At 54.8% G+C, this 51,259-nt stretch overlaps 4 protein-coding genes across 26 annotated transcripts; all 4 read right to left on the reverse strand.

The window, feature by feature from the left end:
• Nucleotides 1-820: 820 nt before the first annotated feature.
• On the reverse strand, nt 821-24,171 carry CPT1C (carnitine palmitoyltransferase 1C). 17 transcript variants are annotated; one of them, XM_063615707.1, is made up of 21 exons: nt 23,622-23,640; nt 23,062-23,130; nt 22,670-22,824; nt 18,214-18,353; nt 14,831-15,002; nt 14,164-14,265; nt 13,948-14,085; nt 10,964-11,041; nt 10,657-10,764; nt 10,473-10,557; nt 9,666-9,861; nt 9,358-9,540; nt 8,168-8,273; nt 6,972-7,088; nt 5,034-5,198; nt 4,661-4,795; nt 3,549-3,701; nt 2,652-2,765; nt 2,436-2,528; nt 2,030-2,151; nt 821-1,748 (listed from the first exon to the last, which is right to left on the reverse strand). In XM_063615707.1, exons 3-21 carry the CDS (start codon nt 22,808-22,810, stop codon nt 1,586-1,588), a joined length of 2,511 nt encoding a protein of 836 aa, XP_063471777.1. In that variant the 5' UTR covers nt 22,811-22,824; nt 23,062-23,130; nt 23,622-23,640; the 3' UTR covers nt 821-1,585. The 17 variants fall into 17 exon arrangements, with proteins under 17 accessions (XP_063471777.1, XP_055093237.1, XP_055093241.1 ...); XM_055237262.2 differs by lacking the exon at nt 23,062-23,130 and having other exon boundaries at nt 23,622-23,851; XM_055237266.2 differs by lacking the exons at nt 23,062-23,130; nt 23,622-23,640 and adding an exon at nt 23,333-23,572.
• A 215-nt stretch (nt 24,172-24,386) lies between these two features.
• On the reverse strand, nt 24,387-25,116 carry ADM5 (adrenomedullin 5 (putative)). The gene is given in 3 exon segments (XM_055237346.2): nt 24,387-24,740; nt 24,743-24,839; nt 25,033-25,116. Coding segments are annotated over 3 exon segments (489 nt in total). The 5' UTR covers nt 25,107-25,116; the 3' UTR covers nt 24,387-24,422.
• Nucleotides 25,117-26,507: 1,391 nt separating this feature from the next.
• Nucleotides 26,508-38,027, reverse strand: PRMT1 (protein arginine methyltransferase 1). 6 transcript variants are annotated; one of them, XM_055237321.2, is made up of 11 exons: nt 37,554-38,024; nt 34,941-34,994; nt 34,277-34,378; nt 32,791-32,946; nt 32,597-32,660; nt 30,797-30,939; nt 30,013-30,100; nt 29,817-29,932; nt 28,611-28,761; nt 28,132-28,253; nt 26,508-26,793 (listed from the first exon to the last, which is right to left on the reverse strand). In XM_055237321.2, the coding sequence occupies exons 1-11, from the start codon at nt 37,587-37,589 to the stop codon at nt 26,710-26,712; spliced, it is 1,116 nt and encodes a 371-aa protein (XP_055093296.1). In that variant the 5' UTR covers nt 37,590-38,024; the 3' UTR covers nt 26,508-26,709. The 6 variants fall into 6 exon arrangements, with proteins under 6 accessions (XP_055093296.1, XP_055093299.1, XP_055093298.1 ...); XM_055237324.2 differs by lacking the exon at nt 37,554-38,024 and adding an exon at nt 34,628-34,726 and having other exon boundaries at nt 34,937-34,994; XM_055237323.2 differs by lacking the exon at nt 37,554-38,024 and adding an exon at nt 34,613-34,726 and having other exon boundaries at nt 34,937-34,994.
• A 3,560-nt stretch (nt 38,028-41,587) lies between these two features.
• BCL2L12 (BCL2 like 12) lies at nt 41,588-50,761 on the reverse strand. Of its 2 annotated transcripts, XM_063615738.1 has the most exons (7): nt 50,520-50,761; nt 49,790-49,904; nt 49,428-49,570; nt 47,645-47,731; nt 47,467-47,558; nt 45,857-46,129; nt 41,588-41,806 (listed from the first exon to the last, which is right to left on the reverse strand). In XM_063615738.1, the coding sequence occupies exons 1-7, from the start codon at nt 50,683-50,685 to the stop codon at nt 41,756-41,758; spliced, it is 927 nt and encodes a 308-aa protein (XP_063471808.1). In that variant the 5' UTR covers nt 50,686-50,761; the 3' UTR covers nt 41,588-41,755. The 2 variants fall into 2 exon arrangements, with proteins under 2 accessions (XP_063471808.1, XP_055093311.1); XM_055237336.2 differs by lacking the exons at nt 45,857-46,129; nt 47,467-47,558.
• Between the last annotated feature and the right edge of the window lie 498 nt (nt 50,762-51,259).

Raw genomic sequence — 51,259 nt, forward strand, 5'->3', positions numbered from 1 at the left:
TGAGACCAGCCTGACCAACATGGTGAAAACCCAAAAACCCGTCTCCACTAAAAATACAAAAAAATTTAGCCAGCCATGGTGGCGCATGCCTGTAGTCCCAGCTACTCGGGAGGCTGAGGCAGGAGAATTGCTTGAACCCAGGAGGCAGAGATTGCAGTGAGCCAAGATCGTGCCACTGTACTCCATCCTGGGCGACAGAGCAAGACTCCATCTGAAAAAAAAGAAAAAGAAATGGCTGGAGTTGGGGTTGGGTAATAAAAATTTTGGTGGGTTCATTAGAGGATTGTCAATTGGGGTGGCTGGATCTTTAGGTTTGGAGATAGATTTTTTTTTTTTTTTTGAGACAGAGTCTCGCCGTGTCCCCCAGGCTGGAATGCAATGGCGTGATCTCTGCTCACTGCAAGCTCCGCCTCCCAGGTTCACGCCATTCTCCTGCCTCAGCCTCCCAAGTAGCTGGGACTACAGTCTCTCGCCACCACGCCTGGCTAATTTTTTTGTATTTTTAGTAGAGATGGGGGTTTCACAGTGTTCGCCAGGATGGTCTCGATCTGCTGACCTCGTGACCATCTCAAAGTGCTGGGATTATAGGCGTGAGCCACCGCGCCCGGCCTGGAGATGGATTTGAGGTGGACAGTGGTGTCGGGGCAGCAGGAATTAGGCTCAGGAGAACTTGAGGTTGTGTTTGATTGGGATTGGCCTTGGAGGGTTGGGTTTGGTATGAATGAAGCTGGAAATTGAAGGGGTGGGTTTCCCCTCCACACCTGTGGGTGTTTCTCGTTAGGTGGAATGAGAGACTTGGAAAAGAAAAAGAAAGACAAAGTATAGGGAAATAAGGGGGCCCAGGGGACCAGCGTTCAGCATATGGAGGATCCCGCCAGCCTCTGAGTTCCCTTAGTATTTATTGATCATTCTTGGGTGTTTCTCAGAGAGGAGGATGTGTCAGGGTCATAGGATAATAGTGGGGAGAAGGTCAGCAGATAAACACGTGAAGGTCTCTGCATCATAGACAAGGTAAAGAATCAAGAGCTGTGCTTTAGATATGCATACACATAAACATCTCAATGCCTTACAGAGCAGTATTGCTGCCCGCATGTCCCACCTCCAGCCCTAAGGCGGTTTTCCCCTATCTCAGTAGATGGAACATACAATCGGGTTTTATACCGAGACATTCCATTGCCCAGGGACCGGCAGGAGACAGATGCCTTCCTCTTGTCTCAACTGCAAAGAGGCATTCCTTCCTCTTATACTAATCCTCCTCAGCACAGACCCTTTACGGGTGTCGGGCTGGGTCCCATGAGGCCATATTTCAGACTATCACACAGGGAGAAACCTTGGACAATACCTGGCTTTCCTAGGCAGAGGTCCCTGCGGCCTTCTGCAGTTTTTGTGTCACTGGGTACTTGAGATTAGGGAGTGGTGATGACTCTTAACGAGCATGCTGCCTTCAAGCATCTGTTTAACAAAGCACATCTTGCACAGCCCTTAATCCATTTAACCCTGAGTTTGACACAGCACATGTTTCAGAGAGCATGGGGTTGGGGGTAAGGTTATAGATTAACAGCATCTCAAGGCAGAAGAATTTCTCTTAGTACAGAACAAAATGGAGTCTCCTGTGTCTACTTCTTTCTACACAGACACAGTAACAATCTGATCTCTCTTTCTTTTCTCCACAGGAAATGAAGTACACTGGGCAGGTGTTCCAGGCTGTGGTTGAAGCTGTGACTGCAACTGGGAATCCCTGGGTGGACCTGGGAATGGATGAGAACTTCTGTCCTCCTCCACCCTGGTCCTCACCTCTTCCACCCCTGCCCTGCCCAAGAGCACAGCAGACACCACACACCCAGCTCACACATCTTTATTGGCCTGGATGTGCGGTTGCCAAACTGGCTGCCCCTGTCCTGTATCAGCCAGCTGTGGCAATTTCACGCTTATTGCCCGGAGAGGCCAGCTGCCTGCTGGAAGGAGTCAGAAGTCGGTGGATGTCATTGATGCCTTGGAGGCCCCGGTCTGGCGGGAGAGAAATCCACACCTATGCCTGGAGTTCTCCTTCCCTGACCCTCTGAACCGGCGCTTAAAATGCTGTCCCGCCTGGAACAGGGAGGCCACATCCAACAGTGCATCCTCAATGTGCTGCCCCAGCCTGTGGGAATCCTGGAAGGAGAACAGGTCAGAGCCAGGGGAAGCTGGGAGATGGGATCCTGGAGGCTGAGAAACAAGAGGGCTGAGGGCCTGGACTCCTGGGTCTGAGGGAGGGGGCGCTGGGGGCCTGGATTCCTGAGTCTGAGGGAGGAGAGGGGCAGGGGCCTGGATTCCTGGGTCTGAGGGAGGAGGGGCTGGGGGCCTGGACTCCTGGGTCTGAGGGAGGAGGGGCTGGGGGCCTAGACTCCTGGTTCCTGAGGAAAGAGGGAGTTGGTGGGTATACACGTTTGTCTCACCGTTTTTGTGCTTGATTTTTTGCTGGAGATGTGGAAGGTGACCATGTCATCCCCCATGAAGATATAAGAAACACCATAACCGTGGTCATCAGCCTGAAGTCAGAAAGAGTGAAGGGAAGAAAATAGCTCAGGTCCTCTCCACCCCGACTATCGCAGGAGTACAGGCCCCCAGCCCCCTCTTTCCTCTAGGGGCCAGCGCGCCCCAGCTCTACTCACAGGCCCGAATCCACCGCCCGAGGAAACATAGTCTGGGTAATGGTGGACGTCAAACAGATGCATTTGCTGAACAGGGATCTGGCTGGTGGACAACTGCCACTGCTCCGAATGGACCTGAGGACAGGAGCCCATCACATGTGCAGGACAGAGAGCTGCAGGTCCGGCCCTTGGCTCCACTTCACTCCCTGCATCCCTGGCTTTTTCTCACCCGTAAATCCGGGCCTCCTTCTCCCTGACCACGCCCTTCTCCTGGCCTTGCCCTATCTGGCCACGCCCCTCAATCGTCTCACCACCCACGTCCCTCTCCTCTTCTCCCTCGGACCACGCCCCTACGACCACGCCCCTACGACCACGCCCCTACGACCACGCCCTTTCCTCCTACCCCCACCCCACTGACCCTCTCCCCTTTTGTCTGCTCCCGTTGTCCCGTTGCCTCTGTGCCTTCTGCCTTGCCGTCCCCACAACTGACTTCTCTGCATCCTTTCTCAACATCACCCTCTTTTTTTTTTTTTTTTGAGACAGAGTCTTGCTCTGTCGTCCAGGCTGGAGTGCAGTGGTGCGATCTCAGCTCACTGCAGCCTCTGCCTCCCGGGTTCAAGGGATTCTCTTGCCTCAGCCCTCCCAAGTAGCTGGGATTACAGGTGCCCGTCACCATGCCCAGCTAATTTTTGTATTTTTAGTAGAGACAGGGTTTCGCCAAGTTGGCCAGGCTGGTCTCGAACTCTTGACCTCAAGTGATCCGCCTGCCTCAGCTTCCCAAACTGCTGGGATTACAGGCGTGAGCCACCGCGCCTGGCCTTGATGGGTCCTTTTTCAACATCACCCTCCTTCCCTGAAACCTCTCCCTTCTTCCATGGTCTCCCACTTCCCCCTCTAACCCTTTCCCTGTGCCCCAACCTGGGTCAGGAAGGGCGACTGCAGGTGGAGGAATCGGGACACGATGTACAGCGCAAAGAGGTGGCGGTCGACTCCCTGCCCACTCATGGCTGCCTTCAGCAGAGCCTGGTGCTTGTCCACTGCTACGCGGAACAGGGCGAGGCACTGTGGGTCCTGGGGTCCCCAGGGAGGTCACAGGTCATGGAAAGACAGGAAGTCGACTTAGTGCTGGGCCTGCGGCACATCTGGCCTCAACTGAGCTTGACACGTCCCTGCAAGGTGGGAATATCAACCCCATTTTACAGAGAGGGAACTGAGGCTTAGAGAGGGGAAATCATCTGGCCAGGTTCACACAGCCAGGGAGAGCCAGGCGGGTTCCTAGGTGTGTCTGGCCCCAGAGCCCAAACTCCTTCCATGGAACCACAATACCTTGTAGGTGCGGGGCTAGGTGTAGGGCAAGGGAGCAGAGGTGCGGGGCAGGTGGGATCTGGGCAGAGAGGGTACAGGGAATGGTGCAAAGGAAGGTCACAAGTCACAGAGAGGTTAAATGGGCAGAGTTACGTTGTAAAAATGGAGTTTCGGCCAGGTGCATTGCTCACGCCTGTAATCACAGCACTTTGGGAGTCCGAGGCGGGGAGATCACCTGAGGTCAGGAGTTCGAGACCAGCCTGGCCAACATGGTGAAACCCTGTCTCTACTAAAAATACAAAAAAAAAAAAAAAAAAAAATTAGCTGGGCATGGTGGCGGGTGCCTATAATTCCAGCTACTCAGGAGGCTGAGGCATGAGAATCGCTTGAACCTGAGAGGCAGAGGTTGCAGTAAGCCAAGATTGTGCCACTGCACTCCAGCCTGGGCGACAGAGCAAGACTCCATCTCAAGAAAAAAGAAACGGGGTTCCTTCTGGGGCACTCCCCCAGTGCCCTGTGAGACCACCATGAAAGCAGGTATCACCCTATGCTGGGCTGTCTCCCCCCCCATCAGTGAGCTCTTTGAAGCCAGAGGCCAGGTCCGATTCATCCCTTGTCCCTTGTGCCCCTCGTGGAGGCTGGCTTCATTGGGTCCCATCAATGTTTGCAAGTGGATGAGTGAGTACACAGAAATGACTGAAGCCTCAAGCGAGGCCTGCACCCACCGTCTTCTCTTTGTCCTCCATGGCCCTCACAAAGTTGCAGGCCTCCCTCGTGCAAGACCGCACCGTCTCCGTCCGGCCTTCCAGGAATAAGCGAGTCATGGCCGACTCATAAGTCAGGCAGAATTGACCCCTGTCCTGGGGGACAGGGAGGAGAAGAGGAGTCTGTCAGCTGGGCTCAGGAAATCTTGCAGACTTGACCTATCTCTGTCCAGACCTCCAGCCTCCTCCAGCCAGCCCAAGAATGGTTGGGAGAGAGAATTCAAGATGGCCGACCCGCAATGGCAACGACCACAAGGAACTGTGGAGGGGCAGGTCCTGGGGGCTCGGGTGGACTGAGACCCTGAGGGGGCTGTGGTTGGGGAACCCAACTGACCCGGAAGTGGGCCAGTTGCAAGGCGATCTGGATGAAGCTGTCTGAAGAGAGGTGGCAGCGTCGGATGAAGCTCTTGCCAAATAGGGAGAATGGAAAGACGTGGCAGTCGACATTTTCAGACAAGATCTTGGCTCCCCTCAGGGCTAGGGAAATGGAGGAGTGGATCTGCCAGAGGAGGAGGGAAGAGGAGTAGTTGGGGTTACAGATGGGGGTAGGGTGAAAGCCAGGAATAAGGCTGGAAGCGAAGGTGGATGTGGAGTTAAGGTTGCGGCAGAATATGGAAATGGGGACAAGAAGAGAAGAGAATTGAAGGATGAGACTAAAGATGGGGATGGGGCTGGGCATGGTGATGCACATCTGTAATCCCAGCACTTTGGGAGGCCGAGGCGGGCGGATCACCCGAGGTCGGGAGTTCAAGACCAGCCTGACCAACATGATGAAACCCTGTCTCTACTAAAAATACAAAAAATTAGCCAGGCGTGGTGGCCAATGACTGTAATCCCAGCTACTCAGGAGGCTGAACCAGGAGTTTGCTTGAAGCCAGGAGGCAGAGGTTGCAGTGAGCCGAGATCACGCTACTCTACTCCAGCCTGGACAATGAGTGAAACTCCATCTCAAAAAAAAAAAAAAAAAAAGGCTGGGCAGGGTGGCTCACACCTGTAATCCCAGCACTTTGGGAGGCCGAGGTGGGCAAATCGTGAGGTCAGGAGATCAAGACCAACCTGGCTAACACGGTGAAACCCCGTCTCTACTAAAAATACAAAAAACTAGCTGGCTGTGGTGGCGGGCGCCTGTAGTCCCAGCTACTTGGGAGGCTGAGGCAGGAGGATCGCTTGAACCCGGGAGGCAGAGGTTGCAGTGAGCTGAGATTGCACCACTGCACTCCAGCCTGGGTACAGAGCAAGACTCCGTCTCAAAAAAAAAAAAAAGGCCAGGTGCAGTGGCTCATGCCTGTAATCCCAACACTTTGGGAGACCGAGGCAGTTGGATCACCTGAGGTCAGGAGTTTGAGACCAGCTTGGCCAACATGGCAAAACCTCATCTCTATTAAAAATACAAAAATTTCGCCGGGCATGTTGGTGGGCACCTGTAATGCCAGCTCCTCAGGAGGCTGAGGCAAGAGAAACGCTTGAACCCAGGAGACGGAGGTTGTGGTGAGCTGAGATGATGCCATTGCACTCCAGCCTGGGTGACAGAGCGGGACTCCATCTCGGAAAAAAAAAAAAAGATGGGGATAGGGATGGTAGTGTAGACTGGAACAAGATTGGGGTTGGGCCACAGTTGAAGCTGGGGTTGGGGATGGGGATGGAGGAGGGACTGAGAGTGGTTTGGGAATAGAACGGGGAAGGGGTTGGGTATGGGAAGTGAATTCGAGTTGGGCATGGGTTGTGGTTAGAGGTGGGGTTGTGGCTGAGTACGCAGTGGGGTTGGGGTGGGGTATGGGGTTGAGGTTGCATATGGGATGAGTTGGGCATGGGTTGTCATTGGAGGTGGGGTCGTGGCTGAGTACGGGTTGGGGTTGGGTATGGGGTTAGGGTTTGGTATGGGGTGGAGTTAGGGTGAACATGGGAGTGAATTCAGGTGGTGTTGGGATGGGATTGGGTATGGAGATGGATTTGGAAGGAAAATGGAGTAGGGGTTGGTGCTGGGGTTGGACAGTGGTGGTTTTTGAGTCTGAAACAGGTAGAGATGGGGTTGGGGTTGAGGATGGGATTGGCAGTGGGAGGAGAGTTGGAGTTGGGGCTGGGGATGAGGTTCATGTTGGGGTTTGAGGTTGTGGATGCACTTGGACTGATTTGGGGGTGGGGGAAGCATGGGTTTCGGGTTGGGGGTAGGAATGGGGTTAGTTTTCACGTTCAGATTGGGGGTAGGGATGAGTTTGAAGTCAAGGCTAGGAATCTTGGGACTTGGAGGAGAGGCCCAGAAACCCAGCCTCACCTGGTCTGGAAGGTCCCATTGCAGCCGCTGGGGCTGGGGTAGTGTGGGATCCGGGTGCCCCTTGCAGTGGCCGTCTGTTGAGTAGCCCAGCTGAAAGCATTCTGTAGCCAGAGTGAACTGTGGGCAAACAGAGGCTGTTAGAGTCCCTTCCTCCCTATGGACTGAGGCCGTCTAACCCGGGACCTCTTTTCATACAGCCCTTTTTCGGGTAGGGGGCAGTCGCTGAGAAACAGAAACCTCTGATATTCACAGACGCAGTCTCAGGTTCATGTTCATCAAGAACAGGACCAATACCAGTGCTCAACTGGCGTTTACTGTCCTTGTACTTCTTTTCTTTTCCTTTTTTGACAGGGTCTTGCTCTGTCATCCAGGCTGGTGTGCAGTGGTGAAATTATAACTCACTGCAGCCTCAAACTCCTGGGCTCAGGCCATCCTCCTGCCTTAGCCTCCAGAGTAGCTGGGACCACAGGCATGTGCCACCATGCCTGGCTAGTTTTTTTTTTTTTTTTGAATGTTTTTTTTTTTGTAGACAGGGTCTCATTATGTTGCCCAGGCTGGTCTCAAACTCCTGGGCTCAAGTGATCCTCCTGCCTTGACCTCCCAAAATGCTGGGATTACAGGCGTGAGCCACTGCACCCAGCCTGGAGTCATCTTCTTGTGCTGTAACTCCTCACTGTGTGACTCTGGGAAAATCACTTCCCTTCTTTGAGCCCCAGTTACCAACTCATCAAAGGAAGGTCTTTGCCGGGTGACCCTGGGCCAGCCTCTGCCTCTCCCTGAGCCTCAGTTTTTTTTTTTTTCTTTTTTTTTTTTTTTTTGAGATGTAGTCTTGCTCTGTCGCCAGGCTGGAGTGCAGTGGCACAATGTCAGCTCACTGCAACCTCCACCTCCCGGGTTCATGCGATTCTCATGCCTCAGCCTCCCGAGTAGCTAGGATTACAGGCATACACCACCATGCCTGGCTAATTTTTTTGTATTTTTAGTAGAGATGGGGTTTCACTATGTTGGCTAGGCTGGTCTCGAACTCCTGACTTCATGATCCGCCCGCCTCGGCCTCCCAAAATGCTGGGATTACAGGCATGAACCACCGTGCCCGGCCAAGCCTCAGTTTTTCTTCTGACACTAAGGTGCTGGAGAGGACGGTCTTTGGAGACGGGGCGGGGGTCCCCAGAACCAGGGAGGGCTGGCCGCCCTACCTCCCACATGTGTCCTGAGATGGGGCAGTCGGCCCAGGAGTGCTCCACGCTGAGGCCCAGCTTCCCATTAGAGAAGACGATTAGGGTGAAGGATTTGTCAAACCAGCTGTTGGGGAGAGTTCAGATGGGTTACCAAGAGTGAGGGGCAGGGGGACCTCAGAGTGCTTTCTGTGGGACTTGAGGGGGTTGTCTAGGTGGGCAGATGTGGGAATCCATTGGAGTGCTGGTATGGGGATCTCTAGGAACATTGGGGGTCCCCAGTAGTGGCCCTGGAGGTCTCCAAGACATGTCTGGGATTTAGAGTTTGGAGATTTGTTGTTTTGTTTTTTTTTTTTTGAGATGGAGTTTCACTCGTTGCCCAGGCTGGAGTGCAGTGGCGCGATCTTGGCTCACGGCAACCTCTGCCTCCCAAGTAGCTGAGGGTTCAAGTGATTCTCCCGTCTCAGCCTCCCAAGGAGCTGGGATCACAAGCATGCACCACCATGCCCAGCTAATTTTTGCATTTTTAGTGGCGATGGGGTTTCACCACATTGGCCAGGCTGGTCTCGAACTCCTGACCTCAGGTGATCTGCCCCTCTCAGCCTCCCAAAGTGCTGAGATTACAGGCGTGAGCCACCATGCCCAGTCTGGAGTTTGGAGATTTTTAGGGAACTTGCTGAGGAAGGTTCAAGGCTTTTGGGGGTGCTGGGAGGTCAGCAGGACCCCCCTGGGGCCTAGGAATTCAGTGATGCCTGCCAGGCCTGAGAATCTCTAGGTCTGGAAGTCTGGGTCTGGGGCCATGGATTTGGGGTGCCTGCATTAAGGCCTGAGGATTGAATGGTTCAAGTTCTGAGGCTGAGGTTGCCAAGTCTGGGGTCCCGGGTTTGGTGGTCCTCAGATCTGGGGTCTCTGGGTCTGTGATGCTGAGTTCTCTGGGTCTGAGGGTCCAGCTCAGGGGTTTGAGAGTCTCAGATTTGGGGGTCACTGGGTCTGGGTTATAGGTCTTGGGTCCCAGGTCGAGGGGTTCCCCAGGTCAGAGGTCTCCAGGTCCCAAAGCACTGGGTCTGGGGTCCTCAGCTCTATGCAGCCCCTGGTCCGCAGACTCTGCAGGTGTGGGCTCCAGGGTCTGGCTGTCTGCCATCGGGGGTCTTAGGTCTGATACTGGATTCTCGGGTGCCACATCTGGGGGCCCCATCCCAAGACTCACTCACCGGTCATGGCCCCGGCCAGCCAGCAGAGCATGGGCGTAGGCATCCAACGACGCTGCCGGGTCCTCCCTGGTGAGCCCTGCGGGCTCAGCATCCAGTGACACAAAGAAAGCGGCCCCTTCCACCGCCTCCAGGGCCTCCGCTGCCTGGGTCTTCAGGGATGTCCGCACCTGGGCCCACGTGCCCCTGGAGGGCCCAGGATGTGCCTGAGTCCATCCTGCCCAGCCGCCACCTGGCCCCACCCTGCCCTTCCACAGCCTCAGGACACTGGCAGCCTCTGACAGCCCTGACCCCTGACTCCCGACCCTTACCTGGGAGCAGCGGTCAGAGCGGCCAGATGTTCCTCGTGGGGGCAGGCTGGTGAGGGATCATCCAGGATTCTCTGAAACTGCTGCTCCAGGGCCCTCGGGGAAAGCAGGCTGTTTCGGGAGTGGGTCCCCACGCGGAAGAATCGGCCCCGGTGGAAGACAGCCACGTGTTGACTGTCATGGAGGTGGCGGATGTAGTCTAGAGGTGGCATTGGCAGAAGCATGGGGGCAGGAAAGCCAGACACATAAAAATAGCGACCATTTATTATATACTTCTTAGGTGTCGTCAGTTGTTCAAAGTACCCTAGTAATCATCAGCACCCTAGGACTTTTATTTACTTAGTTTTTGGAGACAAAGTCTCGCTCTGTCGCCAGGCTGGAGTGCAGTGGTGACATCTCAGCTCACTGCAGCCTCAATCTCCCGGGCTCAGGTGATCCTCCCACTTCAGGCTCCCGAGTAACTGGGGCCACAGGCGCATATCACCATGCCTGGCTAATGTTTAAATTTTGTATATAGACCGGATCTCACTACATTGCCCTAGGCTGGTCTCGAACTCCTGGCCTAAGCAATCGTCCACCTCGGCCCCACAGGGTGCTGGGATTACAGGCATGAGTCACTGCGCCCGACCCCTAGGTACAATTATTATTCCACTTTAGTGGAAGCTGAGGCTCAGAGAGTGTAATAACGTGCAGAAGATCACACAGCAAGGAAAAAAATGGTTCCCAGCTCAGGCATGCGGACTCCAGAAAACATGCTCTTAGCCACTATATTGTTCTGCCTCCATCAGTGGGGACAGGAGAGGGTCTCACCTTTTTGGACCCCTGGAATCCGCGTAGTATTGAAGATCTTCTCGTACTGGGCAGAGCATAAGGGGCGCATTCCCATCAGCAAAGTCTGCAGGAAACCGTGGGCTGTGAGCTGCCTTCCAGGACCCACGTGGCCCAAAGGCCACAGGACCACACCTCCATCCCCATCGCACTGGGGCCCTCTTACCGGGGGTATCTCCTGGCGGTTCAGGCGGTGGCGGTACAGGAGGAGGGCGTGGACGGCATTCCCAGCACGAGCTGCCTGCAGAGGCGTGGGTGTGACATACAGGAAGTCCTGGGGACCAGGAAAGGGGATGGCAAAACACCCGGGGTCAGGTTTGCCCCTGATGGAGGTCCTGACCCCAAAAGAGGGTGGAATGATGAATCGCAGACGGTGCGTCTAGATCCAGGTCACTGAGCATGACCGTCACATTCCACCCAGGTACCCCAACCCTAGACCTAGGGCCTATGAACCTCACCCCTCCCCTTCTCACCATCATGTAATAGTTGCTGTTCACCATCAGCGGATTTCGGGAGCGCAGGTACACAAATTCCTCCCACCAGTCACTGACCTGGGAGCGGGGTGGGGAGACACACAATGAGGGGCTGGGGCCTTGTTGGGGGAGGGACAGTAGGACAGGGAGGGCCCCAGATGTTCTTGTGTCAGGCAGGGAGGATAGAGCCAAAGAAGTCAGCCATCGTAGTCAGTAACTAGCAATCACCTAGAAATCCATCCATGGGGGATCAGTTAGCGAAACCCTGTTATACTCCGGCAGTGGAATATTACATGGCTGGTGGAAAGAACAAGGTACAGCTGGGCACGGTGGCTCCTGCCTGTAATCCCAGCACTTTGGGATGCTAAGCGGGTGGATCACCTGAGGTCAGGAGTTCAAGACCAGCCTGGCCAACATGATGAAACCCTGTCTCTACTAAAAATACAAACATTAGCCAGGCGTGGTGGCGCACACCTGTAATCCCGGCTACTCGGTAGCCTGAGGCAGAAGAATCGCTTGAATCCGGGAGGCGGAGGTTGCAATGAGCTGAGATCGCACCATTGCACTCCAGCCTGGGCAAGGAGTGAAACTCCGTCCCCCCAAAAAAAGAAAAACAGAACATAAATGTAAAATAAAACAATATGTGAAATAATATATATATGTGTAAATACGTGAAAATTGTGGCCTTGCCAATACCATGATAAAATTCAAACAATGAAAAACACAGAAGAAAGCACTGTGTCACAGTTTCGCTGCTCTTGGAGGGTTTTTTTGTTGTTGTACAGAAAAAAATGGTGTGTGTATCACTGGCAGTTGGCTTGGAGGTACAATAAAATATACAGGCCGGGCGCAGTGGCTCACGCCTGTTATTCCAGCATTTTGGGAGGCTGAGGTGGGAGGATAGCTTGAGCCTAGGAGTTTGAGACCAGCCTGTGCAACACAGCAAGACCCCATGTCTACGAAAAAGTTTAAAAATTTGCCGGGCTTAGGGGCACATGCCTGTAGTCCCAGCTACTGAGGAGGCTGAGATGGGAGGATGGCTTGAGCCTGGGAGGTCAAGGCTGCAGTGAGCTTTGATCACGCCACTGCACTACAGCCTGGGTGACAGAGTGAGACCCCTTCCAAGAAAGAAAAAGGAAAGAGAGAGAGAGAGAGAGAGAAGGAAGGGAGGGAGGGAGAAGAGAGAGAGAGAAAGAGAGGGAGGGAGGGGGAGAGAGAGAAAGAAAGAGAAAGAAAGAGGCCAGGCGCGGTGGCTCAAGCCTGTAAATCTCAACACTTTGGGAGTCCGAGGCAGGCGGATCACGAGGTCAGGAGAGCGAGACCATCCTGGCTAACACGGTGAAACCCCATCTCTACTAAAAATACAAAAATACAAAAAAAAAGGCCAGGCACAGTGGCTCATGCCTGTAATCCCAGCACTTTGGGAGGCCGAGGCGGGCGGATCACTAGGTCAGGAGATCAAGACCATGGTGAAACTCCGTCTCTACTAAAAATACAAAAAAAAAATTAGCCGGGCGTGGTGGCGGGTGCCTGTAGTCCCAGCTATTCGTGAGGCTGAGGCAGGAGAATGGCGTGAACTTGGGAGGTGGGAGCCTGGGAGACAAAGCAAGACTCTGTCTCAAAACAAACAAACAAAAAAAACAAACAAAACAAACAAAAATTAGCCAGGTATGGGAGGCTGAGGCAGGAGAATGGCGTGAACCTGGGAGGTGGAGCTTGCAGTGAGCTGAGATGGTGCCAGTGCACTACAGCCTGGGCAACAGAGTGAGACTCCATCTCAAAAAAAAAAAAAAAAAAAGGAAGGAAGGAGACAGGAAAAAAAAGGAAGGAAGGAAAGAAGGTAGGAAAGGAGGGAAGGGAAGAAAGAAATGTGTGTGTGTGTGTGTGTGTGTGTGTGTGTGTGTGTGTGTGTAAGCAGAATCTTGTCCAAAAGTGTGAAGAAAAAAATATTTAACCAGAAAAGCAAGGCCTGCATTCCCTTCTACTTCGCCAGATATTTCATCCCCTTCATTGGGTTTGACCAACTGAGCCTTCCATATCGCTGCCCCGTGGGGCTCTGCCGCAGACCCTCTTCCCTTCCCCTCACTCCCACCACAGCTTTTCTCATTCAAGCCCAGCGTCTCAATGACCTATAATGGTAGGTCTCACCATGGTAGCTTCCTCTGCAGCCTTCCGCCCCCCAGTCTTTCCCCCACACCAAAGCTGACCCTGCCACTTCCCTGCTCCAAACCCTCCCATGGCTCCCTAGTACCCCCAGGAAGGAGTCCAGGATCCTCAGTCCGGAGTTCAGGCCTCTCCCACCACTCCTCACCATTCAACTCCTTTGGTTTTGTCTTGTTTGTTTGTTTGTTTGTTTGAGACAGAGTGTCGCTCTGTGGCCCAGGCCGAAGTGCAGTGGCGTGATCTCAGTTCAGTGCCACCTCTGCCTCCTGGGTTCAAGCAGTCCTCCTGCCTCAGCCTCCCGAGCAGCTGGGATTATAGGCGCATGCACCACCACGCCCGGCTAATTTTTGTATTTTTAGTAGAGACGGGGTTTCACCATGTTTGCCAGGCTGGTCTTGAACTCTTGACCTCACATGATCCGCCTGCCTTGGCCTCCCAACCTGCTGGCATTACAGGTGTGAGACACTGCGCCAGGCCTAAGTCCTGGAATTCTGGTTCAAACTTTGGAAGATCAAGGGTGAAGCTCAGAATATTGGAGCATCTATACCCCAAACTTCAACATTAAATATATATAGAGAGCGTATATATGTTATGAGCATATATATATATAAATAAATATATAAGCTTATATATATATATATAAATGTTGAGGTTAGGGTATAGATGTATGTGAGCGGGGCTCAGTGTATTGACCCTTGGGGCCGGGGGCGTGTGGGTTGTGGGCGTGTCGTGGGGCGGGGCGTATAACTCGCAAGTTTAGCAGGGCGAGCTCACAACCTTAGCCTTTCAGGTGGGGCGTTGGTGGCAGTGGCGGGACTCACATAATTGGACGCCCACCAGGACTTGAGCCGCAGGTACCACTGCAGCAGCGACGCCTGCAGCCTCAGGAATTCCTGTGCCAGGACCGCGGTCCAGTCGAAGTCCTCGTCGGAGAGGACGGGCCGGACCGACTCCAGGTACTAAAGGGGAGAAGACGGCAGGTCACGCCCCCGGCCCGCCCAGGCCGCCCCATCCCCTCTGCGCGCTCCCGGGCCCACCTTGCGCACGGTGTCCTGCACAGAGGGTACGGGCTGGCGTGGCAGGGAGCGCTGGTAACTGAACAACATCGGGTGGCGGCCGGAGAAGATGCGGACCAGGGCCTGGGGAGGAGGAGTTACCGGGTCATTAACCCCTCACCGGGGCCAGGGAGTTGAGGGGGGCAGGGGTTGACAGTGGGACCGAAACCCAAAGAAAAGGACACAGAGACTCAAGAGCATCAGAGACCCCAAGAGAGAAGGGAACAGAGACCCAGAGAGAGGGGGACAGAGATGCAGAGAGAGAGGGGACAGAGACCCAGAGAGAGAGGGAGATGGAGACCCAGAGAGGGGGGGGAACAGAGACCCAGAGAGAGAGGGGACAGAGATGCAGAGAGAGAGGGGGACAGAGACCCAGAGAGAGAGGGGGGCAGAGACCCAGAGAGAGGGGGGCAGAGACCCAGAGAGAGAGGGGGACAGAGGCCCAGAGAGAGAGGGGGATGGAGACCCAGAGAGAGGGGGACAGAGGCCCAGAGAGAGAGGGGGATGGAGACCCAGAGAGAGGGGGGGAACAGAGACCCAGAGAGAGGGGGGCAGAGACCCAGAGAGAGAGGGGGACGGAGACCCAGAGAGAGGGGAATAGATAAGTGGGTCCCAGGAGAGCCTGAGCAGGGCCATGCCCCTCCCATACCAGCCAGGTCTTGGTGGGGGAGGACATGGCTCCGTGGGGCTCAAGAAGCCAGCCGTGGTAGGACAGAAGCAGCCTCAGGGCCACGTGCAGTGTGAAGATCAGGGCTCCCCACAAACACGAGGCAAACAGCGCGGCTGCCAGGACCCCCCGGAGCCCGTGGTGTTGTCCACCCCTGCGGGGAGAGAAACAGAGGCTGGGCCTGGGTCTCCTGGCCTCAGAACCTCCCTCCAGCCCCCTCCAGCCGCTGCACTGATCTTTTGGCTGTCAGACAGAGAAACTCATTTTTGTCATTTTAGTAAGGGTGAGTTCTGTCACCCCCTCCAGCCCCCTCCCACTGTGGCAGCACCAAGCTTCCAAAGTCACTTTCCATGGAAGTTGGTACGTGTTTAATAAACGACAGCCATTATTTCTATTGAGGGGACACTTTTTCCTCCCAGCTATCACTATTCTAAGGCAATAGTTCTGAAACTGTGGTTCCTGGGAGCACTGCCTGGGAGCTTGTTCGAAATGCATATTCCTGGGCCCCTTTGAGACCTAACAAGCCAGAATCTCTCGGGGTGGGGTCCAGCAATCAGCGTTTTCTTGTTTTGTTTTGTTTTGTTTTTGGGATGGAGTCTTGCTCTGTCACCCAGGCTGGAGTGCTGTGGCACTATCTTGCCTCACTGTAAGCTCCGCCTCCCAGGTTCACACCATTCTCCTGCCTCCAGAGTAGCTGGGAATACAGGTGCCCGCCACCACGCCTGGCTATTTTTTGTATTTTTAGTAGAGATGAGGTTTCACCGTGTTAGCCATGATGGTCTTGATCTCCTGACCTCGTGATCCGCCTGCCTCGGCATCCTAAAGTGCTGGGATTACAGGCGTGAGTCACCGCACCCGGCATGTTTTGTTTTTGAGATGGAGTTTCACTCTGTTGCCCAGGCTGGAGTGCAGTGGCACGATCTCGGCTCACTGGAACCTCCATCTCCCGGGTTCAAGCAATTCTCCTACTTCAGCCTCCCGAGTAGCTGGGACTACAGGCGCCCACCACCACGTCCAGCTAATTTTTGCATTTTTAGTAGAGACAGGGTTCGCCACATTGGCCAGGTGGGTCTCGAACTCCTGACCTTAGGTGATCTGCCCACCTGGGCCTCCAAAAGTGCTGAGATTACAGGTGTGAGCCACAGCGACCGGCCGTAGTCAGCGTTTTAACAACCTATCCAGGTGATTCCAATACAAGCTTAAATTTAGGAAAAGCTGGTCTAAAGCTACATTAAATCAACACGTTTGTTTGCAAAGTTTGCAAATGTCACCTGGAGGACTTGGGTCAAATCACTTTCCCTCTGTAGACTGGGTAAATCTAGCGTTCCAGGAGTTTTTTTTTTTTTTTTTTTTTTTTTTTGTAGAGACAGGGGTCTCTATGTTGCCCAGGCTGGTCTCAAACTCCTGAGCTCAAGCCTCCTGCCTCAGCCCTCCGAAGTGCTGGGATTACAAGTGTGAGCCATTGTGCCCGGCCTCCCTCTTGGAATTGTCTACATCTGATCCTGGGTCTGTTCTTTGGGGCCCTCTGCACAAAATGTGGACCTTCTTCCCCAGGAGGACTCATCCAAGAACTAGACCTGACATCTCACCTGCACCCGGTTTTCAAACCCTTCCTGAAGATCACAATAACACAATAAAAATAATGCAACCACTCCCATGAGGAACTCCTGGCACTCTACTGACTATATGACAGGCGTGATTTTTTTTTTCTTTTAATTGAGACGGAGTCTCTCTCTGTCGCCCAGGCTGGAGTGCAGTGGCACGATCTCGTCTCACCACAACCTCTGCCTCCTGGGTTCAAGCAATTCTCCTGCCTCAGCCTCCCGAGTAGCTGGGATTACAAGCACCCGCCACCACACTCGGCTAATTTTTGTATTTTTAGTAGAGACAGGGTTTCACCATGTTGGCCAGACTGGTCTCAAACTCCTGACCTCAGGTGATCCACCCGCCTCAGCCTCCCAAAGTGCTGGGATTACAAATTGAGTCACCGCGCCCAGACGACAGGCAGGATTTTGATTAATTCTTCCAAGCACGCTAAGAAGCAATTATTCATACCCTCATTTTACAGATGAAGGCCTTGACAATCAAGAACGATGAGATCTCTTGCCCAAGACTACATGACTAGAGACGGGCAAAGCTCATACTTTTTTTTTTTTTTTTTTTGAGACAGAGTCTCGCTCTGTCACCCAGGCTGAAGTGCAGTGGCGCAATTTCGACTCACTGCAACCTCTGCCTCCCAGGTTCAAGTGATTATCCTGCCTCAGCCTCCTGAGTAGCTGGGACTACAGGCGCGCACCACCACAGCTGGCTAATTTTTGTATTTTTAGTAGAGACAGGGTTTCACCATGTTGTCCAGGCTGGTCTCGAACTCCTGACCTCAGGTGATCTGCCCACCTCGGCCTCCCAAAGTGCTGAGATTACAGGTGTGAACCACCATGCGTGGCTATTTTTTTTTTTTTTTTCTTGAGACTGAGTGTCACTCCATTGCCCAGGCTGCAATGCAATGGCATGATCTCAGCTCACTGCAGCCTCAACCTCCCGGGCTCAGGTGATCTCCACCTCAGCCTCCTGGGTAGCTGGGACCACAGGTAAGTGACATCACACTTGGCTAATTTTTTGTTGTTTTTAGTAGAGACGGGGTTTCACCATGTTGCTTAGGTTGGTCTCAAACTCCTGGGCTCAAGTGATCCTCCTGCCTTGGCCTCCGAAAGTGCTGGGATTACAGGCATGAGCCACTGTGCCCAGCAAAGCTCACACCTTTTTTTTTTTTTGAGATGGAGTTTCGCTCTTGTCACCCAAGCTGGAGTGCAATGGCCCAATCTCGGCTCACTGCAACCTCCACCTCCCGGGTTCAAGCGATTCTCCTGCCTCAGCCTCCCTAGTAGCTGGGGTTACAGGCGCCTGCCCCCACACCCAGTTAATTTTTTGTATTTTTAGTAAAGACAGGGTTTCACCCTGTTGGCCAGGCTGGTCTTGAACTCCTGACCTCAGTTGATCCACGTGCCTCAGCCTCCCAAAGTGCTGGGATTACAGGCATGAGCCACCATGCCCGGCCTAATTTTTGTATTTTTAGTAGAGACAAGGTTTCACCATGCTGGCCAGGCTGGTCTCGAACTCCTGACCTCAAGTGATACACCCACCTCGGCCTCCCAATGCCCAATGTGCTGGGATTACAGGGGTGAGCCACTGCGCCCGGCCTCACCTCCTTTTTCTTCATGCTATACCTTTATTAATCTGACCCAACGTAAGTCTCAGAGCTTACTTTTCTTTAGCAGGTACACCACAATGTACTTACTGGGTGGAGGAACTTACTGGGTGAAGGGAGAGTGATTGGGGATTACTGGGCTGGAGTGGGGGGACCTCACCAGTCGGGCAGCAACTCTTTGATCTTCTCCATCAGTCCTAAGGAAGGATCCAGCTGGAGGAACCAGGCAAGCTGGATGGCACTGAAGAGGAAAAGCCAACTGAGGGGACTGGCAGGAAACACCCCGGTGAGAAAGTCATTCTGTGGGGAGGAAAGGGCATCCGTTCAATCATCTGCCCTCTCCTCTGAGCCCCTGTTCTGTGCCATCCCCAGACATTATTGAGCACCCAGTGTGGAGCCCTGAGATGGAGGCTCAAGATCTAGTAGGGAACAGAGAGATCCAGGTCCTGCTCTCAGGGAGATCAGTCCGGAATGAAGTAAGTATTAATTACTTTAGGGCAAGAAATAGGAGGAGCCCTATGCTGGCAAGTTACAGTTCGAGGGCATCAGGGAGGGCTCCCTGGAGGAGGATATTCTGAGGTAGGACCTCGAAGGGGAGGCTGTCAAAGGCAGAACAGGCCAGGTGTGGTGGCTCACTCCTGTAAACTCAGCACTTTGGGAGGTCAAGGAGGAGAATCCCTTGAGCCCAGGAGTTCAAGACCAGCGGTGGCTCACGCCTGTAATCCCAACACTTTGGGAGGCTGAGGCAGGCGGATCACTTAAGGCCAGGAGTTCGAGACTGGCCTGGCCAACATGGTGAAATCCGTCTCTAGTAAAAATACAAAAATTAGCCGGGCATGGTGGCGGGCACCTGTAATCCCAGCTATTTGGGAGACTGAGGCACGAGAATCGCTTGAGCCCGGGAGACAGAGGTTGCAGTGATCCAAGATCACGGTACTGCACTCCAGCCTGGGTGACAGAGCAAGACAAGGTCTCAAAAAAAAAAAAAAAAAAAAAAAAAAAAATTAGGCGTAGTGGCACACACCTTAGTCCCAGCTACTTGAAAGGCTGAAGCAGGAGGATCGCTTGAGCCCAGGAGTTCAGGGATGAAGTGAGCTGTGATGGTGACACTGCACTCCAGCCTGGGTAACAAAGTAAGTAAGACCCTGTCTCAAAAAAAAAAAAAAAAAAAAAAAGCAAAATGATCCCTACTCAGAGCAGGGTCTGGAGCTCAGTAAGGCCTTCTAGAAGTACCAGGTCATGGAATGAATGAGGAATGAACAGCACTGGGTTACTAACTAAACTCCTTTGGAAGCCCGAGAGAGATAACTAACATTTAATGAGCACTTACTACATTCCAGGTGCCATTTACAAGGATTAACAATTTAAATCCTCCCCAAACCGTGTGAAGTAAGTACTAAGATGATCTCATTTTACAAATGAAAACACTGGGGTTTGGCTGGGCACAGTAGCTCATGCCTGTAATCCCAGCACTTTGGGAGGCCTAGGCGAGTGGATCACCTGAGGTCAGGCATTCGAGACCAGCCTGGCCAATATGGCAAAACCCCATCTCTACTAAAAATACAAAAATTAGCCAGGCATGGTGGTGGGAACCTATAATCCCAGCTACTCAGGAGGCTAAGGCAGAAAAATCGCTTGAACCTGGGAGGTGGAGGTTGTAGTGAGCCAAGATCCTGCCATTGCACTCCAGCCTGGGCAACAGAGTGAGACTCTGTCTCAAAAAAAAAAAAAAAAAAAAAAAAAAAAGGCCAGGGGCAATGGCTTATGCCTGAATCCCAGTGCTTTGGGAGGCCGAGGCGGGCAGATCATGAGGTCAAGAGATCGAGACCATCCTGGCCAACATGGTGAAACCCCGTCTCTACTAAAAATACAAAATTAGCTTAGCATAGTGGCGCACACCTGTAGTCCTAGCTACTTGGAGGCTGAGGCAGGAGAATCGCTTGAACCCAGGAGGCAGAGGTTGCAGTAAGTCGAGATCACGCCACTGCACTCCAGCCTGGCAACAGACTGACTCCATGTCAAAAAAAAAAAAAAAAAAAAGGCCAGGTGCGGTGGCTCATGCCTGTAATCCCAGCACTCTGAGAGGCCAAGGCGGGTGGATCACCTGAGATCAGGAGTTCAAGACCAGCCTGGCCAACATGGTGATACCCTGTCTATACTAAAAATACAAAAAATTAGCCGGGCATGGTGGCAGGCACCCATAATCTCAGCTACCTGGGAGGCTGAAGAAGGAGAATAGCTTGAACCCTTGAACCCAGGAGGCGGAAATTGCAGTGAGCCAAGATCATGCTATTGCAATCCAGCCTGGACAAAAGAACAAAACTCCATCTCAAAAAAGAAAAAAAAAAAATTGTGCATTTTTCTCCATGCAATGTTATTGTACATATGTGTGTGCATGTATATATTTATAGGTCTGTAACTATGTATGTATCTATGTATGTATGTATTTAAACACACGAAAAGGATGGCCACATCCACCTCCTGGATTCAAGTGATTCTTCTGCCTTAGCCTCCCAGGTAGCTGTGATTATAGGTGCCTGCCACCACACCCGGCTAATTTTTGTATTTTTAGTAGAGATGGGGTTTCACTATATTGGCCAGGCTGGTCTTGAACTCCTGACTTCGTGATCTGTCTGCCTTGGCCTCCCAAAGTGCTGGGATTACAGGCATGAGCCACCACACCTGGCCTGCCACCCCCTTATTTAACTGCAACACCCCCGCATCACTCTTCTCCACCCGATTTATCATTCACCATAGCATGTGTCACCATCAATATCAGATGACACTATAGAATGTCACCATATTCTATATTTTGCTCATCTGTTTTATTGCCTTCTGTTTTGCTCATCTGTTTTATTGCCTTCTCCCCCAACTCGAATGAGAACTCCATAAAAGCAGGATTCTGTCTTTATTTTTTATTTATTTATTTTTTTGAGACAGAGTCTCGCTCTGTTGCCCAGGCTGGAGTGCAGCGATGCCATCTTGGCTCACTGCAAGCTCCGCCTCCCAGATTCACACTATTCTCCTGCCTCAGCCTCCTGAGTAATTGGGATTACAGACACCCACTACCACACCAGGCTAATTTTTTTTTTGTATTTTTAGTAGAAACGGGGTTTCACCATGTTAGCCAGGAGAGTCTCGATCTCCTGACCTCGTGATCTGTCCGCCTCAGCCTCCCAAAGTGTTGGGATTACAGGCGTGAGCCACTGCGCCTGACCTGTCTTTACTTTTTTAATAGAGATGGGGTCTCCCTGTGCTGCCCAGGCTGGGGTCCAACTCCTGGGCTCAAGTGATTCTCCTGCCTCAGCCTCCCAAAGTGCTGGGATTAAAGCCGTGAGCCCGCGGTGCCCAAGCGTGATTCTGTCTGTTGATCTCTGCTGTGTTCTCCATGCTAAAGAGGGCCAGGCCCTTACCGGATGCCCTCTAAATATATGATGAATGAATGAAGAACAATATCAGAAGCTAACACTCAGACCTCGCCATGGGCCAGGACATAGAAGAATTAATTTAGTCTTCAAGGCTATCCTGTGAGGGAGGTGCTGTCAACACCGATGTTTTCCACGAGGGGAAACTGCGACTCCAAGAGAGGTGCTTGCCCAAGATGACACAGCTACTAAGCGGTGGAGTCAGGATTCAAACTCAGTCATGACCCCACAGGTGTTCCAGACCCCAGTTCACACACAGAGGACAAGCAGGGAGGCCCTGTATGGAGACAGTGCAAGAGTTCTAGAACCAGGAACCCGGGGACAGACATGGGTGCTGGTTACATATTGGGCATGAGCATTCTAGAACAGGGACAAAGGGCAGGAGTTTGGGCTGGGTGTGGTGGCTCATGCCTGTAATCCCAGCACTTTGGGAGGCAGATCACCTGAGGTCAGGAGTTGGAGATTAGCCTGGCCAACATGGTGAAACCCCGTCTCTACTAAAAATACGAAAATTAGCTGGGCGTAGTGTCACCTGCCTGTAATCCCAGCTACTCGGGAGGCTGAAGCAGAATTGCTTGAACCTGGGAGGTGGTTGCAGTGAGCCAAGATCACCCCACTGCATTCCAGCCTGGGCAACAGAGTGAGACTCTGTCTCATAAATAAATAAATAAATAAATAAATAAATAAATAAATAAGCCAGGCATGGTGGCGTGCGCCAATAATCCCGGCTACTTGGGAGGCTGAGGCAGGGAACTGCTTGAACCTGGGAGGCGGATGTTGCAGTGAGCTGAGATCCTGCCACTGCACTCCAGCCTGGGCAACAGAGCGAGACTCTGTCTCAAAAACAACAACAACAAAAGAAGCTGGAGATGAAAAGGAGAAATGATAATTTCACCATAAGGGAAGGATATGAAGTTCTAGAAACTGGAAGTGGGTAGTTTTGGGGGACCCCTGTTCCCCTCTTGGGTGAAAGAAGTGAGCAGAGGTTCTCAGCAGGTGGGGCTGTGGATCCCAGAAGTGAGCCACGGAGAAATTACTAAAGGGGTCCTGGGAGCAGACATCGAAATTCCCGGAAAAAGGGGTGATAGGCTCCCAGAAATGAACCAGCTGAAATATTGGAAGTGAGCCTCAGACATCCCGGAAGCAGAAACCTGGATCCCCGGAAGGAAACCAACCAGCAGCGCTCCTCACCCAGAAACGGGAGAGATGCCTCTTCCAGGAGCGAAGGCCAGAGAGGTAGATCTCCTGCAGCACAGGGGCACTGAGTTCCACTTCAGCCCCGTCCGAGGTCAGCGAGGGTCGGAAGCCCACGGCCTGGTGCGCTTCAGCCATGTCACGCTGGAGCCCTGAGAGTCGGGCAGAGTCATTCTTCAGGCCCCCAGCCCCTCCTCCCTCAGACTCAGGAGTCCAGGCCCCAGCCCCTCCTCCGTCAGACCCAGAAGCCCAGGCCCTAGCCCCTCCTCCCTCAGACCCAGAAGCCCAGGCCCCAGCCCCTCCTCCCTCAGACCCGGGATCCCACTCCTTCAGCTGCCTCTTTGCGCCGACCCAGGGCTATATAACCTAGCTCATCCTTCTCTAAGCACCTGAAGGGTCTTGAGGGTCCTGGTTTGTAGACCCGGAGGTTTTGAGGGAAGGACGTCAATTCGGGGCCTCTGGGAACGCATAGAGAGGCCAGAGCGATAGCTCGCGTTAACCCCTTTACCTGCTCTCCCAAGAACATGGTGCGGGGGCAGTGCCCTCCCCCCAATACAGGACTCTCAAGATTCGGGGGTGGGTGGAGGAGGGAAACTGGTCCAGGCTGAGTTGCGGGGTCTTGAGAAAAACATTAGTTTTAGACCCATATGAAACAAACACCTGTTAGACATTGACTCTGTCTACCCCATTTCCGCTTCTCATGCCAAGGCGAGGGGGGTGGTGTCTATAAATTCATCCTCTCTGAGGTGGCCCAGCGTCCCCTCCCCCCGCCCGGGCTGGAGGGAATGGGGAAGGAAGCACCCACTGCGCATGCCTCGCAGCCTGGGATGCTGAGGCTGTGAGCGGAGGCGAGCGTCGAGGACAAGTGATGGAGAGGCTTGCACGCCCAACCCTAGACACAGGACTCCAGCCTCCGCAGGAGCCCGAACCCCTGGGGTCCAGTACTTACCACGTTGAATCAGGGGTCCGCTGATCGGATTCTGGGGTCCAAACCCGAGTCCACCCCCGCCCCCCGATTTTGAGCGCCGACCCCAAATCTCCCACTTGCATATGTCCAATCCCAGTGCAAGGAGTCCACCACCGGGTCGACGGGCCTTTGGAGTCCTGCCCACCCCCAGATCACCGTCACCCAGAAACCCCGATTCCTGTCTCTCGTGTCCCTAGCCGGGTATTCAGGTCCTGGGTTTTATCCCCGCCTCCTTCCAATCCCCGCGTTCTGTCCCCGCCCCCTTCGAGCCACGGCGTCCAATCCCCTCCATCCGTTCGATCCCCAGTCCTCCGTCTCCTTTTACCCCGCCAGATTCTCCATTTGGCCGCTCGCATTCTGCGCAGCTGTTCGGAACCAGGGTTCCTGGGCTCCTCACTCAGCGCATTGTCTCTTAGTCTCCTGTCTCTTCAAGGAACAAGGCTCAGCTGGGAGGTCTCAGCCCACCCCTAGGTGCATTGTAACGTCAGGCGCGTAGGGTGCCGCAGCAAATCTCAGCCCTTTCACGCCAGGGAGGGAGGAGGGATGTTTGGGGGTCAGGACGGCCCGCCAAAACCACCCATGGAAGGTGCATGGATTGAGTTGGCAAGAAAGAGGCGCTACAGCGGGTTGGATTCAAGGTAGACAGTGGGACTTCCGTGAGGGAGAAGCAGCATGGATAATGGAGAAGGATATATTAGAGACCCAGCCCCGAATGAGAGGTCGAAATAGGTACAGAGAAGCAGAGACTGACACACAGAACTCTTGTTTATTTGGCTCTGGGCGTCAGTGTTCTTCGTCCAGCCTGGTCCCGTGTGCTTCTAGGTCCAAGCCCGGGGAGGGACTGGGGAAGACGGTTTCAGGGGCTGGAGTTAGGGGAGAAGAAATGTGGGGTAGAAGCTCCAATATATAGATAGGCAAACTGAAGCCGAGGAGGGGACGAGCCGTGCCCGAGGTCACCCAGCGAGCTGGGCACTGCGCTAGCCCCTTCGCTGCAAGCTGGAATCCTGGGAACCGAGCCGGGCTTCCGCCTCGCGCCGCCCATAGCTGTAGGGGTCCTGGGGCTCGCGGCTGGCCTTCCCCGAGGGCTCCTTGGTGGAGGCAGAGCGAATCCAGTGTATGATCTCCGCCAGGCGGTGGGTCCGGCATACGCCCAGGTAGCAGACGTGCCGGCGGTTCTGGGGGACCTGGTGCTGGCCTCGCCTGGAGAGGGAGCGTGAGAGAAAACCGGGTTCAAACTGAATTGAGAGATGGAGCGTGATGGAGGTGGGCACCCAAGCACTCCAAGACCAGCGGGGAGGCTTGCAGATCACCTGCCCGTTCCGGGCCGGGAGGGGGCGCGCACCCTTTACGGTCTCCCTCCCGCCCTGTCCCTGCTGCCACCGGGGTTTCTCACCTGGCTGCAGTGTCCGGGTCCCCTTGGGCGGAGAAGGCGAGGAGCAACAGCAGGATGAGGATGTGGACAGTCATCGTGGGCAGGGCAGGTCAGGATCCGTGGCCCGGAGTTGCAGCCACCCCGCCCCGTTCCCGCACCGGGCTGATCGCCTCTGGGTGCAGTGCTGGAGCCAGGTACCAGGGCCGGTCCCCACTTCCCAGGCGGGGAACACTGAGGCCAAAAGTCTGTGGGAAGAGGCCGCACCACACCAGAGGGGCAGGATTCGAACCCGGGTCCCCGCTTCCCGCACCGCGGCTCCAGAGCCTTCACTGGGTGTGCGGGGTCACACCAGCTGCTGTCTATCCCCCTGGGAGGTCTGTGGGGGCTGCAAACTCACCCCCTTTAAAGCGTGGGGAAATGGGGAGGGGCCAATGACACCCGCAGGTAGCTAAGCAGCGGGATTCCACAAAAAGGGGTGGAGGCGGGGAAGCGCCGGCTCTGGTTGTAGATGCGACCTCACCCTCACCCTGTCGGGAAGCCGTTTAGTAGACAGTTGAGACCCTGGAGCCTCGGGGGCCAGGCAATGCAGGGCAAGTGCACATGCGGCCCTCTGGAGGGTGTGGAGCGAGGGAGACCCCAAACACACAGAGGAGCGCCCCTCCGGAAGAGAAAAGGCCGAGATGTCAGGCACCCACCAGTGAGGGCTCCAGTTGCACCGAAGCAGGTGTAGCTAGGGCTGTGTCAACATGGAGGGTGTCCTGGGTCAACCAGGTCGAGTGCACAGTATTGTGGGGGACCCAGTACCCTGTGGCCAGGCCCTGAGGGTGGAAGGGTGGGTGCAGACACCATGTCTGCAGCAGAGGCAGAGGGACCTCGTCTTCGCCTCTGTAAGATGGGTAGGCCCGACCACCTTACAGCTGCGACTCCCACTGACCTCAATGGAGGACGAGTCCCCAGGCCCTAGGCCCCAAGCCATTCTAGGGTAGGAAGCAGGGCCACTCCCCCACAAGAAATTCTATCCTCCCAAACATACACCCCCAACCCACTCTGTGTCCCCAGCTGCAGAGGGCTGGGCACAGTTGGGCCTTGGAGGGACCCAAACAGGAAAAAACAGCCAGGGAGGAACAATGTTGAGTGTTGGGGGGAGGTGGGGAGACTGTTCTGGGAAACTTGAGGGCTGGCTGTGCTGGAAAGCCACCCCCACCCCCTACTAGGCAGGACACAGGGGTACTGCAGAGGGGAGGGGCGCAGACCCAGGAGGGGAATGAAAAGAGTTGGACAAAGACCCTGAGAGACAGCTGTGGAGGACAGGGACCCTGAGAAGGAACCAAGGAAGGGGAGCAAGAGGCCTAGAGACGGGGAACGGGAGACGCAGAGCCACAGAATGGCAGCCACCAGCAGGTGCCAAGGCCGGTCCCCCCACTGCTGAGGCTGGCACTGCAGTACCTGCGAAGGGAACCCCAAACCTCCTTTGCCCCCAGGAAACGAAGCCAGACCCCAGCTGAGGATTTATTGGCGTAAATGCAACCATATAAAAACATAAGTTATGAAAAACACAGTCACGATGTGCCCTTCCCATTCCCCCAGCCCAGGCCCCTAAAACCCCCTTCTGCGGGAGGGAGGGAGAGGAAGGGGGAGCCCCGAAACCGCCTAAGAACGCTCAGCCCCTGGGCCCGTGCAGGGCAGGAGAGCCGGGCCTCAGCGCATCCGGTAGTCGGTGGAGCAGGACAGCTCGCACAGCTGGCCCTTGAAGTCCAGGTCGATGGTGAAGTCCAGGTCCCGCTGCAGGGAGAGGCCGGGCATGAGGGCGGAACCCACCAGGAGGTGGTGGCAGGGGGGTGCAGGCAGGCCATGCGACAATGCGCCGGGCTCCGGCTTCCTGCCCATCTCCACGATGCAGACCCCAACTGCTGGTCCCACCCTAGCAGCTGCCCTGACCCTGCCAAGGGACAGCACCACATGGACACCCCCAAGCCTACTAAACTCACCCAGGAGCAGAGCCCAGCTGCTGTCCCTTGCCCTTGGATTTCTCCATCAAGATGATTCCCATGAGCAATGCAGCGATTGCTTCTTTCATAAAAAACAAAACCCCTCCCAAGCCCACTTCATCCTCAGGCAAACGTTCCAGTGAAACCAATGGTCCAGCCTGCGGCCTCCACTTCCCCTCCTCCCCCCATACCCTCCAGCACATAAAGACGAGACAAAGTCGCCAACGCCCCAGGACTCCCCCTCCCTCTCCAGTATCTGTTCCCAGCTAGCGCCACGGTCCCAGGGGGCTGCATGAGTCTTTGTAGGGGGTGGTCCTGTGGTTGCAGGACGTTTACCAGCCCCCTGGCCCCTACCTACCAGATGCCAGGAGCACCCCTTCTCCGGAGTGACAACCACAAATGTTTCCACAGACAGTGACAAACGTCCTCGGAGGGGGGGGAGGGCAGTAAAACTGCCCAGTTGACAACTGCTGCTGTCACGGGCTCGTGGGTGTCCCGGGGTCCACATTCCATCACTGCCCTGAGTGCCACCCACCCTCGCACCCATGGGCCGGGACCCACTTTTCCAGCCCAGACCACTCCCGGCAACTCCAGGCTCCAGGCCTTCCATCCTCCTGCCTGCTCAGACCCACCACACTGGACCTCTGCCCAGATCCTCTCTCCGAGAAGCCCCCCAGCTCCCCCGGAAACCCCCTGATCTCAGGTGATGGCAGCTCCTGCCAGGTGCTCAGGAAGAAAAAGAAAGGAGAGCAGGAAACAAAAAGCGGCCTTTCTCCTCTCATGCCTCCCAGCTGGGCTAGAAAACCCCGCGCACTCTACTGGGTGCTGCCTCTTGCCCTGGAGCCCACGCACGCCAACACCTGTCTGCCCTGCTCCCAGCCTGACAGAGGTCACCTCCAACTGGCATCACCATGTCACTGAGCCCCTTATCTAGAGTGGAAGCACCAGGAGGGCAGGGTTTTGGCCTGGATCCCCAGGCCCAGCTTCCGGTGAATGCTCAAGAAATCCTGCTGTGTAGACAGGCATGAGGCTGAGGGGCTCGCCCCCGCCAGCTGCCCCCATCCCCCACCCCGGCTGCCACCATTCCTCCCCCCCACTCCACGCTCCCTGCCCCAGCTGCCCAGGGCCTCACGTTGTTCTTGGCGTTGGGCCGCATGCCGATGGTGCCGAAGATCTCCTCGCCCGTCTTCACGGTCAGGTAGTCCTCCATGTAGAACACCGTCTGCTTCCAGTGCGTGTACGGGGACTCGGGGCCTGGGGACGCAGGCGGGTCAGCCAGCCTCGGCCTGCTGTCCCCACCCCACCCTTGCGTTCCCTCTGTTGGAATGCCCACCCCCATGACAGCTGATGAGACTGCTGTCCGTGAGTCACCTCCCTGTCATTGAGCTTTGCAGACAGGGACTGTGTCAGCCTTTTGTGGATGAGGAAACTGAGGCACTGCACACTCTGGTTACTTGCCCAAGGCCACGTGACTGCTACATGGCAGAGCTCAAACTGGAACATGCGTGTCCCCATGGCTCCCTCTGCCCGTTTCTGTCACCCCCTCCAGTACATGGGTGCCCCTCGGCCCTGGCTCGGGAACGGCCCCCAGCCCTGTGGGCCCTGCCTCACTGGTGGAGAAGCCGGTCCTCTTGTGGCAGCGCGTGAACTCGATGTTGAAGTAGGCCACCAGGGCGTGCACGTAGTCATTCCGCTTCACTTGCAGGCAGAATGGGGAGGTGAAGGTCAGATCTTCCACCTTGACGGTGTAGATGTCCACCTCCTGCAGGACAGGAGAGGGTGAGCTCCAGGATGTGTCCCCACATCGCTTCATCCCCTCCTCCCTCCCTTAAGCTCCCAGAGGGCCTGTGACCTCGCTGTCCCCTTCCTGCTGGTCCTCCCTCACTGGCACCCAGCCTCAGCTCCTCATTCACTCCTCATCCTGCCTATCCAGCTCTCAAATAAACCGCCTGGGTTCGAGCCCAGATTCCTTGCTCCTTTCTCTCTGACACCCAAACGTGGCAGCGCCACCCTAACTCTGTCCAGACCTCCTGGAATGCAGGCGCCCCACTCCACCCTCTCCCCAACCCCTTGACAACTCCACCAACGTGACGGCTTCAAACGGCAACCCAAATGCCAACCTAAAACCCTGCGCCAGTTCCCCTGGCTCTCAGGAGGGTGGCCCGGGTGGGGTCCCTGCCCCTCTAGTCTCCTCTCCTCCCCCACTCAACAACTTCCTCCTCCCCGACAGGAACCCCCGGTCAGCCACCCAGCTTCACCTGGCTCACACATCCCAGCTCAACAAATACTCGTCGCCGTATTTTTTTTTTTAAACAGGGTCTCAGAAGTAAAAAAAACAAAAGGAAAAAAACAAAACAAAACACTGTCACCAAAGCTGGAGTGCAGTGATGTGATCACAGCTCACTGCAGCCTTGAACTCCCAGGCCCAAGTGATCCTCCCAAGTAGCTGGGACCTCAGGCACATCTCGGAGCCCAGCCTGGCCCCGTGCTCTTCTGCAGTGGCCCGCGTGTATGTGCACCCGCTCATCGCCCTGGGGTCCTGCCTTTCCGTGCATGGGCTGTGGGCTTTAGCTGCCAACTTTGGGTATTTCCTCCGCCGGACACCAAGTGCCAAGCATGGTTCTCACACAGCAGCGCTCACAAGATATTTAAAGGATGAAGTGTCTTTCCTGGGCCTCTAGCACCACCTCTGGCTGGCAGATCAGGCTCTGAGACCTCAGGCCAACATTCTGGGCCCCAAAGTCCCACGCCAGGGCCAGGTGATGGCCTCTCTTTGGTTTCAACCCAGGGGGCACCTGGCCATACCCACCCCCTCACCTTTATGAGGCAGGCGTTGGTGACCAGCTGTTTGGGGTCCACGACATCCACTAGGGGCTCCTTGATGGCCACATCTTTGATGCAAGACATGTCGAAGCCATACACGTTCTCCCACCCTGGGGAGGCAGGCAGGGAGGGGGTGAGCCCCCAGCAGCCCACCCGGGGCCCCGCCCGCCAGCTCCCGGGCCGCGCTCACAGTGGATCTTGTAGTCTTTGTACTGCCGGTCCTCGATGGCCGTCACATATAGCGTGGCCCGGTCTGGGAAGATGAGGCCATCAGGCGCCTACAGAGGGGCAGGGCGAGGCATGAAGGGTGGGGCCTGGCAACACTACCCTGAGTCTTGCCTCCGAGATGTGGCCTCCTGCCCTGGTCTGAGCCACCCTCATGTCACAGCGGCAGCCACCCCTCACCCCCTGGTCTATTTCCCACACGGCCGCCAGAGGGCACCCAGGGGCACCTCAGTCAGCTCCTGTCCCTCGGAGGTTCTGGGGATCCTCAGACCCTCCCTCCCTGGCTGCTCTGAGAGGAAAAGCAAAGTCGCACAGGGTCCCATAAGGCTCCACAAAATCTGCACACGCCCTGTCACCCCTCACCTCCACTCCTCCTCCTGCTGCCGTTCTAGACCCTCCTTCCACACGGGCCTCCCTGCTGTTCCACACGCAGTAAGGGCACACCTGCCCTGGCCGTCCCTCCATATGCTTCATCCAGCTCTAGGTCACCTCACCTCTCCCGGGGAGGCCTGCTGGGGCCTAAGGACCTGGGCTATTGTCCTACTACGGTTTTCCTGTTCTTACGACCTCTCCTACATCGCATCATCTCCCTCCAGGGTCTGTCACACCTGGCTCGGGCTGTGGCCTTCTAACACCTTGCAGTCAAGCCCCCATAGTAAGTCCCGTCTGTGGGAAAAATTGAGCATGGTTTTCGTCTTCTGCCTGGACCCCAGCCCACGCGAGCTGCACCTGTCCCGCTGGGGCCTCACCAGCCACTTGTCCCGGGCATAGAGCACGGTGTTGAGCATGGACTCGTAGAAGAGGCAGTAGCCCATCCACTCGCTGATGATGATGTCCACCTTCTCCACCGGGAGCTCCACCTCCTCCACCTTCCCCTTGATGATGGTCACCACTGCGGGCGGACAAGGGCGGCCACATCAGCCCCCAGGAGGCCTGCCCCTCACCTCACCTCCCCCGGGGGCTACAGCCCGGGGACCCCACTCAGTTCAGACAACTGGGTGAGCAGAAGCCATGAACCCTTCTAACTCTGTTTTAAAATTCATACATCGTTCTGGACATTTTTGAGGCAGGAGCAGAAATTTTATGTGGACTGGGTATCAGGTGATGTTACAATTTTTTTTTTTTTTTTTTGGAGACGGAGTCTTGCTCTGTTGCCCAGGCTGGAGTACAGTGGCGCAATCTCGGCTCACTGCAAGCTCCGCCTCCCGGGTTCACGCCATTCTCCTGCCTCAACCTCCCAAGTAGCTGGGACTACAGGCACCCACCACCACGCCCGGCTAATTTTTTGTATTTTTAGTAGAGACAGGGTTTCACCGTGTTGGCCAGGATGGTCTTGATCTCCTGACCTCATGATCTGCCTGCCTCGGCCTCCCAAAGTGCTGGGATTACAGGCGTGAGCCACCGCACCCGGCCACGATTTTGTTTTTAACTGGGTGGGCTTGATATAAGAAGTAACAGCATAGTCGCATTCTCAGAACAGGCTTTATCTATTAGATAAGACACCTGCAGACGCATTTACCGGGAAAATTACATCACAGTGGGAATTTGCTTCAAATGGACTCGTGCATTTATTATAATAATCTCTTTTAAAAAATCACTTCAGGATGGCACGGTGGCTCACGCCTGTAATCTCAGCACTTTGGGAGGCCAAAGTGGATGGATCACCTGAGGTCAGGAGTGCACGACCAGCCTGGCCAACATGGTGAAACCATGTCTCAACTAAAAAAATACAAAAAAAAAAAAAAAAAAAGTTCATGCCTGTAATCCCAGAACTTTGGGAGGCCGAGGCAGGCAAATCACGAGGTCAGGAGATTGAAACCATCTTGGCTAACACGGTGAAACCCCGTCTCTACTAAAAAAAAAACAAAAAAATTAGCCAGGCGTGGTGGCTGGCACCTGTAATCCCAGCTAATTGGGAGGCTGAGGCAGGAGAATCACTTGAACCCAGGAGGCAGAGCTTGCAGTGAGCTGAGATCGTGCCACTGCCCTCCAGCCTGGCAACAGAGTGAGACTCCGTCTCAAAAAAAAAAAGAAAATGCTGGGAAGGTACCTGTGATGGTGGAAAACAGCGAATGCCGCAACATCCTGGAAAGTGTTACATAACATGACAAGCAGGTGTAAGAAGCCAAGGGCAAGAGGCTGGTACGAAATGCTACTGGCGTGAAAATTATGCGCGAGAATGTAAACGCATTTACATACGTATGTGTTTGTAGGTCCAGACTTCTCTGGAAGTTAGTGTTGGTTAAACTCAGAGGAGGGCAGCTGGGAAACAGGGAAGGCTTCTCACTGTGGGCCTTCAGTGGCCAACCACGTGACTCTATTACTCATTCAAGAAACTAGAGAGTGCTTCTTGCCCTAATTTTAAGACTGAGGTGCTAAGCTTGTGATTTTGACACTCAGATTCTCAGGCGGCCGGCAGCCCAAAAGACCATGGGTTGGGAGCTGCGAATCTGTGGCCATCCACAGACCCCACTGCTCTTCAGAGGGCCCTGGGGAAGCAGGGCATCACCCCCTCCACTCCCACAAACCCATCCTCTTTCTGGGCTCACCGTGGTCTAACTTGTTGGCTTTGACGATCTTCACCGCATAATCAGAGATACTGGAACACTCGATCTGAGGGCCCAGGAAGAAGGGAGGGTGAGACCCATCCCCTGTCCCCATCACCTCTGTCCAATCCCTGAGCCCTGATGGGCCCCCCTCCATCCCCCAGGCCCGGCCCCGCCTGGCCGCCCCGGAGACTCACCCCGATGACCTTGCGGGCCCCGGCCTTGGCAGCAAACATGCAGAGGATGCCGGTGCCCGAGCCGACGTCCAGCACCACCTTGTCCTTGAAGAGGTGCCGGTTATGAAACATGGAGTTGCGGTATGTGAGGGTGCGCACCTCGTCCTTCAGCATCTCCTAGGGCAAGAATGGCACAGAGACGCCGTGAGGGGCCCTATATCCCCAGCTGGAGAACAGCGTGTCCTGAGAGCTCGGAGGGCCAGAGCTCAGCCCTCTCGCTTTCTTCCATGCACCTCAGTTTTCCTTTTATATATTTTATTTTATTTTTTTATTTTATTTTATTTTTTTTTTTTTTGAGATGGAATCTCACTCTGTTGCCCAGGCTGGAGTGCAATGGTGCAATCTCAGCTCACTGCAACCTCCGCCTCCTGGGTTCAAGCGATTCTCCTGCCTCAGCCTCCCAAGTAGCTGGGATTACAGGTGCACACCACCATGCCCGGCTAATTTTTGTATTTTTCATACAGACAGGGTTTCATCATATTACCCAGGTTGGTCTTCAACTCCTGACCTCAGGTGATCCTCCCACCTCAGCCCCCTAAAGTGCTGGGATTACAGGCGTGAACCACCGCACCCAGCCAGTTTCCCTTTTTAAAAAATCAGATTAGATGGACTAAACTCCAATCTTGGCCACGCTTCACCACTGCTACCTAAGAACCAGTGAACCCTGGCTTTTAGAAGTCCTCAGGCTGGGAGCAGTGGCTCACGCCTGTAATCCCAGCACCTCAGGAGGCCAAAGCCGGAGGATCACTTGAGCCTAAGAGTTTGAGACCAGCCTGGGCAACAAGGCAAGATTATCTCTACAGAAAAATAAGAAAATCAGCTGGGCGTGGTGGCGCACGCCTGTGGTCCCAGCTACTCCGAAAGTGGAAGTGGGGGGAATCGCCTGAGCCGGGGAGGTCGAGGCTGCAGTGAGCCATGATTGCACCAATGCACTCTAGCCTGGGCGACAGAGCGAGACCCTGTCTCTAAAAATAAAAAAATGGCAATTTTATGCATATTTTGCCACAATTTTATGAAAAAGGCCTCGGGGGAAAAGAAAATTCCTTAGAATGCCACCCCAGCTTCGTACTGGGATTTCAGTGTCTTCAGTTAGATCTCAAGGGTGCAGAAGGTGTCAGGGCGGGAGCAGCCGGGGCGCAGTCCCACCGCCGGTCACTAGAGGGCAGCAGAGACCAGCGGGCCCTGCCCGACCTCTGGCTAAGGCCCCAGGCACGCATGCGCTCTCCCACCCCAGCCTTCGGCAAGAGGCCCCTGCAGAGATTCAGGCTAACCTCGGTCTCCAAGGCAACGGCTTGGCGAGGAGACCCTAGGGGGTGCGCAGCAGAGGGGCAGAGGGGCGGCCTGCTGCCAGGGGAAGCAGTGCGCATGCGTGGGAAAACAGGTTCCACCCCTTCCCCAACATTTAACCCTCGCTAAGATTGGGGCCTTGGGGACTGTCCCCACTGACCTCGTGGATGCCAAAGTGGGCGTAGGAGTCAAAGTAGTAATCTTTGGATGTCATGTCCTCAGCGTTGGGCTTCTCGCTGCTTTCCGCCTGGCCACAGGACACCTGGGAGGGGGCCGATGGGATCATGGGTCAGATCTGGGGGCTCCCCACAGCCTCTTAAACCTCCAGGTCCCTACTTTTCCCTGAAGAGTAGTACAGAACCCCCAAAATCATACCATGACAACCCTACAGCCCCCGCCTGCCATCTTGCCCCCCCCAGGAACCCCAAAACCTAACAACCCCATTTTCCACTTCCAGGACCCCCCCAGAGCACCATCCAGGGGAGCACCCCGATACCTCAGCCACGCCTACCATCTCTCCAGTCTCTCTGACCCCGTCTCTAGCTCAGCCCACAGCTGGGGAGGGGAGGGGAAGGAAAATGGGGGCAGACACAGGGAAGGGCAAAGGGGGGTTGGAGGTGGAGTTAAGGAAGTAGCCGCGATACTGGGGGAGGCCAGCGGGGGCTGTGAACCTGGAGGGGTTGCTACTAAGTGTCTGGGGGCCTGGAGTAAACTGGTTTGAAGCAAGAGGGGTATGGTTAGACCTCAAGAAAGGGCCAGATGTGTGGCAAGATATATTGATGTGGAGGTCGGGGTGGGGAGGGGTCTCACAAAAGGATATTTACTTCTTCAAGAGGCGGCTGGAGGCTCATCCCATTAGCCAAGGTGGCTACAAAATTCTAGGAGAGAGTAACAGGGAGAAAGGATTAGCTACTGGGAGTGGCTGTGGGAGGGCTGGGCGGCGGGACCTGGGCTCTGGCGGGGGTGGGGGGTGGGTTTCCAGCAATTCTTCTTGGTGGGGAGTGGTGGCAAAAGGGGCAAGTAATGAGGTGGAGTGTTTAAGAAAGGGATGGGAAAAGTGAGGGGAGAAGAAAGGGGGTCTCCTATCCCAGCTGTGGCTGGAGAGATGGTAGCCCACCCCCACGCTGCCCCTCTCTGGCCAGGCAGCTGACCACACTCCTCCCCCATCCAGGGAAGGGGAATTGGCACCCGCCACCACCAGCTGTCGCTCCCTCTCATCACCTAATCTCCCCCAGATTAGGTGACACTTCCTGACACACACACCCCTATCCTAGGGTGCCATGAATAGCAGGAGGGAGCGGGGCTGGCAGGGTATGCCCACAGGGCATCTGCCACCTCTGCAAACCAGTCTCATGTCTGAGAGGATTCCAGAATAGAGGTGTGGCACACGGGTACTTCCCCAGAGCTAGCACCCCAGACCCCAGCTCCTGCCTTGGACTCAGGAGCCCCAAACAAAACCAGCTGGAACCAACCCCCTCCCTTATGACTCTCTGCCCACAAAGGTAGGGTCCCAGGGAGGATGGGCAGCTCCTGGACCCTCTAAGAATGAGAGGACTCCAGAAAGTGGCTTGGGGGCACGGTGGCTCACACCTGTAATCCCAGCACTTTGGGAGGCCGAGGCAGGTGGGTCACCTGAGGTCAGGAGTTTGAGACCAGCCTGACCAACATGGTGAAACCCCGTCTCTACTAAGAATACAAAAACTAGCTGGGCCTGGTGGCGGATGCCTGTAATCCCAGCTATTCAGGAGGCTGAGGCAGGAGAATCGCTTGAACTCGGGAAGCGGAGGTTGCAATGAGCCGAGATCAAGCCATTGCACTCCAGCCTGGGTGACAGAGTAAGACTCCATCTCAAAAAAAAAAAAAAAAATATGGCTTGGGGAGTCAGCCCATCGCCCCCATTCAGACACCCATCCCAGGCCCTGAAGACTTCCAGGTGCGGCCAAGCCTGAGGCCACCTCTGGGAAAGTTATTTCCTCCACCCATAGAGCCCCAGGTGCAGGAGACAGCCAAGAGGGTGGGAAGTCATTATAGCGACCCTTGGGAGCTGCATCCTGACAGCTGAGAGCTGACCTGCCCCTCCAGCCAATGCCATAGGTAAGGGATGGAAGGACACAGGCCCCATCAGATTACATCTCTTCCAGATGTGACCACTTTTCAAGTCTCCAAGAAGGGCCACGTCACAGACCATGACCTACTAGGCTCCAAGCACCCTCCCTCCAGCTCTCCCAAGCCAGCGGGGATGCCTATAAGAAGAAAGGTGCTGAGGGGGTTTCCCACTGGGGCCCATTTCTCAATACAACTGAAAACTACCGCCAGGCAACCCCAGCCCCAGAGGGCTTGAAACGCAAGACTGAAACCTCCCCCACATGGCTGCACGAGAACCAAACCTCACTCGAAACCATTTCAGGCACCCACTCTCAGGACCCCGGGGCTCAGGACCCCTGCACAGGGCTTCAGGAAGGGGGAGGTCATCTCCCACCCTCACAAAGGCCCGGGGGAGATAAAGGGCTCCAGTAGAGGGTAAAGCTCTCAGCCTACGTATTTCCCACAACTCCTTCCCAGCGGACATACCCTCCTCCCTCCGCCCGCCAGGAAGAAATCCGACGGGAGGTGGGCTTCAGGACACGCCCCATGAAAAAGATGTCCCTCCCACACACCCAGAAATGGCCACAAGGGGGTGCACGGCGCTTATTAATGGGAAAATGATCTCGATGCCCCACCACCACCCAGAGGGAGGTCACAGGGGCATGCCCCATCCCCCAACTCCTAAAGCCCTGGGCGAGGAGGAGAATTCTGGGAGGGGAAACGGGGTCGGCGGGGGACCCCACTCTTGGTTTTCCTCCAGTCCCTAACCCAGAACGCACAAAACCGGGGCCGATATCCCAACAGATGCCCCCGGAGCTCGGAAGGAGGTTGTAAAGGGCTGAGAAGCACTGCTCCTCCCAAGAGACTCCCTTCATCCTGGAGAGCCCCAGGTCGATCCCACCCCACGGCGTGTGCCCAGGTCCCCGGGGAGGAGGGCTGGGGACGTCAGGAGGGTCGGACCCCCTCCTCGCCCCCCCCCGCGGGCGCCCCTCCCCGGCCGGGGGCGGGGCCTTTGTCCCGCACGTGGAGCCCGCCGGGCCACTGGACTTGGCACACCCCCTCCCCACCCACCGCGCCGCGGCCACGTGGGGGCCTGGCCGGAAGCGCCCCCGGCCCTCCTCCACGTGGGAGGGGGGATAAGACCCTCCGCCAGGCCGGATGCCGAAGGCCCTTGAAAGCTAGGGATCCGTCACCTCAAACGATATCCCCGGATGTGGAACGTGCTGCGCCCCCGTGTGCGGCGGGGGACCTCCAACCCCATGTCGCCAACTTAGAGCCCTTTCCCCACCACGGAGGCGTGAAACACCGACCCAAAGCTGCCCCCCGCCCACGGCGTCGCTCCAAGCGCTCACCTCCATGATGCAGTTCGCGGCCTCGGCTGCCGCCATCTTCACCCGCACCTACTCCTCCTCCGGCCTCCAAGACCCCCCCTTTCTCCTCACTCCCCCGGGACCGCCTTATACCAGAGGGTCCACGGCCCGCCTACCACGACCCCGCTGGAAGATTTCATTGGCAATGGAGGCGGCCCGTCTGAGAATACCGTCTAGTAATTGGCTGGGGAATACGTCCATCATAGGTCAGGGGTTTGCCAACTCTGGCGTCCAGAATCCCGCCCCCTCAAGTCGACCCGGGATGGGGAAAACTGCCCGTCTATTGCAAGAAGCGCGACTGGTGATTGGGCAGAATCCACCAGGCTTGCCCTCCCCTTTACACCCAGCACCGCCTCAAAGCTTCCCGGGGAGCCCCGCGCTAAAGGGGCGTCTTGAAACACCTGTCCATCACCAAAACGACCCGCCTCCTAATCGCTGCCATTGGTTTATCCGGAAGTGACGTTACGCAGCCTTAGGCCCACCCTCGCCTAGCGGCCGGCCTCAAGGGGAACACGGCAATTGGCCCACGCGTGGGGAAGAAGGCGGGGCTTCAGGCACCAACGATTGGCTCAAAGGAATTATCACTCCTCGTCCACTCGGTGGATCCTCCCAACCCGGGGGGAGTCTGGAGGAAAAAGGGAGCTTGTGCTCATTACCTGGGGGAAAAACGGAATCGGCGAGAGGCCCAGAGAGAGGAAGGGCATAGCTGGCGTCCCGAAGCAAGTGAGGAATAGGAGTTCATCGTCAACACATTAAATCCCTAACCCTTGACATAATCATTCCAAGTTTTTTAAAACCATCAACCCCTCTCAAGCCACTTGGTTTTTGCCAAGTCCCTCCCCCTGCCAGGAACGCCCACCTCTCTTTGTCTGGTCAGCTTCTAAACGTGAATCAGAGCGCAGCTTAGGCACCACTTCCTCCGGGAAGCTTTCCTTGATTTGCAGAAAAAGTTCCTAGTTGAATGAAGCTGAATGCAAAGGGCCGAATGCGTGGGTCCTGTCCCTCCTCTCCCCGATCCCTCTACTTCCCTCCGCTCATACTTCTCTCCAATCCCGGAATGAGCTCGCTCTTTGGTTTCTGGGCCTCGGCGCAGGCCATACTCTCTGGCATGCCGCTGGCAAACGCCTGAGACTTAAAATTTCCAATAGCGTTCGGGCGCAATGGCTCACGGGTGTAATCCCAGCACTTTAGGAGGCAGAGGCAGGCGGATCACTTGACGTCAGGAGTTCGAGACCAGTCTGGGCAACATGGTGAAACCCCCATTTCTATTAAAAATTTCTACAAAAATTAGGCCGGGCGGCCGGGTGCAGTGGCTCACGCCTGTAATCCCAGCACTTTGGAAGACTGAGGCGGGCGGATCACAAGGTCAGGACGTCGAGACCATCCTGGCTAATACGGTGAAACCCCCGTCTCTACTAAAAATACAAAAAATTAGGCCGGGCGCGGTGGCTCACGCCTGTAATCCCAGCACTTTGGGAGTCCGAGGCGGGCGGATCACAAGGTCAGGAGATCGAGACCATCCTGGCTAACACGGTGAAACCCCGTCTCTACTAAAAATACAAAAACAAAAAATTAGCCAGGCGTGGTGGCGGGCGCCTGTAGTCCCAGCTACTCGGGAGGCTGATGCAGGAGAATGGCGTGAACCCGGGAGGTGGAGTTTGCAGTGAGCTGAGATGGCGCCACTGCATTCCAGCCTGGGCAACAGAGCGAGACTCCGTCTCAAAAAAAAAAAAAAAAAATTAGCCAGGCGTGGAGGCCTAGGCAGGAGGATGGCGTGAACCCGGGAGGCGGAGCTTGCAGTGAGCCGAGATCGCGCCACTGCACTCCAACCTGGGAGACAGGGTGAGTCTCTGTCTCAAAAAAAAAAAAAAAAAAAAAATTAGGCCGGGCGCGATGACTCACGCCTGTAATCCCAGCACTTTGGAAGGCCGAGGTGGGCGGATCACAAGGTCAGGAGTTCGAGACCAGCCTGGCCAATATGGTGAAACCCCCGTCTCTACTAAAAAAACAAAAATTAGCCGGGCGTGGTGGCGGGCACCTGTAGTCCCAGCTGCCCCGGAGGCTGAGGCAGGAGAATCACGTGAACCCGGGAGGCAGAGGTTGCAGTGAGCTGAGATGGTGCCACTGCACTCCAGCCTAGGCGACACGAGACTCCATCTCAAAAAATAATAAAATAAAATAAATAAAAATAAAAATAAAAAAATTAGCCAGGACTGGTGGCACACGCCTGTAATCCCAGCTACTTGGGAGGCTGAGGCAGGAGAATCGCTTGAGCTCAGGAGGTGGAGGTTGCAGTGAGCCAGGATGAAGCCATTGCACTCCAACTTGAGCGACAGACTGAGACTCTAACTTAAAAAAAAAAAAAAAAAAATTGAAAAGCGTGGCACTAAACAAACCAAGAAAAGGACATTTGTTTCCAGTGTTTGAGCTGAAGCAAGAGAAGCCCAGCTGCAAATATGCACATCAGGTCTTTAGCTTGTTGCAGCTCTGTGCATAAGCATTGCCCTCCAAAACACCACAAAAGCACTGCCTTAATTTTTGGGGTGGCTGGGCGTGGTGGCTCAAGCCTGTAATCCCAGCACTTTGGGAGGCCGAGGCGGGCGGATCACAAGGTCAGGAGATCGAGACCATCCTGGCTAACACGGTGAAACCCCGTCTCTACTAAAAAAATACAAAAAATTAGCCGGGTGCGGTGGTGGGTGCCTGTATTCCCAGCTACTCGGGAGGCTGAGGCAGGAGAATGGCGTGAACCCGGGAGGCGGAGCTTGCAGTGAGCCGAGATCGCGCCACTGCACTCCAGCCTGGGGGAGAGAGCAAGACTCCGTCTCAAAAAAAAAAAAAAAAAAAAAAAAAATTTTGGGGGTATGAATACTTTGTAGCAAGGATGCAAATTTGCAAATAATCTGCAAATACTGAGGATCAATTGTAATTGGTTCGGTTTGTAATCCTGTATGTACATTTCACTTTATTAATTTACAAACATTACTCTGTGAAGGGGGATATGGCCCTATAAAGGAGACAAACCACGCAGGCACAGTGACTCATGCCTGTGATCCCAGGACTTTGGGATGCCCAGGTAGGATTGCTTGAGCCCAGGAGGTGGAGACCAGCCTGGGCAACATAAGTGAGACCCCATTTCTACAATTTATTTTTTGAGACGGAGTCTCGCTCTGTTGCCCAGGCTGGAGTGCAGTGGAGTGATCTCAACTCACTGCAACCTGTTGCCTCCCGGGTTCAAGCGAGTCTCGTGCCTCAGCCTCCCAAGTAGCTGGGATTACAGGCATCCACCACCATGCCCGGCTAATTTTTGTATTTTTAGTAGAGATGGGGTTTCACCATGTTGGCCGGGCTGGTCTTGAATTCTTGACCTCAAGTGATCCACCTGCCTCGGCCTCCCATAAAAATTCTTTTTTAAAAATTAGCTAGGCGTGGTGTCACATGCCTTTACTTCTAGCTACTAGAGAGGCTGAAGTGGGAGGATCACTTGAGCCCAGGAGGTTGAGGCTGCAGTGAGCCATGATAGTGCCACTGTATCTATACAACAGTGCAAGTATAGGCAACAGAGCAAGACTCTATCTCCAAAAAAAAAGGGGAGGGTGGGGGGGTGTGTGTGACAAACCACTGGTCTGCAGGTAGATGAGAAACCAGCAAGAGAGACTTGAAAGGAGCAATGGGAGGAGAAAAACAAGAAGAGGGTGGTGTCCTAGACACAGGTGAAGTTAGAGTGTACCTTTCTGCGGAACTCGCTGGAAAGATCCCATGACCATCATATAGCATTAGCTAGAATAACCAGATCGTGCAATAGGAAAAAAAAATGCAAGTTGCTGGAATATTTACAGATATTCTCTCAAATATGCTACATGTCCAGGAGACAGGCTCTTGTAGGTGCTGCAAATAAATATTTCTAGAATGAATGAACTGGTTCTTTCCTCAATTTGTGTAAGCCACAGAAATCTCTGAACCAAATCTCCTCTCCTTAGAACTTTAGTTCTCAAGTGTAAGAACAGACAATTGAATACTTTGTAACATTTTTAATATGAAAAGTTTTAAACAATTTATTTTTGGCAAAAACAGGTAGGGCAACCACCACCCCACAGCCCTGAGTGGAATAGGAAGGCTTGGAAAAGCACACGAAGAGGGCAGGGACATGAGGTGTCATCTTGTAGCAGCTTCTGAGAAAGAGCTCAGTCCAATGGCAAGTTCAAGTCCACGGGTGAAACGGCCAGGATGCCCTCCTGGAAGGGAAAAGTGGCAGAGCCCTGTGAGCAGGGCAGGTGTTCCCCCCATACAGCAGCGTCCACATCAGCCCTGTGAGATCAGAGACGGGAAGGCAAAGAACCAGAGAGCAGAGGGTGACAGACACCCAGAGAAGGGGACAGAGACCCAGACAGAAGGGCAGAGGGATGAGGGGGACAGGGTCCTAGCAGGAGGAGGAAAGGATGAGCCCGAGGAGGGTCAGGGCACTGGAGTGGGGTTAGACAGAGACCCAGAGAGAGTGAAGAGTCAGGGAACAGAGTCAGAGACGGGAAAGAGAGTCTTGGGATTTGAAGAATTCAGAGTCGTGGCTTCGTGTACAAATCCAGATTCAAACACTCTGCATGCTGGGAACTTTCCCTCTCTGCCCCCACAAGATGAGGATAATAAGAACCCCATGAGGCTGTAGTGGGTTTAAATGGGATAATTCCATTGAAATCCCTGGCAGAGGACCTGACCCACTGAGAAAACTCATCTGCTATCAATCCTACTTAAAAAAATTTTTTTTAAGAAATTGTCCAGGCGTGGTAGCTCAGCCTGTAATCCCAGCACTTTGGGAGGCCGAGGCGGGTGGATCACTTGAGGCCAAGAGTTTGAGACCAGCCTGGCCAACATGGCAAAACCCCATCTCTGCTAAAACTACAAAATTAGCCGGACATGGTGGTGTGCGCCTGTAACCCCAGCTACTCAGGAGGCTGAGGCAGGGAATCGCTTGAACCCAGGAGGTGGAGGTTGCAGTGAACCAAGGTCGTGCCATTGCACTCCAGTATGGGCAAAAGAGTGAGACTCCATCTCAAAACTTAAAATAAAATAAAATAAACGAGCTTCTTTGCTGAGCCCAACACTTATATCCAGTTCCCTCAACATGTGCTATGAGTTCTGATCTTACTGTAGACCGGACTGCTCCCCACCCCCATCGCCCCCGTCCCCACACCTTCCTCATCTCGGGGAACTTAAGATGTCGCCCTGCAGCTGCTCGGGCCAGCATCCTTTAGTCTGTCCCCACATCTGGCCCATTAGCCAAATCTGTCAGCTTCACCGCTAAGTTAAATCCAGCATTCTCCACTGCTCCCAACTTGGGTCAGATCCACTCACCTCCTCCCTGTGCCCCTACTTCTGCCCTCGCCCCCAGCAGTCGGTCCCCAGGCGGCCGCCAGAGGGCGCCATTAGCGCCTAAATCAGCGCCTGTCCCTCCGCTGCTCAGAGACCTTGGCTTACCCATAGTCAAAGTCCGAGTTCTCACTCACCGTGACCACAGGGTCCTGGCTGGCCCGGCGCCTCTCCTCTCATCTCTCGCCCGCTCACCCTACTCCAGCCCTACTGGCCTCCTCCTCCCTGCTCCCCAAACACACTTAACCAGCTCCTGCCAGGGAAACCGGTTCCATCCAGAGCCTGGCTTGTGTCCCACTCTCAGTGAATACCCACAGGGACCCCCCAAGGCAGGTAAATGAGACCGTGCTCACTGGACCAGGGGGGAGAGTGCCGCTCAGGGAGACTGCGACAGTCGCCAAGCCACAGGGCCAGCATGCTGGAGCCCAATCCAACTCTGAAACCGGTACTGGAGATAAAGTAAGAAAAGGAGAGGGGAAGACTTCTGGGTCTTCTGAAGCTGATGTGTTAGAGGCGGGAGACACCAACAAAGAAAAATAAACCAGAAGGGCCGGGCGCGGTGGCTCACGCTTGTAATCCCAGCACTTTGGGAGGCCGAGGCGGGCGGATCACGAGGTCAGGAGATCGAGACCACGGTGAAACCCTGTCTCTACTAAAAATACAAAAAAATTAGCCGGGCGTGGTGGCGGGCGCCTGTAGTCCTAGCTACTCAGAGAGGCTGAGGCAGGAGAATGGCGTGAACCCGGGAGGCGGAGCTTGCAGTGAGCCGAGATTGCGCCACTGCACTCCAGCCTGGGCGACAGAGCGAGACTCCGTCTCAAAAAAAAAAAAAAAAAAAAAAGAAAAATAAACCAGAAGAGAAGTAAAACAAGTCAATTCCACCATCTGTTGGAAGGCGCAAAGTGCTATGGAAGGAAAAGAAAAGCAGGAAGGGGGAAGGAGGGCAGTGGGAGGGTGTGGAGGTGGCTGTGATTGTCAATGGGGACCTGGGAAGGCCTCATTGGGGGTGAAACCAGAACCCACCAGAAGGAGCAGAGGACGGAGGCAGGGGGTTCCCCGGGAGGGCATCCTGACAGGCACTGTTGGAAAGGCAGCAGGTAGCCATATAACCTCACCAACAAAATGCCTGCATGCCAGGCAGTGCACAGAGGGCTTCCCAGATTGACCCCATTTTAACCCTCAGAGCGACCCTTTGAGGTAGCACTACTAATCTATTTTTTTTTTTTTTTGAGACAGAGTCTTGCTCTGTCGCCCAGGCTGGAGTGCAGTGGCGCAATCTCGGCTCACTGCAAGCTCCGCCTCCCGGGTTCACGCCATTCTCCTGCATCGGCCTCTCCGAGTAGCTGGGACTACAGGCGCCCGCCACTACGCCCGGCTAATTTTTTCGTATTTTTTTTTAGTAGAGACGGGGTTTCACCGTGGTCTCGATCTCCTGACCTCGTGATCCGCCCGCCTCGGCGTCCCAATTTTTTTTTTTGAGACGGAGTTTTGCTCTGTCACCCAGGCTGGAGTGCTGGAGGGCAGTGGCGCGATCTCGGCTCACTGCAAGCTCCACCTCCCGGGTTCACGCCATTCTCCTGCCTCAGCCTCTCCGAGTAGCTGGGACTACAGGCGCCCGCCACCACGCCCGGCTAATTTTTTATATTTTTAGTAGAGACGGGGTTTCACCGTGGTCTCGATCTCCTGACCTCGTGATCCGCCCGCCTCGGCCTCCCAAAGTGCTGGGATTACAAGCGTGAGCCACCGTGCCCAGCCTTACTACTTTATTTTTTGAGACAGGATCCCACTCTGTCACCCACACTGGAGTACAGTGGTGCAATCATAGCTCACCGCAGCCTTGAACTCCTGGGCTCAAGTGATCCTCCCGGATCCTCTGCCTCCTGAGTAGCTGGGAGTAAACGTGTGCGCTACCATGCTTTGCTAATTATTATTAATTTTAAACATTTTTATTTTTTGAGACAGAGTTCCGCTCTTGTTGCCCAGGCTGGAGTGCAGTGGTGCAATCTCGGCTCACTACAACCTCTGCCTCCCGGGTTCAAGCAATTCTCTTGCCTCAGCCTCCCTAGCTGGGATTACAGGCATGCCCGGCTAATTTTGTATTTTTAGTAGAGACTGGATGTCACCATGGTCAGGCTGGTCTCAAACTCCTGACCTCAAGTGATCCACCCACCTCAGCATCCCAAAGTGCTGGGATTACAGGCATGAGCCACCGCACCCGGTTTTTATTATTATATTATTTTGTTGAGACACAGTCTCACTCTGTCGCCCAGGCTGGAGTGCAGTGGTGTGATCTCAGCTCACTGCAATCTCTGCCTCCCAGGTTCAAGCGATTCTCATGCCTCAATCTCCCCAGTAGCTGGGATTAAAGGCACCTGCCACCGCGCCTGGCTAATTTATGTATTTTTTTTTTAGTAGAGACAGGGTTTCACCACGTTGGCCAGGCTGGTCTCAAACTCCTGACCTCAGGTGATCCACCTGCCTCGGCCTCCCAGAGTGCTGGGATTACAGGTGTGAGCCACCGCACCCGACCCTGGCTAATTATTTTCAATTTTTCTAGAGATGGGGTCTTACTATGTTGTCCAGGCTGGTCTTGAACTCCTGGCCTCAAATAATTCTCCTGCCTCAGCCTCCAAAAGTGCTGGGATTACAGGCATGAGCCACCTAGTCTGGCCTCTCCCTGAGTAACCTCAGTCATTGGTTTCACGCTTACAGTATTAGCGTACCCAGTCGTTGACGCCAAGCATAGCGTCCGCACTCATCGCTGCAGTCCTGGCATACAGCAAGGGCTCAACACAGAACGAACGCAGTGGAGCTGGGAGAATACCTGAGGTCTGAGAGGAACCTAAGAAGTCCCCGCCCCTCCTCTATCACATGACAGTTGGGTAAAGTGAGGCCCGGAGAGAGAGGCTTCAGCGGCTCACCCAGCCCCCGTGGGCCTGGATCCAGGGCGTGAAGCTGTGCACGTGCTCCACGCTGAGTCCGGCCAGGGTGCCCCCCAGCCCGGCCACGCGCCGGCTCAGCTCCATGGCCAGGGCCAGGCGGGCCAGGGGCTCCGGGGAAGGAGGCGGGGGCCCGGGGCATGCTCGGCTTGGGCGAGAGCTGTCCTCCCGGCTACAGAACAGCTCCACCAGGCGGGCGAAAGAGCCGGAGGACAGGCGTACCAGCTTGCTGCGCAGGGCGGGGTCCGAGGCCAGCTGTAGGGTGGAAGAGGCAGGGTCCGCGTCAGCAGCGCCCCCGGGGCCAACCAATAGGGGGCTGGGAGGCGTGGCTTCCCGGTTCAGGATCGTTCTAGATGCTAAAGTTCTAGGCCACCCCTCATCCATATTAGCCAATCAAGCCAGACTCTAGGGTCTCTGCCAAACTACCCCTGGGATACTGGCCTAGAACGTGAGTCGCTAAGCCATGCCATCAGGGCCAACCTCTACTGTAACTGAGTTAATCTAGCCATGCCCCTGGTGGCCTTTCCCAGGGGCCAACCTAGTGTCTACAACAATCTTGCCCTCTACCATTCAATTAATATTAGAGGACGATGTACCTTGTCCAAGCTCCGAAGCCAATCAGATTCCAGGACACAGCCACAAGCCACGCCTCCTCTGGTAGTACATTTTCCCCTACATTCTAAGCCAGGTCCCTTCTACGCTCAGTAAGATTTTAGCCACTCCCCCACCCCCACATTCATTCCCTTACTTCCCCAACTTGGCCAGTCTCTTGTCGATAATGTTTTTGATGGCCACACCCTCTGCATTTAGACCATGCCCCTCTAACAATCAATTAAAACCACTAATTTACAGTACAGTACTATCCTAAGCATACCCCTGTCATTCAACCATTCTTTTTTTTTTTTTTTTTTTTGAGACGGAGTCTCGCTCTGTCGCCCAGGCTGGAGTGCAGTGGCGCGCTCTCGGCTCACTGCAAGCTCTGCCTCCCAGGTTCACGCCATTCTCCTGCCTCAGCCTCTCCGAGCAGCTGGGACCACAGGCGCCCGCCACTACACCCGGCTAATTTTTTTGTATTTTTAGTAGAGACGGGGTTTCACCGTGGTCTCGATCTCCTGACCTCGTGATCCGCCCGCCTCGGCCTCCCAAAGTGCTGGGATTACAAGCGTGAGCCACCGCGCCCAGCCCATTCTTTTTTTTTTTTTTAAAGACAGAGTCTCACTCTGTCATCCAGGCTGGAGTGCAGTGGCGCAATCTTGGCTCACTGCAACCTCCGTCTCCTGGGCTAAAGCGATTCTCCTGCCTCAGCCTCCTGAGTAGCTGGGATTACAGAAGCGCGCCACCACACCTGGCTAATTTTTGTATTTTTAGTAGAGATGGGGTTTCACCATGTTGGCCAGGCTGGTCTCGAACTCCTGACCTCAAGTCATCCGCCCAACTCGGCCTCCCAAAGTGCCTCAATCCTTCATTGAAACCTTGTCCCAGCCTCTTTCCACCTGACCATCCAAAGAAAATACAGATTCAGCTTCTGATCCCAGTGCCCCACCATTCTGCAACTCCTGTCCTTGCCAAGGAGTGGGACAGATGCCCATCACCTTCTGGTTAATGACTTCTGCCTCCTCCTCCAGCAGGGCCACCAGCCTCCGCAGTATGGCTTCCTTCTCTGTGGGCGGGGGACCCTGTAATTCTGGAGGCAGAAGAGAATTTGGCTGGGGGCAGAACCCTGGCTATCCTCCTACCGCCATCTTTCTCTGGGGCTCCTCTGTGCCTCACCTGGGCTAGGCGGAGATTTCAGTTGCTCTTGGACCAGCTGTTCCAGCCGCTGGGCCACCAAGGCATAGAAGTCTGGAGTAGCTGGGCCTGGGGTGAGAAGAGTTAATGATAGGTTTCCAGGACATTGGAAACTTATGGATTCTCTCCTTCCCCCAACTACCTTGGCAGGTGGCAATTATTCCCATTTTATTTATTATTTATTTATTTATTTATTTTGGGAAACGGAGTCTCGCAATTCTCCTGCCTCAGCCTCGTGAGTAGCTGGGACTACAGGCGCACGCCGTCACACCTGGCTAATTTTTGTATTTTAGTAGAAATGGGGTTTCACTGTGTTGCCCAGGCTGGTCTCGAATTCCTGACCTCAGGCAATCCGCCCACCTCAGCCTCCCAAAGTGCTAGGATTACAGGCATGAGCAACCAAGCCCGGCCATGATTCCCATTTTATAATGGGGTAAACTGAGGCCCAGTGAGAAAACTTGGTTAAAAATGCCAAAACCCTTGTACTTTTTCACTTTATGAGATCCTCAAACTGGACTTAGAATGTCAGAGCTGGGGCCAGGCGCGGTGGCTCACGCCTGTAATCCCATCACTTTGGGAGGCTGAGGCAGGCGGATCACTTGAGGTTGGGAGTTCAAGACCAGCCTGACAAACATGGAGAAATCCCGTCTTTACTAAAAATACAAAAAAAAATTAGCCGGGCATGGTGGCGCATGCCTGTAATCCCAGCTACTTGGGAGGCTGAGGCAGGAGAATTGCTTGAACCCAGGAGGTAGAGGTTGTGGTGAGCCGAGATCGGGCCATTGCACTACAGCCTGGGCAACAAGGGCGAAACTCCGTCTCAAAAAAAAAAAGAATGTCAGAGCTGACCGGGTGCGGTGGCTCGCGTCTGTAATCCCAACGCTTTGGGAGGCTGACGTGGGAAGATCACTTGAGGCCAGGAGTTTGAGGCCAGCCTGGCCAACATGGCAAAACCCCGTGTCTACTAAAAGTACAAAAATCAGCTCGTATGCTGGCATGCACCTGTAATCCCAGCCACTCGGGAGGCTGAGGCACGAGAATCGCTTGAACCCAGGAGGTGGGGATTGCAGTGAGTCGAGATTGCACTCCTGCACTCCAGCCTGGGTGACAGAGCAAGAATCTGTCTCCAAAAGACTGTCAGAGCTCAACTAGACCTTGAAGATTATCTCATCCAAGGAAGGCAAACACAAGACACTACTGTTAGTATCCCCCTTCCCTCACCCACTTCAGACATCACCAGTTGATCACAGCACTTCCTCTCCCCACCTGTAAACCCCTTTTCAAGCTAGCACTCCCAGCAGCCATTACCAGTCTGTCCAGGTTCACACCTACGAGGAAACTTGTGGGTCACCTTGATCAAGTCCAGTGACCTCCTCCCCAATTCCTACTCTGCTATTGGAAAAACAGGAGAGCAGGGAAGAGAAAGCATTTTCCCCAGAGTCACGCAACTAAAACAGCCAGGGAGATGTGATTGAAAACCAGCCCTCCTGCCCCTCTATCAGGGGTATTCCTGGCTACAAAAGTCCTAGGGGCAGGGAAGTAGTTATGGAAGGAAAGAGACAACAACCAGATTGACCAAATGCTTTCTGAAAGCCAACCCACAGAATTGACAGAAATCTAATTGGGGAGGGGAGAGGACAGGACGGTTCTGTCCTGAAGGCTGGTGCTAGAGACTCCACACAGCCACCCCCTAGCTGAGTGATCTTAAACTAGCACCTTATCCCGTGTTCTGCCAGCTTCATGGATGATCATGGAAATCTCTTACCAGGCTCTGAACCATAGCAGGGGCGGATGGGCAGAGAGCAAGGCCGAGGGGACTCAGAGGGGGCTGCTCCTCGCCCCAGGGAGCAGGGAAGACATCTTCGAAGGCGGCTCAGGAAGTCTGTTGGCTCTTCTTGGGCAGGGCTTCTGGGGAGGAGGACTTCAGAGACTGACCCCACCAGAGATCCCCTGCAAGCAGTCTCTTTCCCCAACTCCCTCCCTCCCCCGCTGAGGACCTCTCTCCAAAACCCCAAAGACAGAGAATAGAGCCGGATATAAAGAGAGGAGACAGACTGAGACCAGGAGCAAGAGTTAGGAGGGAGCCTCAAATGCTGGCCCCTGGGGGAGAAGGGCCACTACTCTTACCTAGGTGGAGTTGGAACAGGAGACCCGGCAGCCTCACCACGCCTAAGGAAGGCAGCTAGGACCCTCAGCGTGTCTTCCCTGAGCCCCAGCTCTTCAGAGCCTGCCATGGAGGCACCTGTGAGAGAGAGGGCTAGGGACTGGACTCCAAGGGTTTAGCAAGAAGTGGAGGCTTGGGGACCAGGACTTGTGAGTCCCAAGGAAGGTGCTGAGGGCCTGGACTCCTGGGTCCTTTGGAGAGTGTGGGTCTGGGACCTAGACTCTTGAGTCCTCAGACGAAAAAGGGATCAGGAAAAAGACTCTTTGATCCAAGGAAAGGTGGTGGGGCTGGGTGCCCAGATTCGTGGGTCTAAAGGAGGAGGGAGCTGGGGTCCTAGAATCCTGAGTCTAGAGAGAAAGGAACTGGAGCCCCAGACCCTTAGGTCTCTCAGGAAGGAGGGGCTTAGCGCCCCAACTCCTGGATTCTGTAAGAGGCATATGCCAAACTCCTGAAACCCTTAAAGCATCGGGAACTACCAATCCCAGGAGGTTTCAGGGCAAATCTTCCCCTCGGTCCGCGCTTCTTCGTCGCGCAGCCTGCTGTGAGGTGTAGTTCCAAATCTCCGACTCCTGCTGGAATCTAGAGGACCCTGGACCCTTGGATGTCGGAGAAGCGGGACTGGGGTGCCCACTACTGGATCCTGGCCCCTTCTTCTTCCCTCCTCACCCCACCCCTCGTCAACACCCCGCTGACCTGGTCCGGGGCCCCACCGCCGCCTCCTCCACTCAATTTGCCGTCTCCTCCACTCAACTCGTACAAACTTTATTAGTTCAACTTTCCCGCGCCTGCGCACTGGGCCGGGTCGATAACCGGCCCAACGAAGGAAGGGCGGAACGCTGGGTACACGCTTAATTTGCATGTGACGCTCCCAGCATGCCTCTGGCCGGAAACCCAAAAAAGGGCATAGGGGCGGGGACAGCCCCGGGCCCAGCGGGCCGTCCCATCGGCTTTCGGGTCTGTTACCCAAAGAATGATAAAGTTGGTTTTATTTCAAGAAGTCGATCGAAAAGAAAGCCCCAGCGCTCTAGAGCTCAGCTGACGGGAAAGGGGGTGCGCAGCCTCCAGTTTGAGAGCTACCCGGAGCCGCAAAACAGCGGTGGGCTCCAGCTCCCCGCACGCCCCGACCTTCCATCGTAGGTAACGCGGAAAAGCCCGGGAGAGCGTTGGTGGCGTCCGAGAGCGAGGAGCGGGAAAGAGGATGGGTCTGCACGGAGAGTGGAAAGGCAGGCTGTGTATTCTGGGGAAAGTGGAGCAAGGAAGGAGCTACAGTGGCCGACGCCGGAGGTCGGCTGCAGAAAAACTAGAAAAAGTAGGGAGGGAAGAGGCAAAGAGGAGGCGTCTACACTGAGTGGGTTCTAGAGAGGGAGGGGTGGACTCCGTAGATGGGGGTAGTTCACTCTCGAAACCTGGGGCGTGCTCTGTCCTGGAGGAGG

This window comes from Symphalangus syndactylus, chromosome 13 (assembly GCF_028878055.3).
Source record: "Symphalangus syndactylus isolate Jambi chromosome 13, NHGRI_mSymSyn1-v2.1_pri, whole genome shotgun sequence".
Classification (NCBI taxonomy): domain Eukaryota; kingdom Metazoa; phylum Chordata; class Mammalia; order Primates; family Hylobatidae; genus Symphalangus; species Symphalangus syndactylus.

Bases quoted from the DNA above. Each gene is read 5' to 3' on its own strand.
- PRMT1 (XM_055237321.2), bottom strand. From the start codon at position 37,589: ATGGCGGCAGCCGAGGCCGCGAACTGCATCATGGAG. The intron at 32,661-32,790 runs GTGAGTCTCCGG...CTGGGCCCTCAG, and splicing joins GGGCCCGCAAGGTCATCGGG to ATCGAGTGTTCCAGTATCTC. The intron at 30,940-32,596 runs GTGAGCCCAGAA...GTCCGCCCGCAG, and splicing joins AGCCAACAAGTTAGACCACG to TGGTGACCATCATCAAGGGG.
- CPT1C (XM_055237262.2), bottom strand. From the start codon at position 22,810: ATGGCTGAAGCGCACCAGGCCGTGGGCTTCCGACCCTCGCTGACCTCG. The intron at 14,086-14,163 runs GTGGGCCCGGGA...TCTCCCCTTTAG, and splicing joins TGCAGGACACCGTGCGCAAG to TACCTGGAGTCGGTCCGGCC. The intron at 9,541-9,665 runs GTAAGGGTCGGG...TGGGCCCTCCAG, and splicing joins GCTCTGACCGCTGCTCCCAG to GGGCACGTGGGCCCAGGTGC.
- BCL2L12 (XM_063615738.1), bottom strand. From the start codon at position 50,685: ATGCAAATTAAGCGTGTACCCAGCGTTCCGCCCTTCCTTCGTTGGGCC. The intron at 47,559-47,644 runs GTGAGGCACAGA...TTCTGCCTCCAG, and splicing joins GAAATCTCCGCCTAGCCCAG to AATTACAGGGTCCCCCGCCC. The intron at 46,130-47,466 runs GTGATGGGCATC...TCCACCCTACAG, and splicing joins CAGAAGTCATTAACCAGAAG to CTGGCCTCGGACCCCGCCCT.